Source organism: Sturnira hondurensis, unplaced genomic scaffold, assembly GCF_014824575.4.
Source record: "Sturnira hondurensis isolate 20B ecotype Veracruz unplaced genomic scaffold, ASM1482457v3 Scaffold0020601, whole genome shotgun sequence".
Lineage (NCBI taxonomy): Eukaryota > Metazoa > Chordata > Mammalia > Chiroptera > Phyllostomidae > Sturnira > Sturnira hondurensis.
Genome location: NW_028093232.1, coordinates 3,076,783 through 3,140,733, shown reverse-complemented (window position 1 = coordinate 3,140,733; position 63,951 = coordinate 3,076,783). Strand labels below are relative to the sequence as shown.

General features: G+C 41.4%; 3 protein-coding genes, 1 non-coding gene and 2 pseudogenes across 5 annotated transcripts; 1 reads left to right on the top strand and 5 right to left on the bottom strand.

Annotated features, from left to right (window-relative positions):
- Positions 1-5,137: 5,137 nt before the first annotated feature.
- On the bottom strand, positions 5,138-5,985 carry LOC118975860 (40S ribosomal protein S14-like; annotated as a pseudogene).
- Positions 5,986-10,113: 4,128 nt separating this feature from the next.
- LOC118975859 (nascent polypeptide-associated complex subunit alpha) lies at positions 10,114-22,370 on the bottom strand. The gene is made up of 8 exons (XM_037030032.1): positions 22,265-22,370; positions 21,346-21,417; positions 12,174-12,259; positions 11,925-12,002; positions 11,304-11,450; positions 10,766-10,894; positions 10,420-10,542; positions 10,114-10,242 (listed from the first exon to the last, which is right to left on the bottom strand). Exons 2-8 carry the CDS (start codon positions 21,413-21,415, stop codon positions 10,228-10,230), a joined length of 648 nt encoding a protein of 215 aa, XP_036885927.1. The 5' UTR covers positions 21,416-21,417; positions 22,265-22,370; the 3' UTR covers positions 10,114-10,227.
- Positions 12,266-19,044, bottom strand: LOC118975858 (nascent polypeptide-associated complex subunit alpha, muscle-specific form-like; the record flags this gene model as incomplete). Its single annotated transcript, XM_037030031.1, has 1 exon — positions 12,266-19,044. A coding segment is annotated over one exon (5,739 nt), but the record flags the coding sequence as incomplete, so codon positions are not given.
- A 1,871-nt stretch (positions 22,371-24,241) lies between the features above and the next one.
- PRIM1 (DNA primase subunit 1) lies at positions 24,242-39,019 on the bottom strand. 2 transcript variants are annotated; one of them, XM_037030233.1, is made up of 13 exons: positions 38,861-39,019; positions 38,016-38,173; positions 34,555-34,661; positions 34,409-34,482; positions 33,463-33,599; positions 32,981-33,039; positions 31,274-31,383; positions 30,776-30,858; positions 30,422-30,563; positions 28,727-28,796; positions 27,760-27,851; positions 26,983-27,081; positions 24,242-25,300 (listed from the first exon to the last, which is right to left on the bottom strand). In XM_037030233.1, exons 1-13 carry the CDS (start codon positions 38,961-38,963, stop codon positions 25,281-25,283), a joined length of 1,254 nt encoding a protein of 417 aa, XP_036886128.1. In that variant the 5' UTR covers positions 38,964-39,019; the 3' UTR covers positions 24,242-25,280. The 2 variants fall into 2 exon arrangements, with proteins under 2 accessions (XP_036886128.1, XP_036886129.1); XM_037030234.1 differs by lacking the exons at positions 24,242-25,300; positions 26,983-27,081; positions 27,760-27,851; positions 28,727-28,796 and adding an exon at positions 29,035-29,454.
- Positions 39,020-44,025: 5,006 nt separating this feature from the next.
- On the bottom strand, positions 44,026-46,098 carry LOC118975938 (small nuclear ribonucleoprotein F-like; annotated as a pseudogene).
- Positions 46,099-59,293: 13,195 nt separating this feature from the next.
- On the top strand, positions 59,294-59,400 carry LOC118976027 (U6 spliceosomal RNA). Its single transcript, XR_005064180.1, has one exon. It is a non-coding gene; the product is annotated as a U6 spliceosomal RNA (small nuclear RNA).
- Positions 59,401-63,951: the final 4,551 nt, after the last annotated feature.

The window sequence follows — 63,951 nt, the reverse complement described above, 5'->3', positions numbered from 1 at the left end:
TACAAATTCACACCCATTAGGATGGCTAAAATAGAGACAACGAATTTTGGTGAGGATGTGAAGAAATCAGAACCCTCATAGATCGCCTGTAGGCACATAAAACAGTGAAGCCAGTTTGGGAAACATTTTCTTGTCGTTTGGCTTGTTTCACTCAGAATAACTGAGGGTTATTCATGGTGCCATGTGAACCAACAGTTTGTTCCTGTAAATGCTGAGTTCATGTTAAACAGTGTTAACACGTTCTGCAATTCCGTCCCTAGGTATATACAATACTGAAGAGAAATGAAAACATATATTCACACAAAAGTCCATACATGAATACCATAGCAGCATTACTCATAATAGCCAAAAAGGTGGAAACAACCCAAATGTTCATCAACTGATCAATGGATTAAAAAAGTGGTATATTCACATAATTGAATATTATTTGGCCATAAACAGAAACCACACACTAATACATACTACAACATATGTAGATAAAACTTTAAAACATTCTGTTAAGTGAAAACAGCCAGACACAAATGGCCACATACTGTGTGATTCTATTTGCATTAAATATCCAGGATAGGCAAATTTGTGGAGACAGAAAGTAGATTTGTGGACATGCGTAAATATGGGGAATAACTGTTAATGGGTATTGGGTTTCTTTTGGGGCTGATTAAAAGTTCTAAAATTGATTGTGGTGATGGTTGTTCAGATCTTACTAAAAACCACCGAATTGTGTTTATAAATGGGTAAATTAATTATATCTCAATAAAACTTAAAAAAGTAAACAGGATGGTTACAAGAGTCTATACATATGATAAAACTGCATACGATACTAGGCACATACATGTTACAAACCAGTTCTTGTAAAAACTGGTTAAGTCTGAATAATGTCTGTTGACTACCAATGTGAATTTTCTTGCTTTTATATTATACTACAGTAACGTAGAATGTAATCATTGGGAGAAGCTAGATGAAGTATACATGTGATTCTCTGTATTGTTTTTGCAATTTTCTAGTCTATAATTAGTCAAAAAATAAATAGATGGGGGAAAGTTACACCATGATAAAATGAATGAAAACAAAGTTTAAGTGGTTATATTAGTATAAGTAGCTTTCAGAGCAAAAATTATTGCCAGGTATAGAGTTATTTAATAATGGTAAAGGGCTCAATTCAGTAAGACAATGTAATAATTCTAAATGTTCATATAAATATTAGCACTTCAAAATACAAAAATTTATAGTTGTAATGAGAAATAAAAAACCTCACAATTAAGATAACTGATAGAATAAGTAGATAAAAAACATTAGTATGAATAAGGAAGATTTGAATACATTACCAGCCTGCTTAACCTAATTCACATTTTAGAACACCCCACTAATGTCACTTGAATACATACTCTTTTTGCATGCACACAGAACTTTTACCAAGATAGACCATATTCTGAGCCATAATACAAGTCTCAATGAATTTACAAAGATTCCAGTCATACAAAATGTGTTCAAGGGCCACAATGGAATTAAATTAGAAACCAATAGCCAGAAGGTATCTAGAAAATCCTCAAATATTTTAAACTAAATAAAACAATTCTAAATAACCGATGAATCAAAAAAGAAATCAGAAAGAAAAATTTAAAATGTTTGAACTGAATGAAAATATAAACATTTGTGGAATGTAGTAAAGAGTACTTTTAGGGATGTTAGGACCAAACTGACTACCTACTCAGCATTTAACAGGAACAAACTACTGATTTGCATGGCCACATGAATAAACCGAGTTATTCTGAGTGAAAGAAGCCAGATAAAAAAGTATATCTTGTATGATCCTAATTTAGATTTTGGAAAACACAAACTTATCTCTTGTAGCAAAATAGATCAGTGATTGGTGCCAAGGTTTAGGTGGGGAAAAGGAAGGGATTATAAAGAAAACATTTTGAGGTGATAAATATGTTTATTATTTTGATTTTGTTGATGGTTAATAGCAAAACTTATCAAATTGTACAATTTAAATATGGCCCATTTGCTTTATGTTAATTATACCTCAATAAAATGTTTAAAGTTAAATTAAAAAATAGGGTGTGGTCTGTCTGGTGTGGCTCAGTGAACTGAGAATGGCCTGTTAATTGAAGGGTCCCAGGTTTGGTTCCTGACCAGGGCACACACCTGGCTGGGTCCCCAGAGTTGGGGTGTGCAAGAGGCAACCAGTTGATGTATTTCTCTTTTTCTCCTTCCTTCCCCCCTCTCTAAAAATAAATAAATAAAGTCTTTTAAAGATTTTAAAGATTCTCTCTCTAAAAAACTAAAGTCCAGAAATATGCAGAGTTCTTGAATCTTTGATTGAATATTGAACTATACATGCAAGGATTAAATTTCCACTTAGTTTCAGTTTTTGTAAAACTTGTCTGACATTGCCTAACTAAGCCTTCAGTACTGATGAAATGTCAACACTTTTTAAATATATATATTTTATTGATTATACCATTACAGTTGTTGTTCTATTCCCTCCTTCATTCTCCTCCACCGTGCACACCCCCTCCCCCACCATTCCCCCCCTTTAGTTTATGACCACGTGTCTCAAGTTCTTTAGATTCTATATTTCCCCTGCTACTCTTGCCCTCCCCCCTATTTCCTACCTACTATCTATGCTATTTTCTGTACCTTCTGCCCCCTTCTCCTCCTCCCACTCCCCTTGTTGCTAACCCTCCATGTGTTCTTCATTTCTATGGTTCCACTCCTGATCTAGCTGCCCTCTTGGTTTGCTTTTGTTTTAGGTGTGGTTGTTAATAACTGTGAGTTTGCTGTCCTTTCACTGTTCATATTTTTCATCTTCTTTTTCTTATATAAGTCCCTTTAACATTTCATATAATAAGAGCTTGGTGATGATGAACTCCTTGAATTTGATCTTATCTGAGAAGCACTTTATCTGTCCTTCCCTTCTAAATGAAAGCTTTGCTGTATAGAGCAATCTTAGATGTAGGTCTTTGGATTTCATGACTTGGAATACCTCTTTCCAGCCCCTTCTTGCCTGTAAGGTCTCTTTTGAGAATTCTGCTGACAGTCTGATGGGCACTCCTTTGTAGGTGACTGTCCCCTTATCTCTTGCTGCTTCTAGGATTCTCTCCTTCATTTTAATCTTGGCTAATGTAATTATGATGTGCCTTGGTGTGTTCCTTCTTGGGTCCAACTTCTTTGGCACTCTCTGAGCTTCCTGGATTTCCTGGAAGTCTATTTCCTTTGCCAGACTGGGGAAGTTCTCCTTTACTATTTGTTCAGATAAGTTTTCCACTCGTGGCTGTTTCTTTCCCCCTTCTGGTACCCCTATAATTCAGATGTTGGAACGTTTAAAGATGTTCTGGAGGTTCCTAAGCCTCTCCTCATTTTTTTTGAATTCTTGTTTCTTCCTTCTTTTCTGGTTGGATGTTTCGTTCTTCCTCTGGTCCACTCCATTGATTTGAGGCCCAGTTTCCTTTCCATCAATATTGGTTTCCTGTGCATTTCCCTTCATTTCAATTAGTTTAGCCTTCCTCTAAATTTGTTCCTCCAATTTGTGACTATAATCAACCAGTTCTGTGAGCATCCTGATTACCAGTATTTTGAACTGTGCATCTGAGAGGTTCGCTATTTCCTGGTGGCTTACAGTTATCGGCTCTGGGGCTTTGAGTTCTTTTTGAGCCATATTTTGGACTGTTTGTGCCTGTTACATATGAGGAGTGGAGGCCTAGGTGTTCACCAGAGCGGGGCAACTCAGTCTCTGGGCTGTGATCCTGTAAGTGGGGGTGGGGTCAAAGGAAATCAATGGCGGTCCCCTTTGCCTCCTCCCGCCGCTGGGGCTGCGCTCACTGCTCACTCCTTTGCTGGGTTTATCTACGCGTGCGAATGTGCAGCCCGGCTTAGCCTGCCTCGCACTCTCACTAGGTCCAAGATCCTACCCTGGCTGCCTGGGCTCCTGGGTTGGGGGATCCTTCCTGCCGGACCCTGCTCTGCTGCTGGCTCCGCCCCTCTTACCAGTCCCTGTTGAACAACCGGTTCGCTGTTGTTGGACTTCCGTATAGTTCAGTTTTTCTGTTCTTTGGCTGCATCTTTGTTTACTAACCCTTGTTGTATTCAAACTTGGTTGTGGGAGAAGGCACAGTGTTTCCACCTATGCCTCCATCTTGGCGGAAGTCCCAATGTCAACACTTTATCCGTTCCATAAAATGTCTGAGATTTGTTATGGAACATATATCAGGATGCAAAGACCAATGAATTTCCTTTCCACAAGGAGATCTCATCCAGGAGCACCAAACCCAATCAATCTTCAGGAGCCAGGCATACACATATATGTATCTATAGCTGCCAGGCAACAAAATACAGACAGTGAGGCATGCCAGAAGTGCCAAGTGTGAAAGCAATAAAGTCCAAATACTATTTTTGACTCCTGCCACTGCCATAGTAGAAAGGAGCAAAAAGTATACCAGCAAACCTTCACAAGGTATGCTGGTATATTAGGTAAGAACATAGGCAAAGGATTGCAAAATAAAACAACTTGCTTTAATCAAGTAGTTTTATGTGTTTGTGAAGGTTGGAGCATAAGCCTTGAGAGATCAATAACTGTTCCTTTATAACATACATTGAAATTTTCAACTGTTTGTATACTTGCTTAGTTCTGTCACCAGACTGTTACAACGGCAAAGAAGGGGTCTTGGAGCCTGTTCCAATGCCTGGAACACAGGCTAAATAAATGCTTTTAGAAGGAATGGTTTAGAAATGTGTAGTGGGCTGGGATGGGAGTAAAAGACAGGAAACTACTTGAACAATACTTAAATTTTAAAAAAATCATTAAAAAAAGAAATGTGTAGAGCCATATACATGGAGGCCAAGCTATGCAATTGTCATATTTGCCTTTCTCATTATACTGTAATTTCCATGAGGGCAGATATTGTGTTGTATTCTCTATTGGAGCTCCAGTGCTTAGTTCCCAGTAGGAACTAAGAAATTTATGAAATAAATTAATACTCTCACTTGTTTTCATCTTTTATTCCAATGAGAGAAGTATGCAAGGCTGACTGAATAGGAAAGGCTGCAGACCTAGTTCTTCAACCAGTCTATTGTTAGAATTTTAATTGACTTACTTATTTTTTTTAGTTGACACAAAAGGCAATTTATTAACAGAACACAAAAATTTGAGGACTTCTGTTCACAGACAGCAACCACAGCCACCTCCCTTTCTGCCGGTGCTGTTGGAGGGAATGGGGGTGTCATCCTCAATCGGTCCAATCTTCATTCCTGAGCGGGCAAGTGCCCTGAGAGCTGACTGGGCCCCTGGTCCAGGGGTCTTAGTTTGATTGCCCAGAGCTTGATGATGTGGAGAGCAGTGATACCCAGCTTCTTGCACCTCTGGGCCACATCCTGGGCAGCCAACATGGCAGTGTATAGAGAGGACTCATCTCTGTCAACTTTACCTTCATTCCACCAGTCACACGGCAGACAGTTTCCTTGCCAGAAAGATCAGTGACATGGACAAAAGTGTCATTGAAGGATGCAAAGGTGTGGTGGACACCAAATACATTTTCTTCTTCAGCCACCTGAGGTCTGAGGCTGATGACCTACCTGTTCTTCCTTCTTTTCCTTCCCCTTGCGAGGTGCCATTTCTGCTTGTCCAGGTCCCACTGACTTAATTTGAACAAAGGATTTCATGACTAAAGTTTAAATATTGTTGCTTTATTCAGTAGGGCTTTTAGTAGGAAAGGATTTTATAACCAACACGCTTTATGGAGGCAACTTTGTAGAGGGATTCTGAGTGGAGAGTAGAACAGGAGACTATAGCAATGGCCTACTCACGAGGTCCTCCGTTAAGGCAATGGTATTAGGAATAACCAGAGGGGGGATAAACTAAAATACATATTTTGAAAGTCTGGTAGGGAATGTCTATGAAAAAGGGAGACTGTGACAGGCTTAGAATAACACTGAAATTTCTTTTCTTTAAACATATACATGCACCCTGGCTGGTGTGGCTCAGTGGATTGATTGCCGGCCTATGGATGGAAAGGTTGCCGGTTCAGTTCTCAGTCAGGGCACATGCTTGGGTTGTGGGCCAGGTCCCCAGTTGGTGGTGTTGTGTGAGAGGCAACAAATCAGGTGTTCCTCTCACACATCAACGTTTCTCTCCCTCACTTTCTCCCTTCTCCTCTGTCTAAAAATAAATAAAACAAAAATTAAAAAAGTATACACTTAAAGTGTACGATTCAGTGGAATTACTTAAATGTTCAGTTTTGCAATAATCACCACCATCAACCTCCAGAGCTTTATCTTCCCCAACTGAAATTCTACACCATTAAACAGTAATTTTCCTTTCCCTTCTTCCCCTGCCTGCTTTCTCCCATAACTATTTTAATTGGTCTCTGAATTTGACTAATCTAAGTGGAATCTTGTACTTTTTTGATTGGCTTATGTCACTCAGCTTAAGTGTCCTCAAGGTTCATCCATGTTATAGCATGTGCCAGAATTTCCTTCCTTTTAAGGCTGAATAATATCCCTTCCTTTTAAGGCTGAGTAATACATCGTTAATTTGTTCATCTGTGAGGGACACTTAGGTTGCTTCTCCCTTGTGGCTATTGTGGATACTGCTGACTGGGTCTATGTATGTCTCTGAGGCTTTTGATTAAATACCCAGAAATGGAATTGCTGGGTCATATGGTTAGTGTTTTGAGAATTACCTGTTTTCTGTAACAGCTGCACCACTTTACATTCCCAACAGTGCAGAGGGTCTAATTTCTTCACATCCTTGCCAACACTCATTTTTCAGTTGTTCAGTTATAACTGTCCCCATTATTCTCCCCTGCCCTACCCACTGCCCAAGTTCTGCTGTTAATCCTCTCTCCCACCCTCCATGGTATTTGTCCATGAGTCCTTTATACATGTTCTTTGAATTAACCCTTCCCTTTCTTCCCATTATCCCCCTTCCCACAAGCCACTGTCAGTTTATTTCCATGTCCCTGGCTCTATTTTGCTTGCTTGTTTTGTTGATTAGGTTCCATTTATAGGTGAGGCCACGTGGTATCTATCTTTTCGCCAACACTCATTTTTTTTAAACGATTTTATTTATTTATCTTCAGAGGGGAAGGGAAGGAGAGAGGGAGAGAAATGTCAATGTATGGTTGCCTCTCATGAGTCCCCTGCTGGGAACTGGCCTACAATCCAGGAATGTGCCCGACTGGGAATTGAACCGTGATCGTGTGGTTCACAGGCCTGCGCTCAATTCACTGAGCTACACTAGCCAGGGCTTATTTTTTGATAGTAGCCATTTCAATGCATGTGAGTAGTACTCTGTTGTAATTTGGATTTTGTCGTGATTAATGATGTTGAGCATCTTTTCATGTGCTTGTTGGACATTTGTTAAAACGTATTTGGAAAAATATTTCGCTCATTTCATGTTTTGTATATTCTTGATATTAACCCACTATTAGATGTTATTTGCAAATATTTTCTCCCAATCTGAGGGCTGCCTTTTTTGTTTCCTTTAATGCAGAGATATTGGTGAAATCCAATGATATGAATCTTGGATTTGATATGGAATCTTTCAATATGAATCTTCCCCCATTTTCGAGTTTCATGGTTTTAGGTCTTTGATCCATTTGTAGTTAATTTCTGTACATGGTGTAAGGTAAGGATCCAACCTCATCCTTTTGCATGTGGATGTTTTCCCAACATCGTCAGTCACAAAGGCCAGGTTTATTTTTTGTAGGACCAAATTTGGATGGGGTGGATAATGGAATACTGGAAATCGCAAAACTGAAAACAAATCACATTTGAAAGAAACCATGAATAATGGTAAGGAAACTAATTTGAGGAAAGAAATACACCTGCACATAAAGAATGCCCCCTGGAGTTAGCAACTAGGTGACTTTGATGAGAGTTATTTGGTGGAAAGGTAGAGGTAAGAGCCAGACTACAGTGGACTGGATAGGAAATGAAGATTGCTACATCTATCGCCAATAACAAATCTTGGAAACAAAGTTGAAGGAAAAAGTAATTTGCAGGAAGATAATGTAATGTACAATATACAATTTTATTTAGTTTCCAACTTAAAAAAACACATTTATAGAGAGAGGGGAAGGGAGAGAGAGAGGGAGAAACGTCAGTGTGTCGTTGCCTCTCCTGCACTCCCTACTGGGGACCAGGCCTGCAACCCAGGCATGTGCCCTGACTGGGAATTGAACCAATGACCCTTTGCTTTGCAGTCTGACTGCTCAATACAGAGCCACACAAGCTAGAGTGCAGAATGCTAACTTCTTTGGATACAGGAATTATAAAACCACCAATTCATGACAGTGGTTACCCTTGAGGAAGGGTATACAGGGGTCCCCACCTACATCTGTAATGTTTACTTTCTTTAAAACTGGGCATACAGTCTTTTATCTATATGCTTTAAGTATTTCACAATTTCTAAAAATCCATTTTTAAGTGAATGGTAGAAGCATGGTGAGAGTATAGTTAAACTGGTCCACTGGATTCTTTCCTTTAGATAAATAATGGTCATTTAGTTAATAACTTGTGCTGGTTTGACTCTTGGAAAATGCTTTTAGCAATCCTGTTTTGTACTAGGTCTACTTTTACAGATGAAGCCAGAGATTAAGATATCATTGTTAAATGGTCCACTGACTACTTGAATGTAGACATTAACTCCTGTTTAAGCTATATACTCCCTAATTATTGTGTGACAGAGTAAGTTAGTTGTACATTTCAAGGATGGTGGGGAGAAATGGTTGAGGGAAAGTAATGGTAGAAAACTATGGTCTGGCTGGGTAGCTCAGTTGATTGGAGCATCATCCCTGAATACCAAGACTGTGGGTTTGATCCTCGCTTGGGGCTGTACAGAAAGCAGCTGATTGGTGGTTCTCTCTCACGTTTCTTTCCCTTTTCCTCTCTCAAAAATCAATATAATTGGCAGTTAACTGTCCATAAAATTGAAGAAATTATGACTTAACATTCCTAAATTTATTTTTGTGCATAGCCAGGATAGCTTACCATAAAGAGGCCCTGCTCTTCAGTAACTGTCTTTGGGGAAGTCAGTCTCTGGTTCTCAGCTTTCACTCACATTGCTAAAGTAATACCTACTGTCTCACAGGAATTGAGGACTGAATAATAAAAACATCTATAAACTTTTTCCCCCAAAAGACACTGATGGTATTAATCTTATTTTCCATTCTAACATTCCTTCTAGATAGTATCACTCCCTTATTTTAAAATTCTTGCGTCTAAGTTACTTGTAGTCTTCCTATTACCAAAACTTAGTCCTCTGCTTTCCCCCAGACTATATTCTAACCCAAACTAAAAAACTTTACTCTTCTTAGGACTTCCTATAGCACTATGTATATTTATTATAAGCTTCTGCACTATATGTTAATAGTCAAAATCCACTCCTTCTCCTGAAGTACCTTTTGATATTATACAAAGTGCTATCTTTTTTTTTTTAAAAAGGATTTTACTTATTTTTAGAGGGTAGGGAGGGTAGGGAAAGAAACACTGATGTGTCAATGTGTGTGACACCACATGAATGAGATGCCTTTCACATGTCCCTAATCATGGACCTGGGCCACAACTCAGGCATGTGCCCTGACTGGGAATCGAAGCGGAGATCCTTTTGGTTCACATGCTGGTGCTCAATCCTCTGAGCCACACCAGCCAGGGCTCAAAGTGCTCTCTTTTCATCTACACCCACCATGCACACTCTCCAACTCTCTACCAAGCTCTTACACTCAAAATGTAACCAATGTGAACTGCCTCTCACAGAAGAAAGATGAGGCCCAATGTGTTCAGTAAGATTATAGGTTCCAGAAGGGGCTGATTATCAAATAAATAATCAGCATTTGCTAATGGTTAACATCTGAAAAAGAAACTGGAAATGAGAAACTTTATAATTAAGTTATATTTTCTGAAGACAAGAAGATCCTAATAGATAGATAGCCTAGCACAATACCTTCCTTCTTGCAAGAAGTGAAAAGGCTGAGATCTTAAGGGGTAAATCAATCTGGTATTAAATCTTTTCAATGGAAACCGAGGTATTAAAAGTAATAAATATAATCTCATTTCGAGTATTCATGCTTTCTGAAGGTGGGGGGTAGGGGAAGAGATTAAGTACCCACTGAATTCATCCCACAAGAAGCCATAACTTTATTAATGATAGAAACAGTACAAATTTCAAACCAAGCTGCAATAACTCTTGAAACACCAAGGAAAAAAAAAGTCTTCCTTTTTAGATGGTTACATTGTTAATTCCTGTAAGAGAAAAGAGATCATTAGGCAAATGGAGAGAATTCAGGTCACTAAAACTTAAGGCAACTCAGGATGGGCTTTGGAACGAGGCTTCCTAATCGGCTGATAAGCACAGAAAATAAGCCAACCCATAATTGGTTGGCTCACTGAAAACCAAGGAATAAAGGACTGGACACTTACCATAATAGCATTTACAATATCATTACTGTTATTCTTCAGGGCTCGGACTGCCTTTGCTCTTGACACATTTGCTTGTGACATGACCAATTCTATGTCCTTAACTTCCACACCTGTTTCATCAACCTAAGAGAGAGGGAAAATATTGTACATGTAATAAACAAGACAAGAACAACTTCAGTATAGTTTGTTGCAAGTCAGGAGTCTTTTGAGTCTAGTTCTTAATTTAACTCAAAAACTATTTCACTCAATGAAATTCATGAGATTAAAACAATATAGAATCTACCCATCAATACAAACATATGCCTATCTGGAGAAGATGAAAAGCACAAAGGATTTCCTTGTATACCTCTTCCTCTTCACTTTCCTCTTGTACAGTTGGAGTTTGTGTGTTTTCTTGAATGTTTGATACAGCTTCACCTTGAACTTTGAATTTCTCAGCAGCTGCTAGCTGTGCCTGCTGAGATAAATCCTCAATCTGTAGAGCAGAAAACAGACATTCATGTGAGTGGAACAGTCTGCAGTAAATGAAAGAAATCACTTACATCTTCCCCCAACTTTCACTCTAAACCCACTTCAGATTAACATGCTATATATAACTTTAAATTGCTTGCCCTTGCTCAGATTAGTTATCACTGTAGAAGTAGCTTAGGTTTAAAGCAGTATCTTAGGTTTAACTTGGTAAGGGGAGGACTTTGTCTTCCAGGGGACATCAATCAAATAACTGGAGCTTTTTCTTGGGTTATCACAACTGGATGTGATACTGCAAAACATCTTTAAAGCATAGGGCAGCCCTTCCACAGCAAAGAATTACTGGCCCCAAATGTCAACTGTGCTGAGGTTGAAAAACCCTATTCTAGAGCAACTCCCATGAAAACTTTTCTTACCTTGGCTTCTCCAAACACTATATAGGTATCTGAAGCTGGGCTCTTGTAGACATCTGGTTTTGTGATGACAAAGAGGATATTCTTAGATTTCCGGATAGTGACCCTAGTAACTCCTGTAACCTGTCGAAGACCCAGTTTGGACATAGCCTAAGGAACATAAAAGAACACCAGCTTTACAACTCTATTATTTTTAAAAGATTTTATTTATTTATTTTTAGACAGAGGGGATCGGAAGCAGAAAGAGACGGGGAGAAACCCTGACTGAGTTGCCTCTTGTACACGCTCAGACCAGGAACTGAACCTGCAACCCAGGTATGTGTGTTTTGTAGAACGACACCCAAATGAGCCACACCAGTCAGGGCAGTTTTAACTTTTTTAGAAGCAACTTCAGAAGTAAGGAGCATAGTAATACCATATGAAAAACAAAGCCATTTTCTGGGCTAAGAAATGTTTCTATTAAAACATACAATTGGTTTCCAGGACTTTTTTTTTTTTTTTGCCATAGTAACTCCTGTTATTTTAACTAATCATGATTCTACTACCACCAAGAGTTCCACTACAGTTCCTCCCCTCTAAAGTTGCTTCATCAGCAGGTTTAATCCTTATTTGTTAAAATCTTACCTTCCGTGCCTTTTTTTCACTCCGACTCTGTTTTGCTTTACTGACTGGTTCTTCATCAATTTCAGCGGCTGCTGCCAGCTAAAATAAAACAGTATGCTGGAACATGAGACTTGGATTCCACAGAGACTTGTAAACCCTTTATGAAGGTTTATAGCTCCAAATATGTAAGTTATCTTTTCTGATCAACCCTGATTCTCCAATGCTTCCTTGACCTAAGTGCTTATAATCAGTGAGTAAGAGAATACCCACCTGGGCTTGTTGTGTGGTTGCTTGTGTGGAATCTTGTTCCTCGAGCTCTGGTACTGATTCATCACTGTCAGATTCTGTTCCAGACCCTAAGATAAAGAAACAATTTTCACTATTTTATAGTAGAGATCATAAAAAGGAGGCACTTTACCACACCCTGCCTGGACTAGAGGTCACTGGCTTATGCTAAGCCTTGCAAAGTAAAATGTAAAATCAGCTGACTTGTCTAATGTCAAGCCCCCCACTTACTCACAAACCAGTATGCATACATTCATTAAAGACTCAACCCCAGAAATGAGAGGTAATTACTAAATACAGATGAACAGTTTATATACTATAACTGCTTCTTTTCCCTCAAGGTCTTCACTTCTTGGCATAAGCAAACACCAATGACCTACGTAACTCCAAACCCTACCCAACAGCCCAACCATCTCAGAAAGGTTCTGGCAGACAAGGTGTCCACAGGTACACTGAAGTAAAAAACAAGATCACATTGTGGCAGCAGACCAGGAAGGGCACTTCCCCCTCATCCTTTAAACTGGGTTGGGGGAGGCCAGAAGCAGTTATATACACACATTTAGCCTTATTTTCAAACCACTCACCCTAGCAATTTGATCTAATCAACATAGTTCAAAAATTCTCAATGATGCCAACCTATAGTCCCAATAGTCACCTCTACTAGTTATTTTCCTGTGACCTCTTCCATTTCTTTCAGACATAATTTAACACATTTCAAGTTTTCCTCAAGTGAAAGGCCAAGCATCAATAAAGACTACTGAAAGGAAAAAGCATACACCTGCACCATTCTCAGTCTAGGAAAAATAGCTCTTTTAAGAAAAGGAAGTCCCTGGGCACTGGTTATTACTAAAGGAATTTAAATAGTCCCAATGTTCAAGATTTTCCCAGGATTTTAGCAAATCCCAGGCCCAGGGACAAGGTTAGTGATGTGGCAGAAATTAGAGCAGATATAGGTCTAGTAGGTCTTGGTTTTCAAAGTCACATCAGTTAGGTAAAATGACAGCACACTCAGGGTTAGTCTGGACCCCTTTACACAAGATGGACTATCTGAAGTGATGAAAACCAAGATTGTTTCACATTCCTAAAGCTTTTGCATTTAAAACTATCATTCTATGTTCTATGTCCAAACACAAGCAGATATTCTGGAGAAAGTGGCGCATCCTAGGGTTAGTATTGGTGGGTAGCCCCCAGGAGGGGTGTGGGCGACACACCATGCACACGGCAAACCAAGGCAAATACCCTTGTTGTTCTTCAGAACAGGCTGCTTGGCAGAGGGGGTTGGGGCAGGGATCCCAGCAGGTTTGGGGGTGGGCATGTTGACGAGGACCGACTGGAAAGGTACTCCCCCCGAGATTGGTTCCGGGGGAATCAGAGGCGGCAGCTCATCCTCATCAGCAGGGGCTGAGGGATTACAGGGTGATTCCAGCACCAGCCCAGGTGAGGACGGCAGAGGTTGCTGTTTAGGAAGCAGAGGGGGAACTGGGGAAGAAGCAAGAGGCAGAGAGGCTGATGGGGTGGGTTCTGTACAGACAGATGCTGCCCCACCTTTAGGAAGGACCTTCTCAGAGGCAGCTGTTGCTAGAGGTGTAGGTGTCTCAGACTTAGGATGAGGAGCCAAGAGACCCTTTGGAGAATGAGAAGAATCTTTGCCCTTTAAGGGAGATACAAGGAGGGCTTTTGGAGTCTTTGGAGAAGTGCCTTTCGGAGTGGTGACTGTCAGTAGAGGGGTTGGAGCCGCTGTAGAAAGGGGTCCTTTAGCCGAGGAATCAGGGCACATAGGTGAACTCTTCTTGGCTGGTGGGACTTTCTGAGTGGGAGCTGGGATGACTGGTGCACTTTCGGAAGCTGGGGCAACATGTACTGCTTTTGTAACTGTGGAGCCTTCCTTTATTGGGAACCCTCTAGATGCCTGAGGAGCAATGGATCCCAAAGGATATTTGACAGAAACAGGGGAAGTAGGGGAGTCTTTGACTAATGGGAATGCTGGACTGCCTTGGGAGGATGAAGTTCCTGGGACTTTGGGGAGAGATAAAATTGTTGGGGGCCCCTGGGGGGCTGGGGTAGTTGAAGACTCTTTTAGGGATTGAGTTGCTGGGGCCCTTTTGGGGGCTGGAATAGCTGAAGGCTCTTTGGGGGATGCAGTTTTAGCTGGGGTCTCTTTGGGGGCTGGAGAAGGCACAGATAAGGGAGTGGGGGTCTCTTTGGGGGATAAAGTTTTAGCTGGGGCTCTTTTAGAGGATGGAGTTGCAGGGGCCCCTTTAGGGGCTGGGGCAGCTGAGGGCTCTTTGGGGGATGGAGTTGCAGGGGCCCCTTTAGGAGATGGGGAAGCTGAGGGCTCTTTGGGGGATGGAGTTGCAGGGGCCCCTTTAGGAGATGGGGAAGCTGAGGGGTCTTTAGGAGATGGAGCTGCAGGGGCCCCTTTAGGAGATGGGGCAGCTGAGGGCCCTTTGGGGGATGGAGTTGTAGAAGATCCTTTAGGAGATGGGGAAGCTGAGGGCCCTTTGGGGGATGGAGAGACAGGGGCCCCTTTGGGGGCTGGGGTAGCTGAGGACTCTTTGGGAGATGGAGCTGCAGGGGCCCCTTTAGGAGATGGGGAAGCTGAGGACTCTTTGGGGGATGGAGCTGCAGGAGCCCCTTTGGGGGCTGGGGTAGCTGAGGACTCTTTGGGAGATGGAGCTGCAGGAGCCCCTTTGGGGGATGGATCTGCAGGGGCCCCTTTGGGGGCTGGGGTAGCTGAGGGCTCTTTGGAGGATGGAGCTGAAGGGGACCCTTTAGATGGGGAAGCTGAGGGGTCTTTAGGAGATGGAGCTGCAGGGGCCCCCTTAGGAGATGGGGAAGCTGAGGGCCCTTTGGGGGATGGAGCTGCAGGAGCCCCTTTGGGTGATAGAGCTGCAGAGGCCCCTTTGGGGGCTGGGGTAGCTGAGGACTCTTTGGGGGATGGAGCTGCAGGAACCCCTTTGGGTGATAGAGCTGCAGGAGCCCCTTTGGGGGCTGGGGTAGCTGAGGACTCTTTGGGGGATGGAGCTGCAGGAGCCCCTTTGGGGGATGGAGCTGCAGGGGCCCCTTTGGGTGATAGAGTTGCAGAGGCCCCTTTGGGGGCTGGGGTAGCTGAGGGCTCTTTGGAGGATGGAGCTGCAGGGGCCCCTTTGGGGGCTGGGGTAGCTGACGGCTCTTTGGGGGATGGAGCTGCAGGGGCCCCTTTGGGGGCTGGGGCAGCTGAGGACTCTTTGGGGGATGGAGCTGCAGGGGCCCCTTTGGAAGCTGGGGTAGCTGAGGACTCTTTGGGAGTTGGAGCTGGAGGGACCCCTTTGGGGACTGGGGTAGCTGAGGACTCTTTGGGGGATGGAGCTGCAGGGGCCCCTTTGGGGGCTGGGGTAGTTGAGGGCTCTTTGGGAGATGGAGCTGCAGGGGCCCCTTTGGGGACTGGGGTAGCTGAGGGCTCTTTGGGAGATGGAGCTGGAGGGACCCCTTTGGGGACTGGGGTAGCTGAGGACTCTTTGGGGGATGGAGCTGCAGGGGCCCCTTTGGGGACTGGGGTAGCTGAGGGCTCTTTGGGAGATGGAGCTGCAAGGGCCCCTTTGGGGGCTGGAGCAGCTGAGGACTCTTTGGGGGATGGAGCTGCAGGGGCCCCTTTGGGGGCTGGAGCAGCTGAGGACTCCTTGGGGGATGGAGCTGCAGGGGCCCCTTTGGGGGCTGGGGTAGCTGAGGGCTCTTTGGGAGATGGAGCTGCAGGGGCCCCTTTGGGTGATGGAGCTGCAGAGGTCCCTTTGGGGGCTGGGGTAGCTGAGGGCTCTTTGGGAGATGGAGCTGCAGGGGCCCCTTTGGGGGCTGGGGTAGCTGAGGGATCTTTGGGGGATGAAGTTGCTGGGACTCTTTTGGGGGAGGGAGGAGTCACAGCTGAGGGAGTAGGGGCCCCTTTGGTGGCTGGGGTTCCTGGGGCTCTTTTGGGGGATGGTGTTCCTGGGGTACCTTTGGGAGAGGGAGGAATTGTAGATGAGGGAGTGGGCGCCACTTTGGGTGAGGACAGAGTCATAGTTGGGGATTTGGGGGCCTCTTTAGGGAATGAGGTTGCTGGAACTCCTTTCGGAGAGGGAGTAGAGGCTACTTGGGGAGGTGGAGTAGCTGGGGCTTCTTTGGGGGAGGAAGGACTCCTAGCTGGAAGAGTAGGAGTCTCTTGATGGGATGGGGTTGCTGGCCCCCCTTTAGGGGAGGGAGTGGTCACAGCTGGCAAAGCAGGGGTCCCTTTGGGGGATGAAGGAGTGGGGGAATGCTTTTTGGCTAGCAATCCCTCAGGGACTTGAAAATTGTCCTCTGGAAGAAAAGAAGCTTCAATCAGAGAAACAGGAGATGAGAGATTTCCAGCAGGAGTATCAGAGATAGCAGGCACACTTTTAGAAATAGAAGGAGCAAGAGTTAAGGTAGTAGAAATAGTCGAACCCTTCTTGGTTGGAGGTCTTTTAGTCTGAGGAGACACATTAGTCTCTAAAGGAGATGGGGAGTCAGCTAGGTAAGTTCCTTTGGAAGATGAAGTAACAGAAGCACCTGAGTCCTCAGTTGGGCATCCCTTAGGAGAGGAAGCCAATACTGAGGTCTGAGAAATACCATGAACTCTCTTTGCAACTTTAGTACCAGCTAGGGGAAGAGAGTAAAAGGGTTCTGATTTGGAAATTTCAGAAGCCAGTGCCACAGTAGCTGGATAAGCAGAAAGATTCTGTGGGGACAAAGTCACAGCTGGACCCACAGAGGAACTTTCAGAGGTGGGAGAAACCAATGGTAAAGTAGTAAGAGTGGAAGCACTCTTCTTGGCTGGGTGGCTTTTAGGGGCTACAGAGACTGTTCCTTCTAGAAAAGAGCTGGCTATAGTTGCAGGAGTGGAGATTCCTTTGGCAGCTGTAGGAGCTACCCCAGAAATGGCAGCACTTTCCAAAGGAAATGTAGCTACAGCTGGGGTAGTAAGAGAACTTTTAAGAAGCTGGCTAATGTGGTCTGGGCTTGCATAAGAATCTGTCTTGATGATAGAGGCTGAGGAAATAACACCCAGGGGAGAGGGAGTAGCAGCAGCTGGCTTAACCACCTGTAGAGGCTCTGCTAGACTCTTGTTTGCGGAGGTGGCTTCAGGACAAAGAGATATCTCCAGAGAAGATGATGTACCCTGCGGAGAGGGGGGATTTTGAGGGGCTGCCAGGGTTAATGGTAGCAGAGTGGGGTCTTTCTTGGTAGGGAGTCCCGCCCAGGCTGGTGAAATAGGGGATCCAATAGGAGAGGCAGGTACAGTCTGAAGATCTTGGGTTGGGAACTTTACCAATACCGAAGCAGGGACACTTTGGGGGTCCTCGGGGACTGGCAGAGGAGTGACTGTTACCTGAGAAGGAAGCTCTTTGGGAGGCACAGGTGCCACCGCCAAGGCAGTATGGGAAGCTGAGTTCTTACTACTTATGGGACTTGATGAAACTGGAGGAGAGACACAAGTAGCACTCACTGCCTCAGAGGTGGTAGGTGTTGCAGAAATTGTAGAGGGGTTAGTCATCACAAGTGAGGTGGTTCCAATAGAAAAAATAGGGGCTTCTTTCAAGCCTGGACTTCCTGGAGAAGCAGGAGGAATCTGGGCCACCAAAGGTTGCTGATGAGTGGCATTAGAAGAACCTTTGAGACTGAGACAGGCTGTAGGAGATAAGGAAGAAGAGATAGCTGCATCTGAGGAACAAGAAGGGCTGTAGGAGGACACACTAGTGGTGGTAGAGGGTCCTTTGTCAATAGACAGAGCCAGAGGGGAAGCTAAAGTCTCCACTGGAAAAGCAGCCACAGCAGCAGAAACCGCATTTCTGGAAGGAAGGGGAGAAATGACAGATTGCTGAGAAGGGTAAGAAGTCCCCAAAGAAGAATGATCTACAGAAATGGTATTGGCTATAGGGTCTGAAAGGACATTAGGGCCTGTCTGACATATAGGCTGCACAGGAGAGCCAAGACAACTCTGGTGTAAAGGTGTAAGATGAGAGCCCAGAGAAGGGAGGAAAACTGGGGGGACAGTGGGAGCCACAGGAATAGATTGGGTTAAAAGAGGTAAGGCATCAGGTGGACTAAGGGGTCCCTCTAGGCCGAGGCTTACAGAGTTCTGTGGAGAAGTCAGAGCTGAGGAAATAGGGATGCCTTTGACCTGAGGGGAAGTGATGGCTAGGGGAGTACTGGGTGGTGTCTGAACACATGAGGTTACTCCAGATTGAACAGAGGCCAGGGGAGTTACAAGATGGGAAGGGCCAGCACTGGCTGTATTTGGAGGGATGGGGGTAACTTTTGGATCATGGACTACTTGAGAAGGCGTTTGAATAGGAGAGGTCTTTGGTTCTGAGGACACAATGGGAGCTGACAGAGGTGTACATGACCCTGACTCAGCCAAAGCAACTGAAGGAGGTGAACTAAGAGGGTTAGGTGGATAAGCAGAGCTCTTCTGAACTGAGTGGGGAGCCAAGGCCACCAGAGTCAAGGGAGCTGAGGAGGAATGGGCACCTTTCAGAGTTGTAGTTATCATGGGCGAGGCTAGAGCTAAGGCAGCTGGGGAGATGGGAGGCCCTATTAAGTTTGGTAGGAAAGCTGGGGTGTCTTGGGGGAAATGGGTTGTTTCCAAAGGCAGGGCTGTCCCAGAGGATGACTGGGGAAAAGGGGGTGAGGGAGAGAGGAATGGGGTAGGTTGGTTAGGGGTTGCCAGAGAGCACTGTTCAGGGGGCAGAGAGCAAGGAGGGGGAGGGGGAGGGGGAGGTCCAGGCTGCCCTAAGGCAGCAGTGACACTTAAGGCTGAAGACACAGGAAGCACAGCTGGAGGAGAAAAGAAAAAAAAAAAAAAGGAAAAGAAAAAAAGGGGGGAGGGGATAAAAAAGGAAAGGGAAGGAAAAAAATCAAAGGTGAGTTATGCAGCCCAACTCAGCACATGTTTCATAAGGAGCACTGGAATTTTTAATCTGAGGAAAATCACCATACAGGATTGGACAAAGGTGATGAGCAGTATCAACCATTCCAAAACATACTTCAGTAATCTATTAAGAACATACCCCTCCCTTCCCTCCTCAAATGAACCCTAAGTCTTTCTCATAGGCCACAGAATCACCATCAGAAGAAGAGCTGTTCTGCCTTATTTACCAAAGGACCACAAACAAACTAAATGATACTGACAACTGGAACAAGGAAGGCAGTAACTGTTGATGATGGGGAATCAGGTCACTCAGTCTTCCTGTGCCTCAGTTTATTACTCAAAACAAACAAAAACACTCACAAATGAGTTGTACTCCACAGTCTTTACAGACCTTCCTACGTAATGTTAGCTCTTTAGACATCAATCTCAGATGAATTAGACTGCCAGGGAGAAAGCTTAGTCACGAGGGTAGGGACAGCATTATGAAACTGTAACCCAACTTGTTAAACCAGACTGTGGTTCTATTTTGGAAAAAGAATTGCAGTGGAGAGGATACATTAATCCCCACCCCTTAATCTGGGTAAGTATGTCATCCTGCCAAAATAGACCAATATCTGGCACTAAAGCTAGTCAAGATTCTCTGAATGATTGAAAAATCCATGCTTACTATTCAGGAGATACACAGGAGTACAGCAACAAAAGCTCAACACCTTGAAAGGAGTATTTAAAACAAAACAAAAAGCTTGTAGCATTCGAATTCACAATTTTCTTAAGTGTATGGTACCAAAGAAAAGGCAGGTAGCTCAACTAGTTTTTCCTGAAGAGTTGGTAGGTCAATGCCTTGACTAAAGTGCAAATGCTTTCAAACATAATCGGAATTTGAAACCTAAAATGTTTCTCTCTGGCTGGACCTCAAGATGGGATAAGGGCCAAATTACTTGTTTTAGACACCATAACCAATTCCCTGAGTTAGTTTTCTCATGTATTCTAATTATTTAATTATATTTCCAAAAAAATTCTGAGCGTTTATCACTGGTACTCCCTTAAACCTACTGTGTAAGCTCAAACTACTCAGGAATAAGTAACAGCACTATTTAAGAACTGCTTCAGAAATAATAACATTACTTTTGAAGCTTGAAACCAGACTATTCTAAATTCATCTGAATTTCATTCTTCGTATTTATAAAATCAAATTGTCAACGAGACTCTGCTTTTTAATTTAGCACTGAAATTACAGGATCTTTAGTGCTAGCAGTCTTTCATGTTTTCCCTTAAGTGCCTTCTAGTTCAAGGATTTCATATAGCTCATTCCCCGGCTCAGGGACCCCCTCCTTCTTTTCTAGCAGCTGTATTAATCCCTTCAGCTGCTGAAATCAGACAGGTGGAGAGGGAGAACCTTAACGTTTTCAACTATAAACAACTCCATTTTAATTCCGGGTGACAGAAATTGCCCTTAAGTGACAGGTGCAGTTTAAAAATAAAATGAATTTATCATAAAAAAGATAGGAAATTACAGCCTAAAGGATTCCCTTCATTTAGTTCTGTACAACTCAGCAAGATCATGATTAAAAATATTTTTCACTACTCCTTTTCAAGTTTTATAGAGATGTATTTTAACCATAACAGCAGTCAAAGGAAAGCTTTATTTCAATCCTGGGTTCCAGACAAACTCTTGATACAGGCACTATTCCAGCACACTAGAAACATCTCATCACCCATCCAAGAAACAAGTAAACCGACCTAAAAGGGCCCTTGGTCCCAGCAGGACACATCCATCACAGCACACACCTCAGACATGTGATGTCGGCACAATGCCAAACCCTGGTATCTAAACCCTTGATGCAACTTGCTGGCTTAACTTCACAAAAGCTCAGGTCTCCTTGGCCAGCCAGAGTGCCATCCAGTTCTAATAGGTAAGAATCACTGAACCCCTCCTCCCTTGCCCTGCCCAGTTTTCCTGAATGAGGTGGGTTCCACAAGAGAAATCCCTTTGACGCGGTTGCCACACCCACAAAACAGGTCAGGGAGTCCTGAACCTTAAATATACTTAAAAAAAAAAAAAAATCCCACTCCTTAATGAGTCCCTCCAGAACAGCAGTCAATATTACTTCCTGCTGGAGCTACAGCCTCCTTATATTTAATGAGCTAACTCTGAAAGACAGAAATGTATTCCCTTTGTCACTTCACCCACCAAATGGTTTTAGGATTACTCTCACAATCTTAACTATCGGCAGGTGGGGTAGAGGGACCTACCTGTCTCAGCCTGGGGCTGTGGCAACTCCTGCTCTGTAGCAGGGACGGTTTCTGTGGCTTCACCGGGCATTTCTGAAGGGAATAGAAAGGAGGCCTGAATTGACTGGAACCCGTTCTGCTGCCCAACCCAGAGTCAGGTATTCTTAAACACTCTGCGGGGGGGGCTGTGGGGGAAGAAATAGTGAGGGTGTCTGGGGACAAGCCTCCCCAAAGCAGCTGGCGATAGGTGAGAAATGTGACGCGACCCTCGGGTCTCTAATCTAGCGAATCACCTACTTTCACCGCTCCTTTCACTCCGCAGAGTGGACTTTCCAGTTCCTAGCGGTTCGTTTTATCCCACATTTCAAATCCCACAAGGGCAGCAATCAGAACTGCGTTCGCAACCCGAGAAAGGATCCCTCCCGGTCTGGCTCCCGACCACGGGAGACTTGGGACGCTACCTTGAACCACCCCCACTGCTACGTTCACGCTGCCTGGGCTGGGACCTCCAGGACTCCCGCTTGCTGGCTTTTGGAAATCAAGAAGGGAAAGAAAATGCCTTTGGTCCCAAACACTCGCTTGTCACAGTGAGAACGATTTTAGGAGGGCAGTTTGCAAGGCCGTGACCCATTAACCTCCTAGAGATTCCCGTGAAGCCGTTCCCAATAGCAGAAGCACCCTACTTCCGTTCCCAACACCGAAGGGCTCCCACCACACCAGCGCCAGATTCCTGGCCGGGCCCGCAGCCCTTTTTCCAGGACACCAGTCGCAGACCCCATTTTGTCCGGAGGCACCAAAACCACAATTCTCAGGGTCGAGTAGGAACCCGGTGGCTATACAAAGCCTCCATCTCGCCTTTGCTGTCAGTCCCCGGGGTATCTTAGCTCGCAAGAAAGAAGGATGGCTGAGGATAAAGAGTAGCGGGAAAGACACAACTTACTGTGAAGGGAACGCGGAACCAAGATGGCGGCAGAAAGAAACCAACCGAGAGCGTGACCCACGCCTGTTGCAGAAAGCAGCTTGGCAAAGAAGGAGGGGCTAGAATTCGCTTCCGGGTCAGGAACTGCAGGCAGTCACTTCCTTTAAAGAGTGACTCGTACGTCTCCGGCGTGCTGTACCCGAATCGGGGTGGTGGAGGTCTAAATAAGGATAAGAATTCAGTACTGGACGCGCTGGCCTGGCACTCTCTGCTCAGAGACACGCGGTCATTAGATAGCCGACCCCTTCCTGTCCCCCAGGTCGTGGCATGTGGGTACACGAAGGGTGAATGCAATAAGAAACCAACCACTGCACTCTGGTCAGCAAGATAGCCACAGCATTATTTCGACTTTTGGTTTTCCTTTCTTAAATAATGCAGGAAAACATGAGGTTTTAAATAATATGGAATGCCACTGATTTAATTCACGCCATTGTATGTAGCGGTGACCTACAAGTTAACTTTTTAATTTTTGTTTAGATTGATGTTGAGGTATAATCTCTTTACAGAAAAAAACTTAGGTACATATACAATTTCTTTTGCCTAATATTTTAGGCACTTACTAGATATCCTGAAACTCATCCATTTGGGTCCAACATCCCACGTTAAGTATCCATACAGTAGTGTTTGAAAAGCAGAATGCAAAATGAGTTTTGTTTAAGACAAGGCCCTGACTCCCATACCCATACTGTCAGCCCTACAAAAGGACTCAACAAATATGTTACTTAAAACAGTTAACACTTAAGCTATGGTTTTAGGACAATTGTGGCTGCATTAAGCAGTGAGCATTTAAAATGCTCTGAAAGCTACTTTAAAATTTTCAAAATCTGTACCATAATGAACTGAGGATTAGAATTAGTGAACTAGGATTAAATGAGGTAGTGGAGTTTACCAGGAATGAAAGTTCTGAAATTCTCTACAGATAGAAGCAAAACTATGGTTAGGAACATGAACTTTGAAGCCAAACTACTTTACTTTGAATCTCAGCCTGATTACCTAATAGTGATCTTAAGCCATTTAATTAATCAATTTGTGCCTGTGAAATGATGATGGTAGCTACTTAAATAGGATTGTTAGGAAGGTTAAATTAAAATATGCACATTACTTAAAAGGTGTTTCTTGTTAAAACTGTAGATGGAATATCTAAGTAAATAAAGTGGTCTGGAAGATTTGTCAATGCAGCCGTTTACCTTCAGAAAAGACCAGCAATTGCCAATCATCTCCTTAGACAAAACTACTTGCATTTTGACCATTCTCTTTTCTTTCCCAGCAAGCTCATTGACTTTTCAAACTCTATTGATGAGTGGCTAAGGAAGGTTGTATTTTCTCTTTGGGTATATATGTATATTTCTATACATATATACATATTTATATATATAAATATATACACATATACACACACATATATATGTATATAACATATATACATATACATATATCTCTTTGGGCAAGTTTGGAGATGGAAACCAGTTGTGCCCTTTGTTTCTACAATTCGTATATATATATATGGAAGAGTTGGCAACTCAGACAGTAGGGAAATGAAATTGTCTTTCAGCATTTTCGTGCTATCTTCAGGAATGAAACATTTACTCTTTTCCAGGAGCACAATAAGCTCTATAATTAATTTTATGGGCTAGTATACCAGCTTTTATCCCAGGGCTTTAATATTAAAGCATTGAAATGCTTCAATGCTAGGCATATTAGAAGTTTAAAAGACCTCATTTAAAGCATAACACCAGTCTTTTTACTCTCATTCTGAGTTCCTAAGGTGGACCAATGAGAATTGGTATTTAGAAATTTCAAATTGACTCACTGTTTCCCGAACTGAAGACTAATATATAGTATACAGAAGTTCAAATGAGGAATTTTGGGCAATTGTCTTTAATATTTTTCTTAAAAAATTAGAAAACAAAGAAATGCAAAGCATTTCAGTATGTTGACTACATTATACTGTTTTATATAAACCAAAAGATTAAAAAAAAGACTGTGACTATAGAGAAAACAATATCAAAGGAAATGCAAAGGAAGGAAAAATTTTCATAAATCATGGAAAGTATCAGACTGATAGCTTGCTTCTCAGGAGACAAAATGCAAACCAGAACAGCTGTTTTGTTTAGACTGGTTGTAAAACTAGACAAAAGAAATCTGACACTTTTATGTCTATCACAAAATCAAATGCAGGAGAAATGAAAACTTTACAATTAAATTTAAGTATCTGGATATATAGAAAGCCGAAGTGTTTTGACAAGTATAAGTTTTATGTTGATGAGCTTGGTTATTTTTTCTAAGCTGCTTCTTTACAATGTAGACCAATCTAATGGTTCCAATGGTTCTCTAAGGGAAGAAGGAGCTGCAATTGCAGCAGTTGTAAACAATGCTCTACTAGGTCATAGTATAATCTAGTAACTCACATCTTTTAAATTAAAGTTTTGGTAGGTTTAGATGCTCAGTTTAAAATGACCTGTAAAAGATGGGCAGTGGGGTGTTGGCCTGACCTATAAAAATATCAGGAAGCAAAGAAGTGACTGAATACACACTACAGGTATAATAAGCCCAAATGTCTAAGACTTAAGGACAAAGCCCTCATTCACCTAGAGTATTCACTCCAGAAATATGGAGGCTGTACCCAGTGAGCTGAGATTAAAGTATTGGGCATACTATTGCTCAGATACATCTACATATGGAAACTGACAGAAGTATTTACATCAGAAATCTTAAAATTATCAGTTATCTTTGTATAATATTAAAAGTTACAATTATCTACAGTTATTCTTCCCATTATTGCTTCTTCCAGGAACTTGGATACTGTCCTTCGGTGGTCTCAAGAATCTTTTCAACATAATTATTTCTCAGGAAAAGGAAATTTTTGCTTTGAGCATTAAATGTATACATGGTTCTGCCATATTTATGGGTCTTGAAGTATTTGCTTCTTGGTTGAAAGTAGAAGTTATCCGTATTGGTTGGAGGGCAGTTGTTATCTTCAGAAGTCTTTTTGTAAATCTATAATAGAATAGATTTTTATCAAAGGATAGTAAAGGAAAACAAAACATTCTGATATGCTTAATGAGTCCATTAAATTCACATCATGCTTGATGACTTGCTTTCATATTTACTGAAGCCCACATTATAGGCTAGGCAAGTATAGAACAAGAATACAAAGGACTTAATATAGCCAGTTGGAATGGCAGCTTCAACAAGGTTTTCCAAGTTCAGAGTCATCATTGTTCATTCAATAGGCACGTATCTGAGGATCTATTACGCATTATCTTAGGCACTGCTCTTTAGCCATCACACATTTTATTTAAAAATGAAGTAAAAGGCAGTTTATATTTCCATAATATTGCCACAGTTTTCTATGGTATTCATCAATCTCTTAAATAATATTCACTGCTGACTTACTTCCTTTTGGCTTACACATATACTCAGATCTCTCCTATCCAAAGAACTCTGTCTTTGACATTGCTAAGATGCTCCTCTTAGCATCTCCCTCTAGTTCCTATATGCAACAATATTTTATCAGTTACCTACTGCATTTGACACTTGATAATCTTGAAACTTTCCTTTCTCCTGTCTTCTGTGGCACTTTTACCCTCATCTTTTATCTCTCCACTTCCAAATCATTACCGAGCATCAAGGATTGCACCTGTTGGAGATCTCCAATGCTACTGTCCTAATGGTAATATTCCAAGTAGCCTCTTGGGTTCTTTCTATCCTGTCTCTCTCTCTAGATATACTATGGCTAGATTTATCTTCTCCTTTTTTTTTAAGATTTTATTTATTTATCTCTAGAGGGGAAGGGAAGGAGAGAGGGTGAGAAATATCAATGTATGGTTGCCTCTCGTGCATCCCCTGCTGGGAACTGGCCTGCAACCCAGGCATGTACCTTGACTGGGAACTGAACCGCAATCCTTTGGTTTGCAGGCCCGCACTCAACCCACTGAGCTACACCAGCCAGATAGATTTATCTTTCTTGATAAAACTACAAATCATGACACTTCCTTCCTTAGTCTGCTTCTTCAGATTTCTATCTCATCACTTCCTGACACAGCTTTTTCCTGATTAGCTCTACTAATTGATGACCTCCATAGTGATCCAATGCTTTTCTGCCTCTATGCCTTTGCTCCTGATATTCCTTCAAAAATGAAAACCTGTCTCCTTTTTTCCACTCCCATACCTGGATCTCGTCAACTCTCTGCTTGTGGAAATCATACTTCAAGACATGGTATATTGGTAGTGGGGGTTAGACTTCATATAGCAAGCTTACTGAAAAGAGTTCCAATAACACCTGTTTTTATTTTTGAATACAAAATCTTCTCAGGTTATTTCTATCAGATGAGATCTCTTTCTTAGCATTTTGGGTTTTTGTTTTTGTTTTTTTTTTTTTTGTACCAGTTAGGTACTTTTTGTACTTCCTAAGGGCAGGAGGCATGTTGTGGAATTCATCTTTCTATAATTCACCTTTATTTCCCTCATAGTACCTAATGCTTGGAAGGTGTTTAATGAACATTGTGTTGAACTTAATTAAGGGACCTTAATTTTGAAAAACACTAAGGACAGGAAGATAAATCAATAACATTTTTGGGAGGGTAAACATCAGAGCTCTAAAACTGCTCACTTACTGGATGCTTTAAACTACCATACCACGATCTAAATAGCTAAAAGGGAAGGGTATGGAGTCTTACCACTCTTCTTGAGAAGTTCTCCTTTTCGGGATTTATCCAGGTTTTCAAGAAATTGTTCAAAAACTTTTATGTAAGGACCTAGACTGGTCTTCTTATAATCTAAATTATAAATACCATGTATTATAATTAGTATTTTAACAGCAAGAATAACATTAAAGTACACCTTTTAAGTTTCTTGTAAGAATTCTAGAACAATAGTGTTCAATTGAAATACGATGAAAAACAAGTACCTAAACATGTGCCCTGAAAAGGACTTGAACTGGTGACCTTTCAATTTGTGGGATGACACCCAACCAACTGAACCACACTGATCAGGGCTCATATTCTTGAATGTACAATTCAGTCACAATTTAGATATATATTTACCATAACACTCATCTGGGTATATCAAAACTAAAGTAAAGAGCAAAAGTACTGCATACATAGTAGTTGTTTAATAAATGACTGTTGATTCTAAGACTGAAATTCAAACAATTATCAATACCAGTTGACAATTCAATCTTACAATATATATCCTGGCATTCAGATATTGCTTAGAAAGCATCTGATGATACAAATTGGATTTAACAGCATCTTTTGGGCAGACAATTGCTGAAGAAAGGAGGGAAACACTGCTATAACATTATTTGCTACTTAGTTTGTTTGCTACTTAGTTAGTTTGCTACTTAGTTTCAGCCCTTCCAGGGCTGAATCCTGGAAGAATTAATTACTGGAGCGACAGCAAGATGTTTATATAAAAAGCTTATGTTAAAACAAAACTTCAATATATTAACCTACCTCTGGTTCTATGTTTGATATTGGATTCAGGTTTGTTCTCCTCTATTTCCTCTTCATTAGTGGGAATGACATCTAATTCATGGCAGATGGAGCTACAAATAATAGAATAAGAGAGTTTTAAAGTTGGTTCTTGGTCTACATTACCCAGTGTATCACAGCACATGAATCCCTTAAGATTCTGTGAATCTTAAGATTTCTGTGAATTATGTGGCCAAATAAATTTGGGATATTCTAAAAACTATAATCTGCCCTGGCTGGTGTAGCTCAGTGGATTGAGCACGGGCCTGTGAAGCAAAGGGTTGCTGGTTCAATTCCCAGTCAGGGCACATGCCTGGGTTGCAGGCCAGGGCCCCAGTAGGGGACACATGAGAGGCAACCATACATTGATGTTTCTTTCCCACTCTTCTCCTTCCCTTCCCCTCTCTCTAAAAAAAAATAAATAAAATATAAAAGAATAAAAAATAAAAACTATAATTTCTTCTCAGAGTTTTCCATGCATATTAGCATATTAAAGACTGGGAAATCTTGCAGTAAAGAACTTTTAATCCATTTAAGTAAGCATTTCCCAAAATTACATGAACTTGAAAAATCTTTTTGTTTCCAAAAAGATTTAAAGCTACAGAGGTAGTAGAAGGGAGCCCGGGGGGCTGTGTAGGCTCAGGAAACAAGTTACAGAAGCAGAAGAAGGGCCCTTGGAGCTTAGGAGAGAGAAAGGCAAAGACAACTCACGTCAGGGGAAGAAGAAGTAAGGGAAGGGAAAGGTGCAGGTGTGCTCCTGATAGGGAGAACGTGCCTGGGCTTAAAAATCTTTTCCTTGCATAACAGCAGCTGAAACACTGGTGCTCTGTGGAACTCGCTAGGAAATGCTGCTCCACTAGGGCGGCCTCTCTGGAAGGGATCTAATCCAATCTACTTCAAATTCAGAACAATCACAAACAAAAGGAGTGACCAAGGATCTGGAACATACCTTATGGTTGGAACAGTAAAAGGATCAAACTGATCTACTTTCTGTAAATCAATAGGCACTGAAATTCGACCTGTAAGAACCAAAAGTTATAAATGGATGATTATGGAATAAAAATCATTATAGGCTGTCTCCTGTAAGTTACCTTTGGCTAAAATTTTAATCTAATGTTTAGAAAAAGGGCTAGACTTACTTGTTAAGAGCAATAGGACTAAAAATGGAAAGCACTTTCACATTAGCTGTCCCTTTTATTTCTTTTAGAGAAAAAACAAAAACCCAGGTGTGAAAGACTGTTGATCTATTATTATCTAGTTGGTCTAATCTCTACTTTTATTTTTTCTCCTTCTTCCAAATATCCTCTTTTATTTAAGTACAGAACACTGTCAAATTGAGTGAGTCTTTAAAAAATTTTTTTAATTGTTGTTCAAGTACAGTGGTCTACATTTCCCCTCTAGACTGAGTGAGTCTTGAAAACTGAATGAAATAGATGGAAATAGTTCACTTCATGACCACAGTTTATTTGCAGAAATCAAAACAGACACCTATATGGCCCTGGTCAGGTGGCTCAGTTGGTTGGAGCGTCATACCGTATACCAAAAGGTTGCGAGTTCCATTACCAGTCAGGGCGATACCTAGATTGCAGTTGGATCCCAGGTTGGGGTATGTACAGGAGGCAACCAAGTGATGTTTCTCTCTCTCTAAATCCATGTCTCTCTCTCTCTTGCCTTTCTCTAAAATCAATAGATATATCCCCTCATGAGGATTAAAAAAAGAAAAAGAAAAAAGAAAAGACACTTATATGTAGGGGATTTTGAGAAAGCACTTTGGAAATGAAATAGACATTACAAATATTACCTACCCTTTTATAATATCCACACCTGGGACACTACATAAAATTCATTATATCTCAAAAATGAGATAATGAATCTAAAAAATGCCAGGTGATTAACAAGTAAATAAGGAAACTGGGAGTTGATGTTACAGACAGTAAAAAGATTAGAGCTAATCAACAGGAAAAGGATATAATCAAAATGTATACTTATGAGTGAACATAATTACTTACCCAAACCTTGAATATTAGAATAAGGGGATATCCACTGAAGCTTTAGAATGAATCTTAAAATAAATGTTAAGCTTACTACAAAAAGAAGCTACAAACAGTTGACAGGTTTGTAAAAAGGGCTACACAAATGTGTGGACTACAGTCATTATAGGTTATTAGGGAAATAGGCAATTTGGGAGAAATGAATGTATAATAATTTTCTAAGCACTTTATATTTTATGGCCCTAATAACCCACTGATGTAGGTACTGTTATTATCTCGAGAAAACCAAAGCAACACACAATAAGTTCCCTAACATCTTACACCCAGTGGCACAATTTGTTTTAACACTGTGGACAAGTCACTTTAACTTCATAAGCCGTATTTCCTCATCTGTACAGTAAGAGCTATTGTCCTATAATTTCCAACACTGAACCTCAGAATCCCAACTGAAAATTATTTACATAGTGGAAACTCACCCAGTAGCTACTAATCAACAATTTAAAAACAAGTTAATATAGGTATTAGCTGACGGAACAATTCTTCAACCTATAAAATGTCAGATATCATATGCATTCACACCCAGAGTGACATGCTTACTAAAACAAAAAATAACTTTCATTTTTCTTTTAGTTTTCCTCATTTTCTTCACATACCTGTTTTAGGATGAACACTAAAAGGGCTCTTCAGCAAATGATTGATTCCTTTGCTAACATTGATATCTAGCCGTGGGAAACAGTACTGGAGCATGATCTCCCAATCAAGCCAGAGCCCACCTTTGTCTTTTTTGATGTCACTCTAAAAGCAGATGCAAGGCCAGCATGAAAATCAGTAGGAACTTTTGAGGATTTCTTTCAAAGTGATTATAAAATGTTTTACCATCTTTGACTTAAAAAGCAAAACAATCAATTGTTTTGCTTTTTAACTAACAATTAAAATTGTTAATTTAATTAACAATTGTATTATATTTGTAACACAGATTTCAATGGAATATATCAGATTTTGGCTACCTTCAAATACTCCTTCAAATGTTTCCAACGCTGAAGTGAACTGTGATGCTTCTGGAAGATTTTTTGCAGGTCATCACGAATTGGTGATGGATCATTAAGGAACATACTCATTTAGGGCACATCAACAAACAATTTATCTGTTTGTATAGAAAGTAATTATTGTTTTCTAAAATATGAATAAAAGAAACACTAAAACAACCCTGTAGAAATACAGTGATGATATGACAGAAAGAGTGCCAAAACAGCTATGCTGTCTAATGTAAAACCTTCCCCTGGTCTGTGTATATTTTGGCAAAATAATTCAGCGTTTTTAAATAGCCATTAATTCTGGGAGGATCAAGTACCATAAAGAAGAAATTTATTTATGAAATGGCCTCATGTCTTATTGTATTCCAGACTAGGTAAACCAAAACGTTGAGAATATACAGGCACAACAAATGTACAGCATCACAGAACAGTATGAGTAGCTCACATAGAAATGGTCTCAGGAAAGGATATTCTCAGGAACAAGAGCTAAAATCTTATCGCAACTTTCTTTATTTCCAAGAATATCTTGTTCAACCAAGGCGTATTCTTCAAAGTATTTATTTATTATGTTAATAGATTTTCTGTAGGAATAACAATAACCAAGTCCCAGTACTATTAGTAACATATACGCCATACACCAGTAGCTTCTGTTGCCATTTGGGAGGCTAGGGCTTATTTTCATAGAATTTCTAGAACTTAACCAGGTAAAATGGGAATAATATCCCTTCACAGGGTTGTGAGAGTTAACTTTAAGGGGAAAGAACCTAGCATAGTACCTGACTTATAATAGATATTCAAGAAATGTTTACTTATAAGCTCCACAACTTAGAGTGTTAATATTAACATCATAAATACAGGGGTGGGCAAAAGTAGGTTTACAGTTATGAGTGCACAAAAGAGCTTATTCTTGTATCATTATTTATTCTGACATTTTTTCCTATAAGAACAACAGTAAAACTTTTTGGTAGAAAGCAACCAATTCAGGACAGCATAATAATATATCAGTAGTAGAATATAGGACACAGCCTACTGATTCTACTCTGAACTGCTTGCTTTAACATCTCAACAATTATATAGTGCTTAACAATTTGTAAACAGACTTCACATCTACTGTTTCATTTAATCTTTGCTGCAACTCTGAGACAGATGGAGCAGATGTTGTTCTGTCCTTTACATAGAGAAGGAAATGGAGGCTCTAATATTTTATGAAGGTCATAGCAAGTGGTAGACTACAGATCTTACTCCTAATGTAATTAATACTTTCCACTATCATAGAGAAGTAGTGAATTCAGTGGAAAAGGTATGGTTTTGATAATAGGCAGAGGAAGACACAAATCTGAATTTAACAATTACTTGTCTCATGCCGAGCTAATTATACAAATCTTCCAAATTTCACTTTGGAAGTTCATCCGCAAATGGAGGTACCATCATCACATCCCTCAGAGGCTGCTGGGAAGACCAATGACAACATTTGTAAAGCAGTAGCATACAAGAGACATCCATGTAACTCTAGCTCTTATTATTGTGAAATGCTACTCCAGCAGAGAAGATTGGTAACAAGGTGTACAGAGCAAGAGCAGAGTGGACTTTTTGGACACGTGACAATCCCATATGGAATCACTGTCAGCCATGACAGTTCCGGCAAGTGCTATGTCAAGACTGAGGTAATGGACTGTAACAGGAATGCCCCTATTAGGGACCCAAAACACCTAAAACCACGAGTCTGGACACTTGGATAAGGACTCCATCTGGACACAGATGAGTGAGACTTCTACCCCTGGCGGGCTATTAAAACTCAGAGCTCTGACCTCCCAATGCTCAAGCTTGGCTATACCACAGGTCACACTCTATGCCCTGCTGAACTTCCACTCTACTGGATGCAGAGCCACCTAGCTTGACAATGACACCCGCCTCTCCACCTGCAGATGCCACTAGTGACTGGGGCTTTGTGCCATATAGTCACTCTGTTTCTACCTCGTAACCTCCCCTTTTCTGTGTGCAACCTGCCTATGACAATTGGCTTATTTGGGAGGTCTCTCCTAATGAACCTGGCATTGTGGAAAGATGTCATGTGAGTGAGTACTTTTGGGGACACTTCTTTGCTCATGACACAACGTAACTCTACAAGCATGTGCAGGTTTGGCAGCCATGAACTTCATGAAGTCTTTTCCAACAGACCTGACAAAAGGGTGAATATTTTCACTTAGGTGAACTTTCTTTTTAACGTCTTGACCACCCTGAAAAATAAATCATCAAGAAAGACTTTCATGTATATTATATAACATAAAAGAAATATTGAAAAATTTTCTGTATATTCTAAAGATATTGACTAAATTATGTCAAAGTATAAAAAGTCATATGCTATTTTATATAGTCTCAATGCCTATAATTTTTTAGGTTAACTTTAGTTGACTTAATTGAACCAGGAAAGTAAACTACTTATCTTCCTTTTGCTACGAAGGATACTTATAACAAAATATGAAATATCTTTTAAAAATATAGCTACTCTCATTTTATATCAATCTACTGGTAAGATCACTTACTTTGGAAAGTGGATTCTATAAAAGATAGTGTAATTTTGTTACTGAACATACCTGGCTTGATACATCTAGCAAAAAATTATCATTAAGATCTTAACCTTAAAAAAAAAAAGATCTTACCTTTACAAGACTCAAATACTCAACTATCCCAGACCGTACTGCAGAGGACAATTTTCTGACTGATTCATCACAGACCCAACAATGAACACCTCTTCTTCCCGAATATACCCAAAGGCGGTGCTTAAATCCAAAGTCCTCTGAGGAGGGGAAACATAGTAAGTCTTAAAACAAATCTATAAACTCCTGGTTCTTGCTTATTTCCTTAGCTTCATTTTTTTTTTTACCTTTTATCCACATGTACTGACCTGAGCTATGTTAAGTTAGTTGTAATTTCCTGTGCTGCACCTGCTCACCCTCCATTGCTCTTGCCTTCATTACTTTATCTATGCTGGTCTCTCTGCCAAGAATTTCCTCCTGCCCCAGCATTTCCATTTCTCTCCCTAATCAAATGTCATTTATCCTTAAAGACTCAGTCTAGAAGACAGTAAAGGAGTTAAATTTAAAGTGCTTTGAACTGTACCTGGCACATAATAAGCCCCCTATGTAAGACCAACGATTATCATCCTTATCACCGCCTCTTTTAGAAAGCCTTTTCTGATCCAGTCTCTTCCCAATCCTGTGTGCACTCCTGCTGTTTTATATTCCCATAGCACCCTGTGCATATTACTTAACACAAAGCTGATCCTTAATTTTTTATGTCTCCTTAGACTGTGTAACCTACTCAAGGTAATAATTGTTTGCTTTCATATTTTCCTCATCAAGGACAGTACCTGGCACATACAGTTGCTCATTAGATTACTGAATTGAAAAAAAATGCACTGGTTTGATCACAGCTTTATTAGAGTTTCAACTATAACTTTATTGTAATCTTTTACTTTCTTATTACATGCTTTAAGGAAACATGTTAGAATGTTAAGGCATTTGATTATAAAATGGTATACATAGACTACTATTCAGAGGAAAGCAGTCTTGCATTTGACCCCACTCAGACATAGCGGATACTTGCCCTTCAATGCCCGGTCGATGATGTGGATCGCCATCGTCATGAGGGTCCAGCACTTAGAACATATGTCTGCAGAACTGCAGTAGAATCATCATTACTCACTGTCACTGATGTTACCCACCCTACCACCAAGGCACCCAGTTATTTACCTACAACAGCTCCTCACATCATCATAGTCTGTCATGTCAATGTCGAACACCAGTTCTTTTTCCTGAGCCTGGAAAGCTCCCAGCTTCACCGTATTATGTTGACTGGGCTACAAGTATAAAATATCAATCAGTTTCTATAAGACCTGCTGTGCTGCCAAATATGCTTGTTTTCTGCCCACACAGAAAAAGTGGCCAAAGAGTGAAGAAACTATATAATTCAAAATTGACGTCAGCTCATTAATTCAAATCCTGTACATCCAGAATCGATGATAGTGTAACTTTCATCTACTTAAATAAAAGAGGGCTTGGTAAATATCAAATTTTTTTCTAGTTCTACTGAGATAATTGACATATAACATTATATAATAAGTATTTGTTGATCAGGCCCTGGCTGCATAGCTCAGTGGATTGAGCGCGGCCTGCGAACCACACGATCGCGGTTCGATTCCCAGTCAGGGCACATGCCTGGGTTGCAGGCCAGTTCCCTGCAGGCCAACTCCCAGCAGGGGACGTACGAAAGGCAACCATACATTGATGTTTCTCTCCCTCTCTCCTTCCCCTCTAAAGATAAATAAATAAATAAATAAATAAATAAAATCTTAAAAAAAAAAAGTATTTGTTGATCAATAGAAATAACAAAGTTCTTTAAGGTTTTTGATAAGGAAAAGTACATATAATTAATGCCCCATTGCAAGGTGTTCTTAAGGAAGCAATGTTTTCAAAATTCTGAGGGAAAATGACTTAAATATTCAGCCATTAGTTAAGCATAAAGGTATAATGAAGACATTTTCCAAGTACAGCAGGTGTGAAATATTCTGTCTTCCATGTGCTTTTTCTAAGGAGGCTCCTGGAGGATGTGCTCCATCAAAACAAGGGAGTAAACCAAAACAAGAAAGATCATGGGATCTGGGCAACAGGGGATCCAACATGTGAGAGAGGTGAAAAGAAACCAAGGTGAATATAAGATCACACTTATTCATCATGATTGGCGAGCAGTCAGTCCAATTTGGAGGTCAGAGACTGTAGGACAAATTTCTTCAGAATTGCAATAGACAAACTACCCAATGGGTCTGAATATATCAGATTTAGGCAACTGGCAGAGTTTCAAGTTGAATTTGTGTCTACTAATTTTTTTAAAAGATTGTATTTATTTATCTTTAGAGGGGAAGGGAAGGAGAGAAGGAGAGAATTATCAATGTATGGTTGCCTCTCGTGAGTCCCCTGCTGAGAACTGGCCTGCAACCCAGGCATGTGCCCTGACTGGGAATCGAACCACGATCGTGTGGTTCGCAGGCCCGCGCTCAATCCACTGAGCTACACTAGCCAAGGTTCTGTGTCTACTGATTTTTAATCTAACAAACATATTAGGAGTGTGGGAATGGGAATGTTGTATGTGTAGTGAGGATACAGGTTAAGGTAAAAAAAAAAAACTAANTTTCTGCCCACACAGAAAAAGTGGCCAAAGAGTGAAGAAACTATATAATTCAAAATTGATGTCAGCTCATTAATTCAAATCCTGTACATCCAGAATCGATGATAGTGTAACTTTCATCTACTTAAATAAAACAGGGCTTGGTAAATATCATCAAATTTTTTTCTAGTTCTACTGAGATAATTGACATATAACATTATATAATAAGTATTTGGTGATCAGGCCCTGGCTGGCATAGCTCAGTGGATTGAGCGCGGCCTGCAAACCACACGATCGCAGTTCGATTCCCAGTCAGGGCACACGCCTCGGTTGCAGGCCAGTTCCCTGCAGGCCAACTCCCAGCAGGGGACGCACGAAAGGCAACCATACATTGATGTTTCTCTCCCTCTCTCCTTCCCCTCTAAAGATAAATAAATAAATAAATAAATAAATAAAATCTTAAAAAAAAAAAAAGTATTTGTTGATCAATAGAAATAACAAAGTTCTTTAAGGTTTTTGATAAGGAAAAGTACATATAATTAATGCCCCATTGCAAGGTGTTCTTAAGGAAGCAATGTTTTCAAAATTCTGAGGGAAAATGATTTAAATATTCAGCCATTAGTTAAGCATAAAGGTATAATGAAGACGTTTTCGAGGTACAGCAGGTGTGAAATATTCTGTCTTCCATGTGCTTTTTTTTTAAAGACTTTATTTATTTATCTTTAGAGAGGAAGGGAAGGAGAGAAGGAGGGAAATATCAATGTATGGTTGCCTCTCGTGAGTCCCCTGCTGGGAACTGGCCTGCAACCCAGGCATGTGCCCTGACTGGGAATCGAACCGCGATTGTGTGGTTCGCAGGCCCGCGCTCAATCCACTGAGCTACACTAGCCAAGGTTCTGTGTCTACTGATTTTTAATCTAACAAACATATTAGGAGTGTGGGAATGGGAATGTTGTATGTGTAGTGAGGATACAGGTTAAGGTAAAAAAAAAAAACTAAATCCTCATCTGCCAGAGTGGAAAAGTCAGTAGATAATGCTTAAAATGTAAAAATGGAAGAAATATAAGCATGTTATTTAGAGACAAGGAGACAAATACCATAAGAATCAGCTAACAGAGAATGGTTGCGTCTGGGGAGCATAAAACAGGTGGAGTAAGAGACTTTTTAAAAAAAATTTTAAACCAATGACCTCCATAGTTTACTTGATTTTGTAAATTATGTGCATAGATAGCTGTAAAGGTCACAAACAAAATATTTTAAAAAGGTCTACGGATGCCTCTCTTGTGGCCCAATAAAAAAATGAGGTATTTCCCTCGAAAGAGATTTCGAGTTGCAGTAGGCCTTACTGATAAGGACTTGAATGAAGTGAGGGAATGAACCAAGATATCTGGGGAAATGGGTTCTAGGCAGTGACACTGCTTGAGTAAGGGCAGTGTGGCAGGAGAGAAATGAGTGAGGGGGAGAGAGGTTTTTACTCTGAAGTGAAATGGGTAGCCACCAGAGAATGGTTTTGAGCAGAGGAATCACAGGATCCGACTTGTTTTAAAAGGATCACTCTGAGTGCTGTATTGAGACGATAGAATCTACAGCAGCAAACTGTTAGGAAGACGTTAGTCATCCAGATGAAAGATGATGATGGTAGTAGCCCTGGTAGCACTAGTTGGATTTCACATGTTATTATGGTAGAGATTTCCTAACAGAAGGGATATAGGCATGTGAGAGGAGTGAAGAATGACTCCAATGCAGGGAGTGTAATTCTATAATTCCCTCCTTAAACCATGCTGACTTCCACATTTAGTCTTTTAGCCACATACTCAATTTCTGTCCTAGTGAGAACACAACCAATTTGCTTACAAATAATTTCCAGTCAGTGATACAGAGTACCAAAGAACAAAAATAACAAAAAACCCCAATTTACTTGCAAAAACAGTTAAATGAAATGTGGTTTTATTTATTTTTCAGAATAAACTCTAAAAATTTATCTCAAAACACTGGAGATTCCTGGTGTAGAAAACCAACCAACAAAGTACATAAAAAACCGATATCTTACTCTGTGGGAATATACTGCACCTATATCGATCTTGTACGGATTCATTTTCTGCATCTCCTTTTCCAGATCACTCTGGTTGTTGAAGGATTGATAGCGAATGTAAATATCATCTTTCAACGTGAATGAAAATTCACGGTGTTGAAAGTAATTCTTTATCACTGCAAAATAAATGTACATTTTAAGTTAATTTGGTATTTTATTCAGCTCTGGGCCTTATAACATCAACCAATAATAAGATATTTTCATTAGCCCTCTGTGCCCAACACTGTGCTAGATGTAAACAACAATTTTAAAAAAAGGCAAGATCTAGTCCCTAATATGAAGATGCTTACCACACGGCATTTCATGGGTAATAGTTAAAATTAAAAAATATGCAGAAATAGTTTAAATTTATAACGTCACCTCTGCCACCTCGGTAGGCCACCTCCGTCTCCTCGGTGGGCAACTCAATCGGGACGAATTAAGCACCTCTCCTCTGTTGGGATATGTCCCTCTGTCCCTGATGCAGATCAAGCCTCTGCAGCTTCATACTACGACCCTGTAACCGTTTGGCTCAAGAACCGCGGCAGGTAAACCCGGCACTGAGTGCGAATCCTGCCGCGCAGTGGTAGGACCAGCGGCTCTACTTTTCATTGTGTGGCCACAGGCTGGTCATTATATACTCTTTCAGCCCATTCACATTTCAGAGGTGGTGGTGGGGAGGGCTCAACGTAATGCGTGAAGGTGTCTTGTCTAACACTCGCAAGCGGAGGGGACTTCATATCGTCACGCCAGGATACTCCCCCTGAACCTCTTCACATTCCCTTCTCGACTCCACTACCCACCCCGCTCCCGGCCGCCATCACCTCCGCCGTAGTTGAGCCAGCGATAGTACTGAGAGTAGGGAAAAAGTCTCCGGTAATAAAGTTTAAGCAGGTCTGGTAGCTCGGCAGGATCGAACGGCTCCATGGAGCGTGGTACTCAGGTCCGGCAGAATTACAGCAAAAATTGGCGGGAAGCTCAACCACTGCGCAGGCGCGTTGCGTCCGCGGCCTGCCGTCTGCAGGGGTCGCTGGGAGTTGTAGTCGCCGCTTGGGGGTTTGGCTTGGGCGTGGGAGGTGCTCCCGCTGTCTCCTCCGCCCACCCTCTCTGACAAAGGGTCCTCTGCTCAGGTTGGCAGAAGAGGACCCTCTAATTCCAGAAAGGTGGGCTGCGGAAAGGTGAGCCCTTGAGCATATACTGACTTAGGGTTCTAATGATGAAGTAAAAAAGATGTTCGCTAATTTATGATTATAGAAATAACACATTTAACCCATGTAAAACCAATACCTTTAAAAAAGTGTTTAGAAATTAGTTTGTCGTAGACTTACTAGGCCCAACATAAGGAAATATTTCTCAACCAAATGCGGAAAGCAAAGGCTCTTTATTCAGAGTTTGCTATAAAGATGGGGAGTCAGTCACCGTCATTTGCATTTTGGCAAAGACTCAAAGGCAGGAAAAGCTTTAGGGGGGAAAAAGGAGAAGGTTTCAGGTGTGCCCTGATTTAAGGCTGTTTGCTTTGGGAAGCTGTAGGTGGACTAACTAGGAGTGGGGCATCCTGTGTGATTTGGTTAGGGGTGCCAGTTGCCCCCTCTAAGTTGGAAGTGGGGACAAAAATTAGGGAAGATGCAAGTTATTAATCAGGTTAGCTATTTTGGGCCAAATGTTACAGGGCTTATTATTTGGCTTCTTGGACTATCACTAGAGACAGGGCGTCTGATTTATAGCAGGCTGGCTTCCTGGGTATTTATTATAAATGAGAGTGTTGGTTTCCTGGGTAGGCTTCTGCAGGTTGTGGGTCAGAGTTCTTTTGTATATGGCCTGGCTATTGTTTGTTTGTATATTCAGGCTCTCAAATACAACACCCAGGAATACTAAAACCTGAATTAGTGGAAGCTTGCAGAATCATGGAGAATTTTACAAGTATGAAAGGAGTCTGTGTGCTATTGATGTGCAGATTGGTCAGTCTTACCTGGTAAAGATACACCTTATTGCAAATGTGGAGTTGGAGTGGGCGATCTGACTTGGTTGGGCATCATTCTGCAAAGTGAAAGGCTACCTGTTGCTTGGGTTGTAGGTTTGGTCCCTGATCTATTGTGCAGTGGATCTCAATGTTTCTCTCCTTCTCTTTCCTTCTCCCTTCCCCTCTCTCCATTATTTTCATAAATTTTATTTTTACAATAATAGTAGAAGAGTAAGGAGGGAGTAGTCTGTAGTGAGTTATTATTAGCCTAACCTTAAAAATAATAATGGTCCCTTAGCTCCTATCAGCAGTGTGGTTAAAAAAAATGGGGTCTGGGCCCTGGCCGATGTGGCTTAGTTGGTTGACCATTGTCCCTTGAACTGAAAGGTCACCAGTTCAATTCCAGTTAGGGTGCATGCCTGGGTTGCAGGTTCAATAGGGCAGCCAGTCTTTCTCACATCAATGTCTCTCACCCTTTTCCTCCCTGCTTCCCTTCTTTCAAAAATAAAAAATAAAATATTTTTTAAAAGAGGTCTGGGAAGATCATACTTACTTGAATGTTCCTAGAAATCTGGCTTCCTGCACAAATCTTAGTTGATTTTCACAATCCCTATGCATCCTGTTTTGGGTAGGGTGAACTTTGTTACTGGGAAGGTCTTCACTATAATAAAAGGAATGAGAGTGTCCTTGCTGTAGAGTGCTCTTTTCCTGAACCATGTTCTCCTGGGCTTTTTAAATGGAGGTTTCTCAGCTTCCTCATTATTGCCTCTAGGAACAGACTTCTATGGGCTATTTGGGGGTCCTCTGTTTAAATGTCAAGAACATTAAGGAGTGTAACAGCTTAAGGAGCTAAGACATATGGGGGAAAAGGAAGTTATATTTATTGAATTCCTACTGTATGCTTGCTTTATTCAACATTCTTTCTCGTCAGAAAAAGGAAAAATAAAGGCTATAGCATTTTCTATGCCATTAAGTACCATTTTAAGAACTTATTCTTCAACCCTGGCTGATGTGGCTCAGTGGATTGAGTGTTGGCCTGAGAACCAAAGGGTCACTGGTTTGATTCTCAGTCTAGGGCACAAATTTGGATTGTGGGCCAGGTCCCCAGTGGGGGGTGCATGAGAGGCAACATTGATGTTTCTTTTCCTCTCTTTTTCCCTCCCTTCCCCTTTCTAAAAACAAATAAATAAATCTTTTTTAAAAAGATTAATTCCTCATAAGAACCTTGTGTGGTATGTACAAATATCCTTATTTTACAGATGGGAAAATACACGGAGAGCTTGAGTAGTTTGTCCAAGGTCACACAGCTGGTAAGTGGGAATCAGACAGCCTGGCTCCAGAGTTTGTGTGTTTAACCCTAAGCTACATGCTATGTCTTCTCAACAAGGGGTTGTTGTGAGGGTTAAATGAAATAAATGTGCCTGGCATAGTTCATGGTCCAGAGCTCAGTATAAGAAAACGTATTCTGTGAAAGTACTCTGTTATGGAGGCTTTTACTCCAGGTGCCACTGAGAGGCAGTATCGCCATTCAGTTGGTTTCCTTTGTGCTTCCTCATCGGTACAAAACCCTTTTGTCCTCCAAGCCTTACACTTTCTACCATACTCTTTACTTTTATTATTTATGTGTACTGTCACCCTCTTTGGGTAATTATCAGCCCTAGTTCCCTCTCCCCAAGTTCTTCACAGACTTGGACACCTACCTTATGGACTTTCTTTCCCGTTCAACTCCTATGGTTATTCTGGATGTTTTTAGCATGTAAAAGGATGATCTATTCTTTAAATATACGGTTCATGCAGTCATTCTTTAACTCAAGCATTTATTCCACAGTTAATGAACACTTGTGTTGGGCACTTAGCTAGGCTCTGGGGAAAAAAATTAATGGCATGATTTCTGCTTCCAAGAAAGTTATAGTGTAGTAGGGGCAATAGACACAAATCAAACAGTATAATGAGGTGTTATAGATGCATTTATAAACCAATGGTCTATTAGCATCAGCCCTTTCCTTTAGCCTTGGATAAAATTGGTACAGGGAACACAGTCACAAAAGTGCAAATGGCATGGCCCTCTAAGGAAACTGCCAATGGTTTCATATGGATAGAGCTCAGACTTCAACTGAAGGCATAGTGGGAGATGCAGCTAAGAAGTAAGCCATGCATGGCCAGAGCATTTCATGTCAAGCATTTCATTTCCAAGGAGTGTGGGAATAAAAATGATTCATTTTTCACTTGTATTCAACTTTAGTTAAAATGAAAATAAAATGTTGATCATATTAATATTTGATGAGAAATCTTGGGAATAAATAATCTTTTTGAAGGAAGAAATTGAAAATTTGCAGTACTCCTGTGCTAGTTATTTTCCTCGATAAGAGAGAGAAGATTAGAGAATAAGTTCTATTGATAGAAGAGCATAATAAACATGGAGACTATCTAGGTGGGGCCCATGGCATGTTTAAATTAAATTATATGAGGTTTTGTCTCTTGTTATCATAAACTACTGAAATAGTAATAAAGAGCACCATCATATTTGTTTAATGCCTAAGTTTTAGTTTGATCTCCTAGAAACGTTTCTTGTAACTACACAGTAAATGATATCACCACCAAGCTAATGAAACACGTGTTAGAGTACATTGCAATTGTTCTTTAATCTATATAATGAATCTGATGTATGAAATGGAATCTTTACACCTAAGCTATCTATCAATTAACTGAGCAGATTTTTGATAAGTAACCTACCAATATACATATTGTGTCTATTCTCTACACAATATACATATTGTGTAGGTTCTCTTGTTAGTCATAAAGCAACATACTCCTAGCTTTCTCCTTGCAGACTGGTTAAAATAAAGGATGGCAGATTCACATCAGAACAGAACATTAAACCTTGTTCCTCCACAGGAATTTGGATTTGTCTGAAGACAGTGAAGACCTTAGAAGGCTTTTGAGTAGGGGAGAAACACAATCAAAGCTGTGTTGTAGAAATAAACTCTGGAGCCCTGTGGAGAGAGCGGCCAGAGGTAATGGCAGGAAATTGTTGCTGGAATTCAGGTGGCAAATACTCGTGGCCTGAACTAAGGCAGTAAGGTAACGATGGAGAGGAGTGGGTGGATTAGGTGGACATAACTGCTTGATGGAGAAGTAATATCAATTGGATGTTAGGGAATGAGGAAGTTGTCTAAGATGATTTCCCAGGTTTTAGGTTTGGGCACTTGGATGGAAGGGGGTTTGTCTGGCACCTAGTGGATACTCATTAAAGTTGTTGAGTATCTATTGAATACATGTAGGAATAGGAAATAACATGGAAACAAGGAGGAGGATCGGATTGCAGTGACTTATCATTATTTCAGTTTTGAAAAGTTGAGTTTGAGTTACTGCTGTAACACCCCTTACCTGCCCTTTGCTTTTCTCCCATAGCCCTCATCACAGTGTGTAATTATTTATGTATTTGTGAATATATGTATTTCATGTCAATTTTCCCTACTAAAATGTTAAATTCTAAGATTTCATGTATCATGTTTGCTTTACTCACCTGGAGTACCTACAGTAACTAGTTAGTATAGGACCTAGCAAATAGTAGTGTGGGGAGCAAAAATTGCCACCCAAAACTATGTCTCTGGCATGAGTATAAATTTAGGATGGTTATTTTTAAGAAATAGAAGACTCAGTAAGTTTTTAAGATCTTCCTCTTAATTGCCTAAAAGAATTTAGATAAAGGGCCTATTCCCGGAATAGAGCTACCATCAGAGACATCTACAAAGAACATGGGCTAGGTGTGGTGAGGGAGACGCAAGGACCTGAGAGACCAGAGCCTGCTTTGTGTCCCATGGTCTCTGCAGGGTCCAGCAAACATTTGTTTATCAAACATCTACTTTTTCATCTCTGAATTGCCTTCCTCCTCTTTGAAGCCACAAACCACTACCCTTTTTTCCTTAGCTCAGATGGCTCACAAGCCTCAACTGCCCAATCCACTGAGCTATGCCAACCAGGGCACTAGAACTCTTTTTAACAAACAAACAAACAAATTTTTATTGTCTATAAATATATATTAAAAATTCCCCACAAAAGATGCGATTCTTTCATTTCCCCATCTTCTTTCTCTTCTTCAAATCCCCGATATAAAGGACATTATTACGCCTTATTAAAATTTCACACAGATGTCCAGACAATGCTCCATCTATGTGTTTTGTTTGCAAGCTGCATGTTCATATAGCCATCTACAGATCGCAGGTAGCCTTTGTACTCCGTTCCCCACGTAAGTTTCTCCATTACTGGTTTTCCTGTTAATCCACCGAGTGAAGGTTTGGAATTGAGGGACGAATTTACCTTGACCAACAGCAAATGCTGCAGGCTACTTGCCAATGGCAGCTGTCCTCTGTCCCTCTTGACTGGGGTACCTACAGCAGAGAGTCAGACTAGAACTCTTAAATGTATTAACTTTAAAAACTGGGTAGAAGAAAAAAAATTGGATAGAAGAGAAGCCAGCAAAGACAATGAGAATGAATAGGAATAGAAGCAGAGGGAGAGCCTAGGAGAGAATGATTTCATAGAAGCCAAGGGAGGAGAGAGCTGTGAAAGAGTGCTGAAGGATTCTGATACCAGTTCCAGTGTGTGGGGGGCTGGCATTTCCCCACACATCCTAACCAATTCTTCAGACAACACCTGGGTGTCCTACAATTGGACTCAATTCTGACACTCTCCACCTAGAGATAGCATCAGATTCCACAGGTTAAGGATTCAGTCCCATAAAAATGTCCCCCAACTCCTGTGTCTGACTAATTTGCTAGAGTAGCTCACAGAACTCAGGAAACCCATTTACTCACTAGACTACCAATTGATTACAAGTGTATTACAGGATATGAATCAACAGCCAGATGAAGAGATACAAAGGGCACGGTATGTGGAAAGGGGTGAGGAACTTCCATGCCCTCTCCAGATTCTTCCCGAATCTCCATGTGTTCACAAACCAGAAGCTTTCTGAACTTTCTCCTTTTGTTTTTTTTATGGAGGCTTCGTTACATAGGCATGGTGGACTAACTCATTGGCCAATGTTTTTTTTATTTCAATCTCTAGCCCATTTCTCTTCCCTGGAAGTCTGGGGGTAGGACTGAAAATTTTAACCCTCTATCAGTGCTTGGTTTCTTTGGCAAACAGCCCTCATCCTTAAGTACTTTCCAAAAGTTACTTCATTAACACAAACACAGTTGTGGTGAAAAAGGACTTGTTATGAATAACAAGACACTAATTTCACCTTTATGGTTCTGAAATGATCTCAGAAACTGAGGACACAAAGAAGACTATTATAACAAAAGATACTCCCATTGCTCTTGCCCCTCAGGAAATCCCAAAGGCTTTGGAAGTTATGAGACAGCAATGTGGAGTAAGACTGAATAAATATGAAAAATGTATTTTGGTCATCTGAGTGACCAAATATATATTTCTCATAAATCACAATATTGCATACTGATATATGCTATAATATGGATGAACTTTGACTATATTACGCTAAATGAAAGAAAGCCAGCCACAAAAGGCCACATAATTGTGTTATTCCAGTTATGTGAAATGTTCAGAATAGGCAAACCCATAGACGTTGAGAGTAGATTAGTGGTCGCCCGAGGCAAGGGGTGGGGAGGGAAGAATGGTAAATGATTGCAAAGGAGTACAGGGTTTCTTTTCAGGGTGATGAAAGTTTCTCAAACTAAATAGTCTGTTTATATACTAAAACCCACTGAGCTGTACACTTTTCAAGGGTGAATTGTGTGAAAATTAATAAACAAATCTCATTTAAAATGGAGTCAGGAGTCTAGAAGAGAGAGAGCTCTCACACACTTGTCACCAACACATCCTACTGACCCCAACCGGAAGAAACTTCCAAAGGAAGTCCTACTACATTCCTTCCTCAGCAGAAGGAAGATTGCTCCTTTCCCAGTAACACCTCTGCCAATGGGAGACTGCCATAATTCAGCCAATGAAAAGTCACTATACTTTGCATTTGCATTTTCTGCCAAAGGACTCTTTGTTTACAACGGCCCTTCTGAAGTCCATAAAAGAACGTTCCTCTCCTTGTTTTTCTGGACTTTTACACATTTTGCCATTAGCCTCCATGTTCCCAATAACACTTCTTTATTGTTCCAAAATAAACCATTTTTCTGGAGAAATATCTGCCTGTTTAAGGTCAACAGCTGTGTGGCACAGTATGTGAATTATGTCTCAATAAAGCTGTCATTCATATATATATATATATATATATATATATATATATATCCCTAAGCCTGGCTACAGGGTTCAAGACACAAAGCAGCTGTAGCTCCTTTGGAAAGGTGTGCCAGCATTAAGGCTGAGAACCTCAGTTTGCAGTAGCTGATCTCAGGTTGGTAGTGGGAGTAGGTTCTGCTAGAATGACCCTGCCTTTCCCCTTCTAGAGTCAGCAGGAACTTTGCATGCTAGTATTACAACTTAAATCAGGGGATGGGCGTTGAAGGGCACAGGAAACTCTTTGGCTGGCCAGAGCAGCTCTTTTCTTTATTTCTGTTTTTTATTTCGGCTCTAACATCTGATCATCCAGATGAGCAAGGATGACACTGGTGAGATCTGCCAGCTTGGCCCAGACAAGGAGCAGCCCAAACTGTTACACAGAGGGAGGTGTTTTAAAAGCAGTGCAGAAGGTGGGGGTGGGGGGCTGTGGAGCCCTCATGGGGGGGTGGGGGTGGGCAGCATGGGACAAAGGAGGGAATGCTGACTAACAGGGATTCGTAAAGTCCTCTCAAGTCTTCAGATGAATCTTCTTAAGCAAATTGTGTATGTGTGTGTTGGATTGGGTAGGAAATAAGGTCTGTTTGGAAAGAGGTCATGATTATGGTTATTTTTTTAAAAGATTCTTCAACTTTGATTCCTGAAAGAAATTTCACCCCTACTGTTTTCTGTTTTTTTGACATTCACTCCTGTGGAATTGTTATGGGTGGGGAGAGGGAGGCCCAGGTCAAGAGACCCTCTCCCCTGCCTTGGTTCTTGTCTCACTTGCAAGACACAAATTCGAGTGAGAGACAAACAGGGGAAATGAGATACCAAGTTTATTTATGAAACACATATGAGCACAAAGCTGCAGGCAGGCAGCTGCCTAGTCTAAATGCCCCATGTATAGAGGAAGGAAAGTTGTTAGTAAGTCTGTTTTATATACTTGAGCCGAGGCTACAAGTGGGTACTTAGCTAATCTAAGCATACTGACTATTGGGGTTTGGGGGTTATGTGTCTTAGCTGGCTTCTAGGTTCCCCCCTCCTTCTTTCCCTTGGGAATAATGTACAGCTACAAAGGCCTTCTTTCTCACTTAGTAAAGGTTCTTTGTCTTAGTGAAATTGTTACAAAGGCCCTTGTTCCCAGCATAGGCCCCCCTATTTCTCCTGTGCAGTTCCTGCTTGTGACGTACAGAACACCCAGCATCTTAGGAAGATTGTTACAGAAACCTCTTTTCTCAGCACTAACTCAAGGACTCTCCCCTCCTCCTGTGCTGTTTTGCTTGTAATGCGCAGCGCATCCAGCAATCTTATCAAAATGAACTCAGGACTGCTGAGTTAATTGGGGAGACTGTCTTCCTTTTGCTTCCAGCCTCCTGTATTAAGTTCTTTGTTAGAGTGTAATGGTGAGGGCCTAGCTTTCTTTCCCCTCTGGCTGCTCATTCCTAGCTGCTAGTTAACATTTTAAGTACCTACTTGTAGCCCCTGCTCAAGTGTGTAGAACAAACTCACTAACTTACTAACAAACTTACTAACCACTTTCTTTCCTCTATGCGTGGGGCATTTAGACTTGCCAAGTGCCTGCTTTCAGCTTTGTGCTCCTGTTTAGTTCATAAATAAACTTGGTGTCTCATTTCCACTATATGTGTTTGTCTCTCGCTTGAATTTGAGACAAGACCCAAGGCACGGGAGAGCCTCTTGACTCGGGTCTCTCTCTCCCCATCTGTAACAGAATTTGGGAAAGTACTGTTTAGAAGTTGGGAGTGATTTTATTTACAAATAGGACCCCCTGGATAGGCTTTGTAAATTGGAATTCTTGACAGTGGGGAAAATCAGCTTTCTTGGGTTAATGCTGGTGAACTATGGTACGTGGTGAAACGGCAGTTATTGGTAAGGGGGACTACAGGGACTGTCAGGGAGTAAGTGAAACCAGTTTCCAACAGATGAATGGCTTAGAACTGGCAGGGACCAGCTTACCCAACGTGGCAACTAATTTCACTCTATGTTTACCCCTTTCCTCATTATACACTCATTGTAATGTAATGGGGACACTTCACCCTCAAAGGGGAGGGCAGTTTGAACTGTGCAAGCGAGCATTGCCTGGCCAGACCCACTTGAAGGACTAGAGTCATTCAAAAAAAAAAGAAAGAAGAAGCCTGCTAGAATTGAGCAGGGGATTGGATGGAGGGACATTCCCTCCTGTCCATTTCTACTGAGCCAGAGGATTGTGGGGGGAAGTCTTAAAATAGTATGGCACACCTAAACAGCGTGCACTCTGAAACCCTGCTCCTGGCTGGTTGGACATGGGAGGCTCGGGCTCCCAGGCTATCAAGAGACCGTGTGGCCTAGGAAGGTTCCTGGAGCCCTGCCCTGTGCTCCAGGGCCTGCCTGGAGTGCAGCAAAACAGGCAAGGGGAGGAGGCCCAGGCCCATGGAACCTGGATGCCACATGGTGGCAGGGGTGGTGGTGGTGGTGGTGGCAGAACTCTGCACCTTTCCTGTGCACCAGAGGCCTTGAACCCATCATGACCATGACTGTAAGCATGCTTCAGCCACCGGCACCTTTCCCCAGGAAGGTACTCTAAGAAAGGGGAAGGGGACTTCTGGGTGCAGCCTAGGGCTGTCCTGGCCTTGCCTAGGGTGGTAGGGTGTTTGTTTTTCTGATTGAGTCGTATTTGCCAGGGAATGGGTTTGGGGGCAGAAATTGCCTATCTTTATTTCAAATTGCATACTTAAAATAAAAAATTTTCATTTTTCTTTCCATCAAACTTTGCCTGGAGTCTTGCCTGATAGGCAGCAGGTGGTACGACACCTTTCCCACTGGGCATGTTTTGGTAACAGTAATTCATTAGCATTCTGTTAGCAATAATCACACCTCATATAGCCCTCAATGGCTATGATACTGCCACTACCCAAAACTTAATGCATTAGCATTCTAGATGACACCTTTCCACACTGGCTGGGTAGCTTAGTTAGTTAGAGCATCATCTGATACATCAAGTTTATGGGTTCAGTCTCCAATCAGGACACATGCAAGAATCACCCAATGAATGCATAAATAAGTGGAACAACAAATTGATGTTTCACTCTCTCTCTCCTTTCTTCTCTCTCTAAATCAATAAATAAAATAAAATAAAATAGCCCTGGCTGGTGTAGTTCAGTGGATTGAGCGCGGGCCTGAGAACCACACGATCGTGGTTCGATTCCCAGTCAGGGCACATGCCTGGGTTGCAGGCCAGTTCCCGGCAGGGGACACACCAGAGGCAACCATACATTGATATTCTCGCTCTCTCCTTCTTTTCCCCTCTAAAAATAAATAAATAAAATCTTTAAAAAATAAAATAAAATAAAATGAAATGAAATAAATGACACATTCCTGCCACCATGATTGTAAACGGAAGGCACATATAAGGGCACAAAATGGCCATGGGCTCTTCCAAGAAGTCTCCACCACTTTCCTGGAAAAGTCCTGAATATTACTCCTTGTTATTGAACATCCTACCCCTGGGTTAAATGAGCCTCAAAAAAAAAAAAGAGAGAAGTAAATCCCACTAGGGAGGGACTGCTTTGTCTTTGGAGTTGTTTTTTTTTTTTTATATGTATGGCTAGCAAACAATGGTTTAATAGTCCCATTATTTCTTTTCAATTGTTACATCTTGAATCCTGTGGAGAACAGAGAGGAAGTAAAATCCAAAGGCAGTTAAACAAGAACTTTGTGAAATCTGATATATATTTCCAAATAAGAATTCCTCAGGTAACATTTTTTCTTTCTTTTTGTGGAATCTTATATACTGATACGAAGTATGATATTAATAACAATGCTGGTACAAGGAATCAGCTGCTGGAATATTTGCTAATTTTTTCCCCCTTGGCAGAGGGCTTGAGTCAGCTTTTGGAATGAGGCTGAAATTGGATTGTGTTACATTTTATTCTTGGACAAATATAGTATCTTCAAAAAGAGTTTGAGGTAACCTAAAGACACTTATACAATAAGGTTATTAAAATGAAAATAGACCCTGTCTGGTGTAGCTCAGTGGATTGAGCACAGGCCTGTGAACCAGAGGATCGCAGTTCAATTCCCAGTCAGGGCACATGCCTGGGTTGTAGGCCAGTTCCCAGCAGGGGATGCACGAGAGGCAACCATATACTGGTATTTCTCTCCCTCTCTCCTTCCCTTCCCCTCTAAAGATAAATAAAAAATCTTGAAAATAGAAGTACAAAAAATAGAAAATCAAAGTGATGAAAGAGAAGACAGAAGAAAAAATGCTGCCTATGATGGCTAATATAATTATTTTTATACCTTTCTTTCCTCTTTCCCTAGCCTATCCTTCTTCCCCCCACCATACTTACGCTGTCCCCATCACAAAAATAGATAACCTTGCTTTAGAAAAGAGCTCATTCTACTAAGTGGAGAGAGAAGGAAGCGAATCTCAAGCAGTAGGATGGCCAGATGACCTTCTGTAGTTCAGGTTGATAACCTCAGGACCAAGGCTCTAGGACAAAAGGGGCCAATGTTACCGCACCTTTTCTTTACCGCACTGTTGGTAAAGAAAAGGCTCATGGGAAGCACTTACAGAGTGATGGTTGGACTTGAGCACTTCTAGCCCAAGGAGGTGGCTGAGTGGACACCTGCTAAGCAGAGCCCAGCCCTCAGTGTTGCCCAATCTCCCTGGAAGCTTCTCCCAGGAGGCTTCTCCCAGGCTTTCCCTTTACTTCTTCCAACTTCCTTCAGGTTGTTCTAGTTGTTCTGGCAGGGCACTGCTGGTGTGGGTTCATTTCCTGCTCCCTGCCCCTGTATAAACCTCATTGGCTATGATACTGCCACTGCGCAAAACTTAATACATTAGCATTCTAAATGACACAGCTGCGCCCTGGCTGGGTAGCTCAGTTGATTAGAGCCTCGTCCCGATACGTCAAGGTTGTGGCCAACACTAATCTTTTTGAAATAATAGCCATTCTAACAGGTGTGAGGTGATTTTTCATTGTTGTTTTGATATGCATTTCCCTGATGATTAGTGGTATGCATCTCTTTATGTACCTATTGGCCATTTATATGTCTTCTTTGGAAAAATACCTATTCAGTTTCTCTGCCCATTTTTCAATTGGATTATTTTTGTTTTCTTCCAGAAGGTTTAGTTTCAGGTCTTACATTTAGGCCTTTAATCCATTTTGAGTTAATTTTTGTGAGTGGTGAAAATAGGGTCCAGTTTTCTTCCCTTGGAGAAAAACTACCCTACTAGGTGGGGTAGGAAGAGAAGAGAATCTCAGGCTGGAGGACAGCCAGATGATCTCTGCCGTTCACGTTGATAATCCCACCAAGCCTAATGTTTTTTAAGGTTCCAAATCAACACCACTCTTATATTCCCACTGACAGTATATAAGGGGTCAGCACGTAACATAGTGCCTGACACATAGTAGGTATGCAGTAATGTTTATTGCGTGTGTGAATGACAAATTGCAGGACTTAGTCTACATTCTTAAGCAGGACATCTGAGGGCTTTCCTGCATTGCCTCTCGCTGCTCCATGGTTGATAGGCTTACAAACCTCTGTGCCTTCTCACATCCCGTTTCTACTGCCTGGGTTATGCTTCCCTTCCTTCTGCTTAGTGTGTTGAGCATCTGTTCACCTCTAATGTGACCTTTTCCCTGACACCTTAGGCAAAAATAGGCACTTTCTGCATGTTCTTAATAATTTATTTTTATTATTATATCCCCTACCAGTTCTGTGATCTCCTCAAGGATAGGTACTGTTTCTTTTCATCTTTGTATCCTCAGCACTTACCTAGGGTTTGGTACAGAGTTGGTATTTAATAAATGTTTATTTCAGTAAATAAGCAGAGGAAATAGCAAGCAGACTTGAGAAACAGTGAGTTTCCCAACTTGACTACAAGCTGACATCTGTGAGTTTGGACTATAGTTACAGGGCCTAGAATTATCTGGTGAGAGGTTTATACCTCATCTGCTTGGCCACTGGGAACTGCCAAAGGGGAGTTTCATGGGTGTGGCTGGGCTGGAAAGAAATTGATCCAGCTGTGGTGTGTAGAATGAACTGGAAGGTGGGAGACAAGTTAGGAGGCTTTAAGTCAGGTGAGGTGAACCTAGGTAAAAGTCAAGGTAGAATATAAAGAAGGGAAGAGATGTGAGAGAATATTAAAGAATTTGTAGGGTTTGGAAAATGATTGAATATGGAGAGCGAGGGAGATGGAGGAGCCAAAGGCAGGTCAAAGGCTTTGCCAGGCAGATGGTCAGGTTGAATAAGCCCAGACTTGATTTATACTTGTTTTTATATGTCATTGTGAAGTTAGACACTTTTAAAATAGCTATAGAGAAGGAAAGGGTCTGTAAAAACACTATGTATTGTTTTGTAGTAGCTACCTTCAAGAAAAAAATAATGCAGAGAATAAAACTACAACATATAACTGTAGTCAATCATTTGGATGCAATGACATTATTTTTTGAGCATGTGTTAAAAACAAACAGGCTCTTCCAGAAGTGGCAATTGTTTACTCAGTTCAATTATATACTGGACCAAAGCCCTGTAGAACGGGTTGTGTCAGTTATAAAGATGAATCAGTCACCGAACTGCCCCAGGGGTACCAATCCAGTTGGAGAACTGAGCTACATGGGAGAGATATGAATAGGTTGTTATGGGAAAACAGACTTGCTAGTTGATGATTCAGAGAATTTATATGGAGGAAGTGTGATTGGCCAAGCCTTGCAGGACAGGTAGTATTTGACATGCAGAGATGAGCAAAAAGGGCATTTGAGTCAAAGGGAAGAGTGAGAGCACAGACCTGGAGCATACAAAGAGCAGAGGACAAATAAATGGAAAGCAGCAAGCTCTTTGGTTTGGCTGGAACATAAGCTGTGTGAGTGGGCGGAGCAGGGGAGATAAGGTTGAGGCCTGATCATGGAGGGTCACGTACACCCAAGAACTAATGTTTCAGAATTAGATTTTATTTAGTAATTTAGATGCTATTCAAGTAGTAACATCAACAGAGCTGTGCTTTGGGAAAATTAACAAGACTGTGTCGAGGGCAAGAGACTGCCACTTAGGGGGTATTGAGGGGGTCTATGACAGGTCAGGCAAGAGGTACTGAGTGTTAAAGGCTTGAACTATGCATGTGGCCATAGGAATGAAGATGAGGGGATAGATGCTCCAGATACTAGAGAGCTAGACTCTCCAGCCTTGCCTCCTGAGGGAATGAATGGGGCAAGGAAGAAAAATGCCTTCATATTAAAAAGTAATACAAATAGAAATTGGGAATACTAAAGGGGAAGCAGTTTTAAGAGAGACGATGATGGGTTCTGTCCTGGATATGTTGAGTATCTGGCTAAACATCTGGCTGGAGAATACTTAAAGAAATTCAAAATATAGGAGACAGCCTTAGAAAATGGTCAGGGCAGAGGTATAGATTTGGGTAGCTATGTGGAGGTGAGAATTGAAGCCTTAAGAGGGGATGAGATTGACGAGGGTAGAGCAGGCAGGGAGGATTCTGGGGCAGAACGTTGCCTTTAGGGTGTAGGAGGGAAAGGAGGAGTGGAGGGGGAGAAAGGGAAGGGCCTGTGACAGAAGCAGAAGCAGGAGAATAGAGTATCTCAGAAGTCAAGGGAGGAAGATGTTCCCTAATCGGGGAGTCAGAAGTATTGAATGGTGGCTTCTGACTGGGAGAGGCAGGAGCTGATGTGGGAAAAGTAGGCCAGGGTCAGCCCGTACAAGGTCTTCCAGGGGAAGTAGCGTGGTGCTGTGGTTAGACACAGGCTTCTTCAGGGAGATACCCTAGATTTGATCCTGCCTTTACTACTCGCTGTCTATTTGACCTTGGACAATTCACTTAGTTTTTACCTTAATCTATGCCTCAGTTTCCTCACTTGAAAAATAGACATAATAATTGTACATACCCCAAGAGGTTGTTGTGTGAGGACCACATGTGTATGTATGTGTTGCTTTGAACAGTGCCTGGCACAAGCTAAGTCCTGCGTTGCTGTTCACTATTATTACGTAGCAAGCTGAGGAGTTTTGACTTTGTCTTATGGGTGACAGGGAGCCATAGACTGGTTCCAGTAAAGGCATGGCATGATCTGAAAGCAATCTTTTCCTCTACATAAAGCCAAATTGGAAACTGATAATCAGATAAAGTCACTTAAAATAAGAAATGCTGTTCAAGTACAGTTTTCTATCTTCAATTAAAATAAAAAAAATAAAATATGGAAGCTAATAAAAAGGTGAAAAAAAAGAGAAAGTGCTAACTATTGCAGTGAGGTCTGAGAAGGAGGAGAAATAAAAGACCTTGAGAACTGGCTGCTAGATCTGTGGTGAGCTCAGAGATAGCTTCCAGAGAGTTATGGGAGTGGAAGGTGGACAATGAGGGGTTGGAGAACACATGGGTGGCTAGATAATGGGGTCCTGTGCATATGCTTTTTGAATATTTTGGCCATATGGAGTAAGAGGATGGTCACATAAGGGGTGGCTGGGTAGCATGGTCTTAGGAGGAGGAAAGTCAAAGGCAGCAGCATAGAAGACAATATAGAAATATTTAGAGCAGAGATATACCCTTAGTGGATGTGGAACCCTTGAAATGATAGTTCAAAATATTGGGTATGAATTAGTGTCCAAGCCATGAGTTTGAAAGTGAGGAGGATGGAGGTTGAGCTGATGGGGATTTTGGAAGGGAGGCAATATGTGAAGACGTTTATGGAAGGAGAGATAGATGAACATGACGTTAGGAAATTGAGAATGCTGGGAAAGACTTGGAATAGGTTTTTGTTGAGAAAACATAAGGGAGGAATCAGAAGCGAACAGGTTTGCCTTATAACGGTGATTATCCAGCTAAGAGAGGACACCATTGCTTTGTGGTAGAAATAACTAGTTCAGTTTTTGCCCTTTCTCTAGAACCACTTGGCAGCTGGCAATGAGAGAATGTATATGGTAAAGGCTTTGGGGTTTCAGTACAGCACCCCTCAAATGGCAGGTGTAGGATCCAGGCTAAATAAGGAGGTAAATGAAGCCGTGAGAGGACTGCAATAATAGACAGATGCTGAGGAACAGGAGGGCCCAGTGGGAGGAAAGATACTGGGAGAAGTGAGGGAAGGAGAAGAAGGGCCCTGAAGATACAAGGGGGTTGTGGTCAGAGAGGGCAGTGTCAGCTTTCAAGGTCTTTGTAGGAGGGCAGTTTTAAGCAATGACGAAGACCAAGATGGGGGTCAGGCCTGAAGTAAATAATAAAAGATCAGAACTTAATGAATTGTGATTATGGAGGTGTTTTTCCAGGTTGTTTCAAAACTCATTAAAGTAGCCCTGGTTGGTGTGGCTCAGCAGACCGAGTGCCAGCCTATGAACCAAAGGGTCGCCAGTTTGATTCCCAGTCAGGGCTGGGTTGCGGGCCAGCTCCCTATTTGGAGCATGCAAGAGGCAACCACACACTGATGTCTCACTCTTTCTCTCTGCCTTCTCCTCTGTCGGAAAATAAATAAATAAATAAATTTAAAAATTGATTAAAATAAATTAGCCAGGCAGCACTCTGCAGATGAGAAGGGAAGAGACTGACAATGTGTAGGAAAGCTAAACATGCCTGGGTTGCAGGCCACGTCTCCAGGTGGGGGCATGAGGGCATGGGAGACGCAAGCAATCAGTGTATCTCTCACACACTGATGTTCTCCTCTCTTTCCCCTTTCTCTAATAGTAAATAAATCAATCTTTAAAAAAAAGAAAAGAAAAGAGAGGACCCAAATAAATAAAATCAGACATGAAAGGGGAAAAATAACTACTGACAACAAAGAAATACAAAAGATCATAAGAAAATATTATGAACAACTGTATGCCAACAAACTGGACAACTTGGATGAAATGGATAAATTCCTAGAAACATACAATCTTCCAAAACTAAATCAGGAAGAATCAGAGAATTTGAATAGACAGATTACACCTAGTGAAATTGAAACAGTAATCAAAAATTTCTAACAAGCAAAAGCCCTGGACTGGATGGCTTCCCAGGAAAATTTCAGTTGTTATATCATTTTTTTTCCTAGGAGTTCTGTTTGGCTCTCTTCTAAATCTGCTTGATCAATTTTATAGTATTTTGTCTTTATTAATATTTTATTTTTAAAAACATTTTATTTTATTTATTTTTAGACAGAAGGGAAGGGAAGGAGAAAGAGAGGGAGAGAAACTTCAACACATGGTTGCCTCTCATGCTCCCCTAACTGGGGACCAGGCCTGCAGCCCAGGCATGTGCCCTGATTGGGAATCAAACCATCTACCCTTTGGTTGGCAGGCTGGTGCTCAATCCACTGAGCCATACCAGCCAGGGCTATTAATATTTTCTTTTAAAAAATGTTTGATAAAAGACTGTATCTAGAACATACAAAGAATGCTTATATCTTTTTTTAAAAGTTTTATTTCTTTATTTTTAGAGAGAGGGGAAAGGAGGGAGAAAGAGAGGGAGAGAAACATCAATGTGTCAGAGAAACATCCATCAGTTGCCTCTTGCATGCTCCCCAACCAGACTGGCCTGAAATCCAGGAATGTGCCCTGACAGGGACCAGTGTCCAGGGACCAGTCGAACCAGTGACCTTTTGCTTTGGAAGACAATGCCCAACACACTGAGCCACCCTGGTAAGGACTAAAACACTTATAACTTAATTGTGAGAAAAACAAGCCAATTCAAAATGAACAAAAAACTCAATAGACATGTTCTTTATTTATATTTGCAATCTCTTTTTAAAATATATTTTATTGATTATGCCATTATCATTGTCCCATTCCCCCCTTCATTCCCCTCTACCCTGCACACCCCCCTGCCCCCCATTTTCCCCCTTTAGTTCATATCCATGTGTCACAAGTTCTTTAATTTCTATATTTCCTATACTATTCTTGCTCTCCCTCTATTTTCTACCTACTGTCTATGCTACTTATTCTCTGTATCTTCTCCCCCCTTCTCCTCCTCCCACTCCCCTGTTGCTAACCCTCCATGTGATCTCCATTTCTATGGTTCTGCTCCTGATCTAGCTGTCCTCTTAGTTTGCTTTTGTTCTAGGTGTGGTAGTTGGTGACTGTGAGTTTGCTGTCCTTTCACTGTTCATATTTTTTATCTTCTTTTTCTTAGATAAGCCACTTTTTAAAAAGCATTTTATTTATTTATCTTTAGAGGGGAAGGGAAGGAGAGAGGGAAAGAAATATCAATGTATAGTTGCCTGTAGTGCATCCCCTGCTGGGAACTGGCCTGCAAACCAGGGATGACTGGGAATCGAACTGCAATCCTCTGGTTCACAGGCCTGCACTCAATCCACTGAGCTACACCAGCCAGGGCAGATAAGTCCCTTTAACATTTCATATAATAAGGGCTTGGTGATGATGAACTCCTTTAACTTGACCTTATCTGAGAAGCACTTTATCTGCTCTTCCATTCTAAATGAAAGCTTTGCTGGATAGAGCAATCTTGGATGTAGTTCCTTGCCTTTCATGACCTGGAATGCTTCTTTCCAGCCTCTTCTTGCCTGTAAGGTCTCTTGAGAAATCAGCTGACGGTCTGATGAGAACCCCTTTGTAGGTGACTGTCATCTTATCTCTTGCTGCTTCTAGAATTCTCTCCTTCATTTTAATCTTGGCTAATGTAATTATGATGTGCTTTGGTGTGTTCCTCCTTGGGTCCACCTTCTTTGGGATTCTCTGAGCTTCCTGGACTTCCTGGAAGTCTATTTCCTTTGCCAGACTAGGGAAGTTCTCCTTTATTGTTTGTTCAAATAACATTTCCACTTGTTGCTGTTCTTCTTCCCCTCTGGTACCTCTATAATTTGGATGTTGGAACACTTAAAGATATCCTGGAGGTTCCTAAGCCTCATTTTTTGAATTCTTATTTCTTCATTTTTTTTCTTGTTGGATGTTTCTTTCTTCCTTCTGGTTCACTCCATTGATTTGAGTCCCAGTTTCCTTTCCATCACTAGTTCCCTGTGCATTTTGCTACCTTTCACTTAATGTAGCCTTCATTTTTTCATCTAATTTGTGACTAAAATCAACCAGTTCTATGAGCTTTTGATCACCAGTGTTTTGAACTTTGCATTCAATAGGTTGGCTATATCTTTATGGCTTAGAAGTATTGGCTTTGGGGCTTTGAGCTGTTCTTCTGCTTGAGCCATAATGTTTTGGTCTGTTTGTACCCGTTACGTATGAGGGGCAAAAGCTTAGGTGTTCACCAGAGCGGGTCAATCTAGTCACTGGGTTGTGACTGGGGGTGGGATCAGAGAAGGAGAAATGGTGTTTGTTCCACTCTCTCTTGGATTTCTGTCCCCTCTGCCACTTCCCACAAGCAAATTGGGCCCTTCTGGTGCTGGTTCCCAGATGGGTGGGCTTGTGTACATTCCAGGACACTGTGGGTCTCTCCAATGAACTCTCCTGTGAGGCTGGGAGCCTCTCCCAGCACCTCGACCCCCAAAAGTTTTTTCAATCTGTGCTTTTAGGCTTTATTTCCTGGTGCTGGAGCCCTGCGTTGCATGGTCTGTCTCACTCCATTTTTTCATCTGGTTTATCTGCACGTGAATGTGTGACCATGGTCAGCCAGCTGCCTTGCACCTTCACTGGGTCTGCCTGTTGCCACCCCACACCTGGGATCTGCCAGCCACAGACTGCATGCCTGGGTTGGTCTGGCAGCCACTGCTTTTCCCTGCCGTGACCCCTCTCCGCCTGCCGTGGACTCTGCCCCTCTTACCGGTCTGGATGAATGGTTTGTTGTCGGACTTTCTTACAGTTCAATTTTCTGTCTGTTTTGGTTGTGTTTTTGTTTCTAAATCTTTGTTGTTCTTAAATTTGGTTGTGCGAAGAGGTACAGTATTTCCACCTACACCTCCATCTTGGCTGGAAGTCGAAATCTCTTTTATTTTAAAGTTATATTTAGCACACGTATTTTATATTATGATATCTAAAGTCTTTGTGAGGTTTTTTTGCCTTTTTGTTTCTACTGGTTATTGCAAATGATGCTTTGTTTTCTTGTGTATTTAGTGATTTGGGACAATGCATTGCTGCTTTTTGTAGTAACTCTGGTGATTCCATAAGGCCTGACATAAAGATTTCTCCAGTGCTTGCTTTTTCAGTACATATACTAAAACTTGGATGATACAGAGAAGATTAGCATGGTTCCCGCGTAAGGGTGACATGCAAATTTGTGAAGTGTTTCATATTAAAAATATATTTCTCCAGAAAGGATGTATGTTTGCTTTTGTCAGGTGCTGGGTGGCACTCAGAATCCACGGCTGCCTTGAACTTAATTTTTGGCTCAAGGTTTTTTGGACCATCTAGACAATGTGAGTTTAGCTGCAAACTTTCATGATGGATGGTTTGTAGTTATAATTCTTCAGGGGTGATTCTTCCCCCTTCCCTCCAGTACCAAAGTTCAAGACAGTTTTACTTTGTCCTGAGGAGGGATTTTCTCCTTCACCCTTAAATTGGTAGTATTGCTATTTAGGATCTCAGCTTAATGAAGAAAGTGCCTTTTATTAGATTCTCTACATTATATGGGCCCACGACTTTATATCTTTCTAATGCATATGTTTTTTGAGGCTATAAATACTGAAGTTCAAGTGCACATTGATTAGCAGATTCCCTCAAATCAAAAGCCAACATTGGTGTTGTGTTTATTCTCTCTTTATGTGTCTTCTCTTAGTTTTTTGATCTGAACTTTCTTTACTTTTGTTCATTAATAGATACAGTTAAGCCCTGGCTGGTGTGGCTCAGCGAGGGCCTGCGAACGAGGAGATCGCGGTTCGATTCCCAGTCAGGGCACATGCCTGGGTTGCAGGCCAGTTCCCAGCAGGGCACACACTAGAGGCAACCATATATTGATACTTCTCTCCCCTCTCCTGCCCTTCCCCTCTAAAGATACATACATAAAAAATCTTAAAAAACAACAATAATGCGGATACATTTAAAAAAAATAGATACACTTAAGAAGATTAAAAATATATTTTGTCTAGCATTTTTAGTTGTTTTGAGTAGGAAGACTGATCAAGCTAAATAGCCTATCATTGTTTTCTGCAAATCAACTCCTGCTCTGACTTATTGTTTTAGGACACTGGGGCCTGGTCCACAATGCAGGCACTTTCCCACAACTGGCTACAGTGACTGGTAGAAGACTGAGGCCTTTGTGAATGTCCTCAAAGTTATCCTCATTAGTTTGATAGTGGTGACCTTGAGCATGCCTCCCTTGTGGATAGGAGTGGGGAGGGGAGTGATTGCTGGAGTCTCCAGCATGCTGGGAAGAAGTGCTTTCTATGGAGGAGTCTGCTGCAGCTCCAAGTATGGGGTAGAAGCGCTTTCAGAAATTCTGAGGTCATGCCTTCTCTTCCTCTGTTGATCTTCAAATCTGCCTCTGCCTCTCTTATAAGGATGGTTGTGATTGCGTTTAGAGCATACCCAGATAATCTAGTGCAATCTCCCTTTCTCAAGGTCTTGAACTTAATTACACCTACAAAGCCTTTGCCATTTAAGATAACACGGTTTCCAGGAATTAGGACCTGATATCCTAATATTACTTAATATTGGCAAATAGTACTTAGCCTACCACACGTCGTGACTGGTGTTTATCTATTATAGTGTGCCTGTTATATTACCTGCCTAGGAAGGTACTAGGGAAATCATTGAGAAGATTACTTGAGCTGTTACCATGAGCAGGTGCGTCTCCTAGCTTCCTGCCTACACAGTGTCATGCCTCCCTCCACGGGGCTGCTGCCTGCTAATCTCACAACTGTTTTCTTAGACTCCTTGACTCATCCCCAGACCAAGTCACAAAATAGTGATTTGAACATCGAATGTCCTTTCAACATTCAAATCACTATTTAACTTCTCTAGAAAATTCCAGTTTACCTTATTGTGCTAAGGATTAACAGGGAATGGAAGTTTTGTCCCACATTTGAGCTGGAATTTTAAAGGGGAATGGAGCCCTGACCAGGTTGCTCAGTTGGTCAGAGCCTGGTCCTGCTAAGCCCAGGTTGTGGGTTTGATCCTTGGTCAGGACATGTACGACACTCAACCAATGAATGCATAAATAAGTGGAACAACAAATTTCTCTCGCTGTTTCTAAAAACAATCAATACATAAAGGGGAATGGAGATGATGTGGAGTGATGGAAGTTAGAGTGAGAAAGCCGTAAAGGGAAGTATTGGTATAATTCGCGGGCAGAGGTGCCTCTGGCTTGCACAGTCCCTCTTCTGGAATAGACACAGGCATCGGGGGATCTTTTTGTGAAGCTCTAACTGAGAAAGTGTTAGGTTTGGTTTTGATAAGGTAGGATTTTCCTTTAGAACAGAGTTAGCCATTAGTGTGCCTCAGAGCCAGCTGGATGGCTTGTTCAGATTGTTGGGTATCACCCCCAGAGTTTCTGATTTGGGAAGTCTGGACTGGGGCTCAATAATTTGCATTTCTAACAAGTTCCCAGATGCTGGTGATGCTCTTGATTTGGAACCTACACTTTGAGAACCAGTCACTATATTAGAGGGTCATGATGCTTTGTGATTTACCTTCCTGAGTACCATTATTTCAAACCTTTCTCCTTGGCATCAATTTGGGCTTTATCTGCTTCAGCAAGGCTGCTTGAATCTCTAGCCTAGGGAGCACCCTTGTTATTGTTCCCAGAGCACCTAGACTACACCTCTTTTCGAAGAAGTTCCTGCAGGTCCTGAAGTGTGGGCTGCAGCAGGTTGGGGGCTGCTACCTGTGAGCTGTCCTCAGGGCAGATGACCTGAGGGTTGGTACATTAGTGGGGGAAGATAAACATGGAAACATAACTATGAAGAGAGTAAGCAGTTTTGGGGCCATCACTGGTGGGTGGTATATACTATTGAAATGAATAGCAACAATGCGTGCTGGGTTGTAGATGGAAGCTTGGTGCCCGCTGAGTGGCACTGTTGGCTTCACTGTGTGACTGGTGATCCTCCAACAACGAAACCACCTACTGCTCGTAAATCCATGTGGAGGAACCGTAATTTCAAGGTGTGTGACACTCCAGGACAATATGTACCTTACTCTCCCCCTAGAAAGAGGTTTCAGGAGTGGGTTCCACCTTCAATGCCTTAAAAGTAAAGAATAAAAATAATTTAGACATGTAAAATATGGGGCTTTTCATGTAATTTCATTTTTACTGCTTCCTACTAATGATTACAATTATTTTAAAAATTATGTGAAGTGTAAAGGCTGTTTTCCTGATGCTTTAGGGGGAGGTTTTTATCAAAGTAGGAACAAGAATCGATTTAAATTGCCAACTGGAACTCAAAAGAGTGAGAATTCTCGATGAATATTTAGGAGTTTTCTCCACTGTCTACACTTGTGTAACACCAGCAGCCTCGAAACATTTATTTAGATCTGCTGGACAGGATAAACAAAACATTGATCTTCCTGTTAATGCACTACTTCAACAAAATCTCTAAGTCATCAACTTCTTATCTACATGGAAAGCTGTGTAATTATTAAGTAAAAAAAATAGAGAGTAGCATATATAGTATCAAACCTTTGTAAAAACAAATTTATATATGTACATATACATACATGTATCCATGTGGGTTGTGCATGTGTGTGAAATAATCCCAAATGTTGGTGTTTGTCACAGAAGTGGGATGGGGTTGGATCTACACTTTCTGCACTCTACATTTTAATAATCTTTGAGTTTTTTATAACTTACATTGTGTTTTTGATGGGGGATATTTATATTTAACTGATTTCTGGCAGGCCAGAAGATCAGTCTGTTAATCAGCGTGGCGGGGTTCTTGTTCTTAGGGAGTAGGAGATGCTTGGGGTAGACGGTGGGATGGGATGGGAGTTGGAGAGACCACCACCTAAAGCCTCTGTAGTAATTTAAGAACCAAGTTGACCTTCTTACCACCTGCGTAGCTTCTTATTGCAAGAGGAGCAAGTAAGCAGCTCCTGACAGTGTTGACAGTACTTTGGATTCCAGCTGAGGGAAGCCAAGTCCTGGAATGGTTTTCAGGGTGTATGTTCCCCTCCCAGCTGGCAGCAATTGCTGCCCTCCAAATGAAGGGAGCAAGTCCCTAAAAAAAATCTAATGTCCTGGCTCAGGGCACTTTCACCCATTGCCTGTGGGAGTGTAACCTGATTTAACCTCTTAGGGGCCAGTTTGTTTACACATCATAGAAATTATAATGTTATGAATACTCTTAGATCCATCAACTTAATTAAATCTTTATTCTATGGAAATAAGGTATGAGTGAAGCAAAGACCTGACCGCAGTACAAGGTATGTTTACATCTGCAGTGTTAGAAATATAATAATGAACAAATGAGAAATAACTTGAATTTCCAAAAACAGGGAAAATGATATAAGAAAAACTAAGCAACTGTGTCACAGAAGAATATTTAATGTATATATTCACAACATATTCACACAGATTTAAGAATATTTAATAAATTTATATTTATATAATGTGCATGTAAACATTGACATCAAATTAAATTAACAAAAATTTATATTTAATATAGTAATTTAATAAATGCATTCATGACATTCAAAAGTGAAAAAGACCACAAAACAGTCTGGATAGTGTAATCTAATGTTAATTTCTTTTAAAAAGAGTTTATTTATTTATTTTTAGAGAGAGAGGAAGGTAGGGAGAGGGGGAGAGAAACATCAATGTGTGGTTGCCTCTCATGCACCCCCCAACTGGGGTCTGGCCTGCAACCCAGGCATGTGCCTTGAGTGGGAGTTGAACCAGAAACCCTTTGGTTTGCA

Bases quoted from the DNA above. Each gene is read 5' to 3' on its own strand.
- LOC118975859 (XM_037030032.1), bottom strand. From the start codon at position 21,415: ATGCCCGGTGAAGCCACAGAAACCGTCCCTGCTACAGAGCAGGAGTTG. The intron at 11,451-11,924 runs GTAAGATTTTAA...TATGTTCCTTAG, and splicing joins GTGAAAAAAAGGCACGGAAG to GCTATGTCCAAACTGGGTCT. The intron at 10,895-11,303 runs GTAAGAAAAGTT...TCTGCTCTACAG, and splicing joins TAGTGTTTGGAGAAGCCAAG to ATTGAGGATTTATCTCAGCA.
- PRIM1 (XM_037030233.1), bottom strand. From the start codon at position 38,963: ATGGAGCCGTTCGATCCTGCCGAGCTACCAGACCTGCTTAAACTTTAT. The intron at 38,174-38,860 runs GTGATGGCGGCC...TTTATTTTGCAG, and splicing joins CTGGCTCAACTACGGCGGAG to TGATAAAGAATTACTTTCAA. The intron at 27,082-27,759 runs GTAGGTTAATAT...TTTATAATTTAG, and splicing joins TATCAAACATAGAACCAGAG to ATTATAAGAAGACCAGTCTA.